The sequence below is a fragment of the Dromiciops gliroides genome, chromosome 1, assembly GCF_019393635.1.
Source record: "Dromiciops gliroides isolate mDroGli1 chromosome 1, mDroGli1.pri, whole genome shotgun sequence".
NCBI classification, from domain to species: domain Eukaryota; kingdom Metazoa; phylum Chordata; class Mammalia; order Microbiotheria; family Microbiotheriidae; genus Dromiciops; species Dromiciops gliroides.
Genome location: NC_057861.1, coordinates 274,008,348 through 274,080,436, shown reverse-complemented (window position 1 = coordinate 274,080,436; position 72,089 = coordinate 274,008,348). Strand labels below are relative to the sequence as shown.

General features: G+C 36.2%; 2 pseudogenes; both read left to right on the top strand.

The window, feature by feature from the left end:
- The first annotated feature begins 39,967 nt into the window (after positions 1–39,967).
- Positions 39,968–40,086, top strand: LOC122737842 (annotated as a pseudogene).
- An 809-nt stretch (positions 40,087–40,895) lies between these two features.
- On the top strand, positions 40,896–50,179 carry LOC122748333 (annotated as a pseudogene).
- Positions 50,180–72,089: the final 21,910 nt, after the last annotated feature.

Sequence of the window (72,089 nt, the reverse complement as noted above, 5' to 3'; positions counted from 1 at the left end):
GGATAAAATCATCATTGAAAGATTCCACTGATCACTTCCTGAAAGAGACCCCAAAAGGAAAACTCCAAGGAATATTGTAGCCAAATTCCAGAATTATCAGGTGAAGGAGAAAATACTCCAAGCAGCCAGAAAGAAGCAATTTAAATATCATGGAACCACAGTCAGGATTGCTCAGAACCTGGCAGCTTCAATATTAAAGGACCGCAAGGCTTGGAATATGAGATTCCGGAAGGCAAAGGAGCTTGGATTGCAGCCAAGAAAATGTGCATTTTCTTTCAGGGGAAAAGATGGACATTTAATGACATCGGAGACTTTCAATCTTTCCTGGTGAAAAGACCAGAACTGAATAGAAAATTCGATCTCAACATACAAGACTCAAGAGAAGTTTAAAAAAGGTAAACAGAGGGGGGAAAAAAAAAAGCTTACCCTATTAGGTTAAACTGTTTATATCCCTACACAGGAAGATAATACTCATAACTCTTAAGAACTGTAAATGTATTTGGGCAGAGAGAAAGACTTTATATAGAGGGTATAAATATAAATTGTCTTTGATGTGATGATACAAAAAAGAATTAAGGGGTTAAAAAGGGAGTCTATGGGGAGGAGAGGAAAGGGGAGGTGGAATGGAATGAATTATATCATATGAAGAGGTGAAAAAAAAACTATTACAATAGAGGGAAAGAAAGGAGGGGGGAATATTGTTTCAACCCTACGCTCATTAGATTTGATTCAAAGAGGGAATAACATACACATTCATTGGGATAAAGAAACAACTCATTCTTTAGGGAAGCAAAAGGGGAAGGGAAAGGGGGGGGGACTGATAGAAGGGAGGACAAAAGCAAGGGAGAAAAGGTTAAAGAAAAGAGAGGGGGTGGTAAAAAGGGAGGGCAGATCGGCGGAGGCAGGGGTAAGAAGTAAAACGTCAGTGAGGAGGAATAGGGTGAAAGAAGGGGGAAAAGTACAAAGGGGGTAAATAGAATGGAGGGGAATAGATAGTCAGTAATAATAACTGTGAATGTGAATGGGATGAACTCTGCTATAAAATGGAAGCAAATTGCAGAGTGGATTAAAAACCAGAATCCTACAATATGCTGTTTACAAGAAACACATTTGAAGCAGAGAGATACACACAGAGTAAAGGTAAAAGGCTGGAGCAGAATATATTATGCCTCAGCTAAAGTAAAAAAAGCATCCTTATCTCAGACAAAGTGCAGGCAAAAATAGATCTCATTAAAAGAGATAAGGAAGGAAATTACATCTTGCTTAAAGGTACTATAGATAATGAAGTAATATCAATATTAAATATGTATATGCCAAGTGGTATAGCATGCAAGTTCTTAGAGGAGAAGTTAAATGAGTTACAAGAGGAATTAGAGAGTAATACGATACTAGTGGGGTATCTGAATCTCCCCCTCTCAGAATTAGATAAATCTAGCCAAAAAATAAAGAAAGAAGTGAAAGAGGTGAATAGATTACTAGAAAAGTTAGACATGATAGATGTCTGGAGAAAATTGAATGGGGATAGAAAGGAATAGACCTTTTTCTCAGCAGTACATGGCACATTTTCAAAAATTGACCATGTATTAGGGCACAAAAACATCATAGTTAAATGTAGAAAGGCAGAAATAGTAAATGCATCCTTCTCAGATCATGATGCAATAAAAATTACATGTAAGAAAGAGCCAGGGAAAAGTAGAATGAAAATCAATTGGAAACTAAATAATTTCATTCTAAAGAATGAATGGGCCAAACAAGAAATCATAGAAACAATCAATAACTATATCCAAGAGAATGACAATAATCAGACAACATACCAAAATCTATGGGATGCAGCCAAAGCAGTCCTTAGGGGAAAATTTATAGCTCTAAATGCTTACATGAATAAAAAAGAGAAAGAGGAGATTAATGAATTGGGCATGCAACTTTAAAAGCTAGAAAAAGAACAAATTAGAAATCCCCAATTAGACACTAAATTAGAGATCCTGAAAATTAAAGGAGAAATTAATAAGATTGAAAGCAAAAAGTGTATAGAATTAATCAATAAAACTAAGAGCTGGTTTTATGAAAAAAAACTAATAAAATAGATAAAATATTGGTTAATTTGACTAAAAAAAAAGAAGAAAACAAAATTACCAGTATCAAAAATGAAAAGGCTGATGTTACCACCAATGAAGTGGAAATTGAATCAATAATTAGGAATTATTTTGCCCAACTGTATGCCAATAAATTTGACAATCTAAATGAAATGGATGAATACTTACAAAAATACAAACTTCCCAGGTTAACTGAAGAAGAAATAAAGTCCTTAAATAAACCCATATTAGAAAAAGAAATTGAACAAGCCATTAATGAGCTCCCTAAGATAAATTCCCCAGGGCCAGATGGGTTTATGGGTGAATTTTACCAAACGTTTAAAGAACAATTAATTCCAATATTATACAAATTATTTGGAAAAATAGGTGAAGAAGGAGTTCTACCAAATTCGTTTTATGACACAAATATGGTTTTGACACCAAAACCAGGCAAAGCAAAAACAGAGAAAGAAAATTATAGACCAATTTCCCTAATGAATATTGATGCTAAAATCTTAAATAAGATATTAGCAAGGAGATTACAGCAAGTGATCACCAGGATAATACACTATGACCAGGTGGGATTTATACCAGGAATGCAGGGCTGGTTCAACATTATTAACATATCAACTATTAACATAATCAACCACATCAATAAGAAAACCAACCAAAATCATATGATTATCTCAATACATGCAGAGAAAGCTATTGACAAAATACAACACCCATTCCTAATAAAAACACTAGAGAGTTTAGGAATAGGTGAAGCTTTCCTTAGAATAATAAACAGTGGGGCAGCTAGGTGGCGCAGTAGATAAAGTACCGGCCCTGGATTCAGGAGTACCTGAGTTCAAATCTGGCCTCAGACACTTAACACTTACTAGCTGTGTGACCCTGGGCAAGTCACTTAACCCCCATTGCCCTGCAAAAACCAAAAAAAAAAAAAAAAAAAAAAAGAATAATAAACAGTATCTACCTAAAGCCATCAGCAAATATTATATGCAATGGAGATAAATTAGAGGCCTTCCCAAAAAGATCAGGGGTGAAACAGGGATGTCCATTATCACCCCTATTATTTAATATTGTCCTAGAAATGTTAGCTTTAGCAATCAGAGAAGAGAAAGGAATTAAAGGAATTAGAATAGGCAAGGAGGAAACAAAACTATCACTCTTTGCATGTGATATAATGGTATACTTAAAGAATCCTAGAGAATCAACTCAAAAATTACTTGAAGCAATTAACAACTTTAGCAAAGTAGCAGGATATAAAATAAATCCACATAAATCATCAGCATTTCTATACATGACCAACAAAGTCCAGCAGCAAGAGATAGAAAGAGAAATTCCATTTAAAGTAACAGTCAATAATATAAAATACTTGGGAGTCTACTTGCCAAGACAAACCCAGGAACTCTATGAACACAACTACCAAACACTCTTCACACAAATCAAATCAGATCTAAATAATTGGAAAGATATCAATTGCTCATGGATAGGCAGAGCTAATATAGTAAAAATGACAATGCTGCCTAAATTAATTTACTTATTCAGTGCCATACCAATCCGACTACCTAAAAATTATTTTATAGAGCTAGAAAAAATAATAACAAAATTCATCTGGAAAAACAAAAAATCAAGAATATCCAGGGAAATAATGAAAAAAAATTCACAGGAAGGTGGGTTAGCGGTACCAAACATGGAGCTTTACTATAAAGCAGCAGTCATCAAAACTATCTGGTACTGGCTAAAAAATAGAGTGGTAGATCATTGGAATAGGCTAGGCTCAGGAAATGCAGTAGTTAATGACACTAGTAATGTAGTGTTTGATAAACCCAAAGAATCCAGCTTCTGGGATAGGAACTTAGCATTTGACAAAAACTGCTGTGAAAACTGGAAGATAGTATGGCAGAAATTAGGCATAGACCAACATCTGACACCTTATACTAAAATAAGGTCAAAATGGATACACAATTTAGACATAAGAGGTGATACCATAGGTAGATTAGGAGAGAAAGGAATAGTCTACCTATCAGATCTTTGGAAAGGAAAACAGTTTATGACCAAATAAGAGAAAGAGTATATTATAAAATGCAAAATGGATGATTTTGATTATATTAAATTAAAAAAATTTTGTACAAACAGAAGCAATGCATCCAAAATTAGAAGGGAGGCAGAAAGCTGAGAAACAATTTTTATGGCCAGTACTTCTGATAAAGGCCTCATCTCTAAAATATATAGGAAACTAAATCAAATTTATAAGAATCCAAGTCATTCCCCAATTGAGAAATGGTCAAAGGATATGAACAGGCAGTTTTCTGATGAAGAAACCAAAGCTATCTATTCCCGTATGAAAAAATGCTCTAAATCTCTAATGATTAGAGAGATGGAAATTAAAACAACTCTGAGGTATCACCTGACACCTATCAGATTGGCTAAAATGACAAAAAAGGAAAATAATAAATGTTGGAGAAACTGTGGGAAAATTGGAACACTAATTCATTGTTGGTGGAGCTGTGAACTGATCCAACCATTCTGGAGAACAATTTGGAATTATGCCCAAAGGGCGATAAAGCTGTGCATACCCTTTTTTTTTTTAACTTTTTTTTTTTTTTGGTAAAGCAATTGGGGTTAAGTGACTTGCCCAGGGTCACACAGCTAGTAATTGTCGAGTGTCTGAGGTCGGATTTGAACTCAGGTCCTCCTGAATCCAGGGCCAGTTCTCTATCCACTGTGCCATCTAGCTGCCCCAAAACTGTATTTAATTTTCTTTTTCTTTTTTTTTTTTAGTGAGGCAATTTGGGTTAAGTGACTTGCCCAGGGTCACACAGCTAGTAAGTGTTAAGTGTCTGAGGCCAGATTTGAACTCAGGTACTTCTGAATCCAGGGCCGGTGCTCTATCCACTGTACCACTAGCCGCCCCTGTGCATACCCTTTGACCCAGCAATACCACTTTTAGGTCTTTTTCCCAATGAAATCATTGAAAGGGGAAAGGAACCCACATGTACAAAAATATTTATAGCTGCTCTTTAAGTGGTAGCAAGGAATTGGAAGTTGAGGGGGTGCCCATCAATTGGGGAATGGCTGGACAAGTTGTGGTATATGAACACAATGGAATACTATTGTGCTGTAAGAAATGATGAGCAGGAGGAGTTCAGAGAAACCTGGAGGGTCTTACGTGAGCTGATGATGAGTGAGATGAGGAGAACCAGAAGAACATTGTACACAGTATCATCAACATTGAGTGTTGATCTACTGTGATGGACTATATTCTTCTCACCAATGCAATGGTACAGAAGAGTTCCAGGGAACTCATGATAGAAGAGGATCTCCAAATCCAAGAAAAAAAAAAAAAAAGAACTGTGGAGTATAGATGCTGAATGAACTACATACTATTTCTTTTGTTTTTGGTGCTGTTGTGTTTTTTTCTATTTTGAGGTTTTTCATCATTGCTCTGATTTTTTCTCTTATAACGGGACTAATGCAGAAATAGGATTAGTGTTATTATGTGTATATATATATATGTATGTATCTATATCTATATCTTTATCTATATAGATTCATAGATATAACCTATATCAGATTACTTGCTGTCTAGGGGAGGGGTGGGGGGAGGGAGAAAAATCCGAAATTGTAAAGCTTGTATAAACAAAAGTTGAGAACTATCTTTACATGTAACGGAAAAAATAAAATACCTTATATGTAATATAAAAACAAAACAAAACAAAACAAAAAGCCACTCTTTAAGACTTGATTGGTCTGGTGGACTAAAGATTTAGACTGTTGACAATGGCCTAAGTAGAGAGTAGCTAGGAGGAAGTCAAAGTATGCTAGGAAGTTTGGCTGTTGGATCATGATGGGTAAAATAAACAAACTCACTTATATGAGTCAACTCAGGTGGTTTTCCAAGCCTGTCTTTTGTTAAGGGCTAAAATTCTAGCTAAAATTCTAGTCTAAAATATCTAATGAGTGGTCGCCAATAAATTATAAGCTTTAGCAATAGTTTAGACTTTTAAGCATTTATTAAGGACAATAAGAATTTGGTAAAGAGAGAGAAAGGCCTAAATTCATCTATCTATTAAAGGGAGAGCATGTTTCTAGCTCCCTTCTCCTCCAGAGTCCCCAGGAAAGAGAGCGAGACTGAGCGCCAGTCTCTTCCTTCTTCCTCCCACTAGCCAGTGTCACTTCCTGATGCCAAAGAAAAGACTCATGGTCTTGCCCTCAAAGACCTTCGCTTCATGGGTGGAACTCTTCTACGGTAAGTCTCCAGCAGGTGGCGTCATTCCCATCGTTACAGTTCCCCGCTTTGTTTCCTCAAGAAATGGTACGTTTCCTTGATGAAACAGTCAAAAATAACATAATATAATAACCTATGCTAACTAATAATATGTTAATAACAATATAGAAAAGGGAGAGAGGAAAGTTTTGTCCAGAGGAAATGGGCAGTTCCCATTTGATAGTCCCACTGATCAGTTAAATGCTTTGGGACTCAGTCTTCCTAAAGTATCAGGAGATGGAAATTGCCTTTTTAGGGCCGTAGCAGACCAGCTAGAAGATCACTGTAGAAATCACTTTAGACACAGACAAGAAGCTGTTTCTTATATGATTAACCATAGACAAGAGTTTGAGTCTTAGAATAAACGACTCCCCTTTTGAAGAATATGTTGACGAATTAAAGGAATTTGGAAAGTCGGGAGGAAATGATACAATTGTAGCGTTTGATAGATAGCATCAGCTGAATGTGGTAGTTCATCAGTTAAATCAGCCTTTATTGAAAATCAGTGGCACAGACAAAATTGATGCTAGAGAACTCCACATTTTCTAACATAAAGAACATTATGACAGCATTAGAAAGATCAATGACAATTCAGAAACCCCTGCCACTTTGGCAAGCAGAGAATTAGGGAACCAGTTAAAACAACGTGGCATACCCCAAACTCTAGCAGCTTAAATACTTTAAAATTTAACAAACATTTCCTTCTACAGGCAAAGCACTGAAGCACATGGTCTAGTTTTCTGGCCCACCTCAATTTCCCCCACCCTTTCCCTACCCTATACCTATTTTTTTAAAATCCTTTTTGGTTTTGTTTTGTTTGTTTTGACTTTTGAAAGGCACTGAAAAGACCTGGAATTCACCACACCTTTAAATTCTTTAAGAGCACAAAAGGGTGTTTAGCGAATCTTGTGCTTTTTATTTTTGTTTTTGGTTTTGCTTTGTTTGGTTTTTTTGACTTTTGTTTCTTTTGCTTTTCTTTAAAAACCTAATTTTGTAAACTAAGTGAATTTTCAAAGACATTTTAAGTATATGCTGTGGGTGAGGCCATCGAGCCTCAGAAGCTACCAGAATTCTTTCTTTTTACTCTTTCTTTTTGAGAGAACCATGAGTTCTAATGAGTTTTATTTTTTTTTTCTCTTTTCTCTTTTATGGTGTTCTGTTTAACTAAAAAAAGACCAAAATTGCACAATCACTGGCTATCTTGGAACTGTGAGATATGGTATGATAATCTTTCCATAACATTTTCAGGTGTCATGAACACATACTAAATTTGACTTTGATCCAGACACATGGTGGTAAAAAGTGTTAATGATTGCATAACTACCTCAACCCTCTATTAGAAGTCTAATGATATAAAGGAGGGAATGTAATGGAATTTATTAATTTGATCATTGACAATGCTATGCTAAGGTTTAGTAAAAATGCAGCAATTCAAACAGTTAAAGAAGAGAATCCAGCTTTCCAGACCAGAGTCCAGAATCCAGCTTTCCAGACCAGAGTCCAGAATCCAGTTTTTCCAGACCAGTGTCCAGAATCCAGTTTTCCGGACCAGAATCCAGTTTCCTCCTGATGACATCTTACCACTTCAAGAAGACAAGAGAACTCAGAGACTTTATATGAACTGTTTTGTTTGTTAGCTTTTACTACCTCCTTTCTGTTATAATATACACCATCTGTAACATGTACTCTCTGCAGAGGCTCTCCCTTTGCAAGACCAATGTTAAAGCATCAGTTCATGAGGACAAAAAAATCGCCCCTCTGGACAAAACTTTCCTCTCTTCCTTTTCTATATTGTTGTTCACATATTATTAGTTAGCAATAGTTATCATATTCTGTTATTTGTTAACTGTTCCATCAAGGAAACACTTTGTTTCTTGAGGAATCAAAGGGGGGAATGTGGTAAAAAGTACGCCAGTTTTTGAAGGACCACCCTTTAGGGGAGGAGACCGAGGGCCGTGCATGGGCTACGCATGTCAGCCCAGCTGCTAAGCACTCCACTTCCAGGGTGTGAGCTTAAGAGGCAAGGAGAGAACAGAAGTGAGAGGTCTTTACTGCTCTCCTGGTCCAATGACTGCACTGCTCGGACAGATGCTGACTAGAGTTCGACTTGGCCCGGCTCGCCATTAGCAGCATGTGCCTGATACGGTTCCCCCCCCCCCCCAAAAGTGGCCTTCGGTTTTTGGTGAGTTTTATATGGAATATAGACTAAGCTTAGACTTAAGACTATTTGTTTTGTATTTCTACTTTCCTATCCTTCTAATCAACATCACCTTGTAACTACCGAACAATAAAAGCTCTAACTAGAGACCAGAAGTTTCTTCCATTTACTAGTCTGGGAGATAAATTAAGGGAAAGATTAAAGAGGGGAGATTAATGTTCTAGTATCCAATTTTAAATCTCACACTTTTTTAAGTATCCTTCACCTGCTATGACTAAGGAAATCTCTTTATTAACTGTTGATTGACATATGAATGTTTCATTTCATTGTAATATCAGAACCAAACTACTGTGGAGCTAGTATACACACACAGATACATATATGTGTATGTATAAGTATGTATAATATTGTTGTTTGTCCTTTGTTCTTTTTTTGTGGGATAATGGGGGTTAAGTGACTATCCTTTGTTCTTGATGAGGACCAATAGCATCAGGAGGATGATGTCTTGACTTGCAATACATGCATGTGTATAAATTATCTAATGCACTCCTGTGTTATTCCTTCCATTCACACCCAAAACTGTAAGAGAAAGAAACAGCATTCTTATTCAATGGTCATTGTTCAAAGCCTAGAGCCTTGCCTTAGAAGGGTACCTGTAGTCATAAGATGATTTGAAGGCCCCAGGGACTGTAATGGAAAGGGGAAATTTTCAAATGGCATCTGTTCATTTGCTGTTATTAGTCAAGGTAGGTGATAGTTAGGATATGAAAGGAAGAGAGAAGGGAGGTTGGCAACTTGTCTGTCAGTAGGAGGGAGAAATTCAACAGTTTGGGGAAATAATGAATGAAGGATGGACATAATTAGGTTGGAGAAAAGACTCACAATTGGCTATGGCAAAGAGAATAGACTTCAACCTATTTTCTAACCCTGATTTGTTTTTATATACCTCTTGAAATCACATTATACCATTCCCCATACTATATGCTCCCAGGAACCTCAAACTTTGGAGATTGGTGGTCTAGGGCATTGAAGTGGTTAAGTGACTTAATCATGGTTAAACAGCTATTATAATATATGTTTTTATTTGTATCCTAAGTACTTAGCACAGTGACTAGGGTCTAATAAGTAATTAATAAATGTTTGTTTAGTGAAAGAGATTTTTCAGAGGTAGAACTTAAGCCCAAGATTTTCTGACTTTAAGGCCAAACCTTTATCAATTATGGCATGCTGCCTCTCACTGAATGTAACTTATAGAAAAAAAATTATCAGTGTCACAATCTGCTTTCTATGGTGTCTTCTAAGCCTTACTGTCTTTGGCATTCAAATTCTATGATTCTAAAAATGTAGGAAATTGCTGAAAATACAATGGGGCTGTTATAATACATTTTGCTTCCTATTCCCAGCAAAGTATTTAAACCTCAAGAGTAAAATAGAGATATTAATACATAATCTAGTTGCCTAACAGAGTTGTGAGTATCCAAAGAAATCATACATGTAAAGAAGGCTTTGTTTAATGTCACATATCACAGACATATAAGTGATGGCAAGGATGGTGGTGATGATGAGAATAGTGGTGGTGGCTGCAGTGATGATGATGATGATTAGTTTTACCTGTGAATTGTACTGTTGTAATAGCCTTGCCCTAATTGATCTCTAGTTTCTGCCACCTCCATCTCCCCTCTAAAATATTAGGTAGCTATAAGCTGTCCCCAATATGTAATATATGTGTGCATGTCATTGTGTGGCTTGAAGAGAGTCAGAATACACACATCTAGTCTCTCCTCCCTCTACCCTGCTTCAAGGGTGAAGTTAATTATCCAAGGGAGAAGCAAGAATTGGGGGTCAGAAGTTTGGCCCCTCTGTTTTCCTTTAGAGAAAAGCAGTACCAGAATATGATTATGCCTATAGCCTCCCATAAATATTGTTATTCTAGGGAATGTGATATTCAAGCTAAATTTCTGATTTCTGTGTGTTAATGGAGAAAGGAGGGCTCCAAGCATTATATCCTAGGCTCAACTCCCTTCACACCAACTACCAGTTCAACAATGATTACACATAACAATTAGCAAAGAAACATATTTTTCCAAGTAGATAGCAAAATAGAAATTCAAGGACATATAAATGGGAGAATATGCACTTGACAATGCAGAGTGAATGAGCTCTCCCATTGTCAGTAAGGTAACTCAGTTTAACCTGGAGAGTCTTAAGTCTCACTCAGGGGGAAGTTGAACAAACGTCTCTATTATAACAAACTAGGCTTATGAAAGAATATAATGGACACTGTCAGCTCCTACTGTCATCTTCATCCCAAAGATATGTTTCCTCCAGCAACTTTTAGCCATAAGAACCCAAAGTTACTTGAAAAGGTTTTGAGAAAAGACTGAAGAGACACAAAGAAAGTCTGAAGAAAGCAGAGATCACATTTCTCCATTTCTCTCTAACTCCATTCCACCAATGAGGAGAGTCTCTAATACTAATGGGCTGTGGTACTCAATTTAAAATTGTACTGATAATTCAGATTGAAAACCTCCAAAATCTCAAAGAAGTAACATAGGGCAAAATATATTCATACATACAGGGGTGTAGTACAGCAAAATTCTAAGGGATAGGTAAGAGCTAATTGTTGAATTTTCATTGCAAGCACTTATACCTTGGAAATCAGGAAACCAGCCAAAATCATGGTTGAATTTATTATTTTGTTGATTATCTACACTTGAAAAAATATTGGGAAAAAATGTTAGTATTGCAGATTAAATTCAAAAGCCTATCTCCTGCTCTATTTTTTTGAGATTCATATGTAAAACATTTACTGGATCAACTCTCTATATATATATACATACACAATAAATACAGAAGTTTAAAAAATGGCTAAATAAATGGAGAAATGTATAAAAAACATTTTTGGAAAAGGGTTGGATAGGTGTCAGGAATCTAAGGTCTACCCCTGGTTCTGGTAGAGTTTTTCTCTGCTATCTAAGAAAAGTCTACTTCTTGGGAATCAATTTATTCATTTGTAAAATGAATGAGACTAGATTAACTTTAATATCCCTTCCAGAAAAAAGTTGTATGATTCCTCTTTTTATGTTCAATCTATACAGGGACAGGACAGGGATTGAGTAATTTCTCTAATATATGTATACTTACAAATTATATAGATGAACAGCTGCATAACAATTGTGTAGACTTAAAAACTTTTATGAAAATAATTTTTAAAAGAATAAAGATTAAGTAACATTTTATCTTGGACATAATAGGAATCCACTAGAGTTTATTCAGTGGAGAAATGACATGGTCAAGCCTGTGCTTCAGGAAAATTACTTTAGCAATTATATAGGGGAGGGATTGTTAAATGTAGAGAACTGACATAGAGTTATTGAGAGTTTAGATATTATTGTGATAGTTCAAGAGAGAGAATGAAAAGGGACTGAGTCAGACTGGTGAGTAGAGAGAATGGGGACAGATGTAAGAAATTTGGAAGCAGAACTGACAAAATTTGGTAATTGATTGGAAATAGGAGAGAAGAGTGAAGGCAAATGAGAAGTTAAAGATAACAAAAGGTTGTGGGGACCTGAGTGACTAGAAGGATGGCGATTCCTTCAATAGTAATAAAGTCTTGAAGAGGAGTGAGTTGGAATTGTGATAAAATAATGATATCCACTTTGCTGGGGCATAGGGGTTCTTCAGAAAAGACTAGCACCTCAGGTGAGAGAGCTTGATGAGTCCTTTTCAGGGCTACTCATCCAGCATTGGTGTCCTCCTGCCACCCAACTCTCACCTTTGAGTCTAAGAAGCTGTAATGTGTGCAGCAGCCACATCCTGGTAAAAATGTCTTGGCAATGGGCTAAACCAGGTTAAGGGTAACCAACAAGTCTAAAACCCATTAGTGAGTTAGGTGAATATCTACCCCAAACATGTGAAGATGAGCAGATGATAACAAGTTGTTCCAATGGCCACAAAGGTGACTATAGCAGAAGCTATGGAGCACATATACTTGGTTAGACATCAAATACCCCATCCACTATATCCCAGGCCATTGCCAGTTATCCTGACTTTTGTCTTGCCATTGGATTTCAATTGATTCTGGGAGAGTGAAACCGAAGACCCCATGATATCATCGATCCTCTTCAAAAAATGCAAGATGAACAATAAATAAGGAAGCAGGATATATGAGGCATTGATGTGTAGTGCAGAGGTGTTGAACATCACTTCCAGTCCCACTACTATGAGAACAAAATTAAAATGTAATTGGGAAATATTTCATAAAATAAGCTATAATACAAAAGAATATAGAAAATGTTAATATGTGGTTTTCTAAGTCAATAGGTAGCCCAGCAGTATTGTTTACTGGTACTCATTTCTATATGAATTTGACCTCATAGATGTAGTGGATTTGGAGTCAAGAAGGTATAGGTCTGAATCCAGACTAAGACATTGCCTAGCTGTGTGAGCCTGGATAAATGATTTTCAATTGGTCCTTTGTTTCTTCATTTGTAACATGAAGGGGTTTTTGAAAATGACCTCTAAGTCACTTACCATCTCCAAATCTACAATGCTTTTTTCCTGTATGTGAAATAGTTTTGAAAGCTCTGGGAAGTACCATTTTCCACTTATTGACTATTTTATGGGAGTTTGCAACATAATCTTATTTTTTATTTTATTTTATTTTTTGCAGGGCAATGAAGGTTAAGTGACTTACCCAGGGTCACACAGCTAATAAGTGTAAAGTGTCTGAGGCAGGATTTGAACTCAGGTCCCCCTGAATCCAGGGCCAATGCTTTATCCACTGTGCCATCTAGCTGCCCTACAACATAATCTTATGCAAGAATGATCAGCATCCAACAGTTAACCATGATATTGGACTTGGCTACTTTACCTTAATCTTGACAATTTGAAGGAGTTTTCTATTGCTCTTTAGAAATGCTTATTCTGGGGGCAGCCAGGTGGCACAGTGGATGAAGCACCGGCCCTGGATTCAGGGGGACCTGAGTTCAAATATCTGACCTCAGACACTTGACACTTACTAGCTGTGTGACCCTGGGCAAGTCACTTAACCCTCACTGCCCTGCCAAAAAAAAAAAAAAAAAAGAAAGAAAGAAATGTTTATTCTGATGAAACCTGGGGATTCTTGGCATACTGACACAATGTGCTGCCTTAATTTTAATTTACTCAGACATTGAAAAGAATTTGGGAAGCTGTGGTGAAATGGCCTTTCCCTTACTGTTGCTGTGAAATATAATGTCATTAGCACCATGTGTAGTAAGGGGCAATGGAAAAATATTTTTCTGGTAGAGGGATGGAAGCCAAGGATCATCACAATGTACCTAGGAAAGTCTATCCCTTGACAGTTTTAGATCTGGCCACCCAACCAGAAGTCAGGGAGAAAATTATAATCTGAGGTTGAGGCCCCACTAGCTATTTCTGTGACCCAGTGGTACAATGGGAAGAGTAGAAGCTCTACAGTTAGAAGATCTGAGTTCATTTCCTAACTCTGACACTTACTCGTTATATAACTGAAGGCAAGTCATTCAACCTCTTTGTCCTTTAGTTCCCAATCTAAAAATTAAGATATTGACCTGAGTGTTGTGTGAGCTGTAGTATACTAAGCCAAACAGGGATCTTCACTCCACACAGCACCAATATGGTGAGTGGAAGGGGTGCCTATGAAAGGACAAATGGCTCACTTGTCTCTGTACTTCTAGCCTTGGTAAGGTAAGGAGATCTAGTCTTTTTTTAAAAAAAGAAACAATTTAATTTATTTTTAAATAGCAGATTAGACTAGATAGACTCTCAATGCCTTTTAAGGATATGATCCAAAAGTAGGCTCTACTTACTCTTTCCTTTATCACCACAATGACAAATACCACTTCAGCCTTCTATTACTGCTGAGCACCCAGGCGTATGAAGGTCACTACTGATATTAAACTCCTGCCCAGGAAATTCTCCTCCTTTTTCCAATATTAGACCTTGTAGATAAGGAGCCCAAGACTCGGTGGAAGAAAGGAAGTGTAAAGAATTAATTATTATTTGAGGTTTTTATGCCTTGGACGCGCACTGGCCTGGGGCTCCACAAACCTCAAGGTGCTTGGTGCTCCACCCACTGGTTGTAGCTATTGCCAGGGCTCCGGCACTTCATGTCATCGCCACTTGCCGATGCCTCCATGGGCCTGGCAAAATTATAATGATTGGAAGCCTAGTGAGGGCAGTCATGTGACTTTCAGAGTGGCCATCCCATTGGCTGGGGCTGTGTGGGGTGTTTCTAGGTTTGGGGGAGAAGAATTGGGCATTCTAAGTAGAAGCTGGAGAGCGACAGGCATTCTGCTGAGTATTTTCAGCTGATTCCTGGGCAGTGGTATTTTTTCAGGTATTATAATTTCCCTTTCCGATTTTATTTCCTTTCCCTTGATCCTACTGATCCTGGTTTATTTTTTTTTAGTTCGTTCTTGTTAAAATAAATCTTCTGTTTTGAGGGAGGCTGCCAGTCTCCTTCCTTGCCCCAATATTGTGGTGAGCCGCTTAGCTAGCACTCCCCAATTAAAAATTGGTCCCCACAGAAGGAAGGAAGGAAGGGAGAGAGGGAGGAAGGGAGAGAAAGAAAACAAACATTTTAAATGCCTTCAATGTGTCAAGTATTATGCTAAGCATTTTACAAATAGGATCTCACTTGATCCTCACAACAACCCTGAGACATTAAGTGCTACTGTTATCCTTATTTTAGAGATGAAAAAATCGAGGTAGGAAGAGGTTGAGTGACCTATATAAGGTCACACAGTTACTCAGTGTCCAATGCTGGATGAATTCAGGTTTTCCTAGCTCCAGGAACAATTCTCTATCCATCACTCCATCTTACTACTTAAGGAACTAAATATAAGGGCCTTCTCAACTCCTGACTACTGGCATACGTGAAAATACTACCTATGTTGATCAATTACAAAATATTATTTGAGAGAAGTAACAATGACTCAAGCCAACATAATAATAATAATATTCTTAGAAAGCTGTCTTCCTAGTGCCAGGTCTTAGTATATAACTAAAGCCTTGAACTCTGGTCCAACCAAGTGCATACTTCATATACATGTTATCTTCTTTTTGGGGCTCACACACTACTATTTTGGTATAAAACAAAGAATTTAATACTGAAAGTATATGTAAATCATAATCAATCTTCATCATCACCATTACTATTGTGGGCTATTTATTAAGCATGTGCTATATGCCAGACACTGTATTAGTCACTGGGGGTACAATGAAAAAAATACTCTGCACTCAAGAAATTTAGATTTTACTAGGAGGAACCATCATATATACAAATAAGTAAATAACAAGAAGCAGGGCACAGCATTGATGCCTGAATGGACCAAGAATGCCTAGAGACCTCACGTGAAAAAGGAGGTACTAGAAATGAGATGAAGAATAGAGAAAGCATTTCATGCATAATAACAGCCTACAAAAAGATAGTAAGGTAGAAAACAGAATGCTGAATATGACAAATAGGAAGTACATGTATTTGGTCAACTTCTAGTACTTCTTTGTGATTCTGAGGTGTCTATCCAGGTATCACTTCCCTTGGCGGTGTTCTCTTCCCTCTCATTCCCATTAACCTTACCTGATTTTTCCATTATCTATAGCATACTCTGCTTTTCCCTTCCATCATGTTCTCTGAAATCCTTCTATTCTAAAGTCTTCATACTCTTCTACTCATACTCTTTCCATCTTCAACTTATATAAACCATGCTTTTTCCAGGAGTTAGAACACTGATGCCTAACTTTCCTAGTATTCAATGTCCCTTTCATGACCCATTACAAACTAGACTAAGGGAGTGCAAATAAAGTTAATCAGCTGAGAGAAATCCCAGTAGTCAGGAGTTGAGAAGACTCTCATATCTAGTTCCTTAGACAGGAAGATGGAGTGCTTTTGAGGTATTGCATGAAATCAGATGATGAAACACAGGAATTGCATCGAATTAAAAAAAAATAGGCAAATCTCTGTGTGTGTGTCCAAAGTCTAAATTTTTAAATACCTAATCCAGAGCTTTCTGGTGTGTAGTCCTGTCTCTAAACCCAGACCCATTGAAGTTAAGCTATGATTTGACCCTTCCTTGCTACCCTTACTCAGTAAACTCTTATCCTTTAAGATTCATTACATTTGTTTACATCAATTTAATCCAGATTCTTGTGGCAGATCTCTTCTTTCTCAAGAAGTTCAGATTCTGACTCCCAGTCTTCCTCATCATGTCAAACCAGGCCCTCATTCTTGGGGATTTCAAGCCATACCACAATGTTCCCTCAAATGTTTTGACATCCTATTTCATCAGTTTGCTCATTTCCCATAGCCCAAGTTTTTACACAACATAATAACTTGGATCATACAATCATCCATGACTTTATAAATTCCATGATTCTGACTTCAGAAATTCTTCTATTTTTGCAGATTCCTCTCCTCCCTCCCTTTCATCTTCCCATCCTCCCTTCCATCTCTCCTCCCTGAATCCTTCTAAACATAGTCTTTATTTTCACCATGACCTATAGTCCTTTTTTCTTCACTCTTTTCCTAGCCCATTATACTTGTTCTGGCTTGACTTTCCCACATTCTTAAACCTCTATATTATCTTCTATTCTTGAATGCCTTGTCCTATTACTGTTCTGCTTACTCACATAATCCATTATCTATTCTGCTATTTTTACATTGAACATTGTTAGGGCAAGTCACACAGCCCTGCTCCTACTGGCTCCATCAAAAATTTATGTTTATTCATACCAATTAAATGTTGGTCAGAAATCTTTTATTTTCCTCTTACTCTTTATAGTATTTCCTATACTGAGTATCACAAAATTACCTTTTTTTCCCATAAAGCCCATAATACTTTCCTTTCCTTTCTCACCACCACTACCTATCAACAGATGACTTTAGTTTTAGTAAACTGAGATCATCTGCCATACTTCCATACTCCATACCTCATAAATCTTTTACATTGTTCCTTGTTCCCCCTTTATTTGCATTAGTCTCTGAAGAAGAGACTGAAGTTGTAATAATAGTTATTTACTTATATCCTTGATCTCATCCTATTCCCTCCCATTTCCTTAAGGGGCTTTGTTGTTCAGTTGTGTCTGACTTTTTGTGACCTCATTTTGGGTTTTCGTGGCAAAAATACTGGAATGGTTTGTCATTTCTTTCTTCAGCTCTTTTTACAGATGAGGAAAACAAGAAAATAGGGTTAAGTGACTTGCCCAGGTTAACACAACTAGCTGAAGTCAGATTTTAACTCAGGCTTTCTTGACTCCAGTCCTACTTATTCTGTTTTTCTCTCATCATTTATCTTATCTACTTATCTACTAGTTCCTTTATTAAAAACAAAAGATTACATGGAACACTACAAAGGCTTACTTTGACCCTCTAATCCCCTCAAAATATTGATCAATAATTATTTTCTCTTTCATAGACAAACTTCTAGAATAGTAATCTATTCTTATGACTTTTACTTACTGAACTCCTACTCATTTCTAAATACTCCTTTTAATCTAGGTATTGATTATACTAGACTGATTAAGTATTCAATTCAATGGCACTTTCTCAATCCTTCTAACTTTTGATATTAATAACCATCTCCTCCTAAGAAATATATTTTTCCTTGCTTTCTATGACTTCTGTGCTTTTTGCTTCTTTTATAGACTTGACCACTGTCTATTACTCTCCTTGAATGAATTATCAATGATCTCCCCCTGCCTAAGAGGCAGTGTCTCACAAGGATATGACCTGAAGCCCCTTTTCTTTATATACTTTTTCTATAGTCTATTTTCTCCTCTTGTTTAAATTATCATCTATATGCAAATTATCCCAAATATCACCTGAATTACTGTTCTACATTATAAACTGCACATTTCAAGCAAATCTCCCATCAGCATTCCAAATTCTACATGTCCAAAATAGAAATTACACAATTCTTTCTTAAACCCATCTCATTTCTTTTGAAAGTACCACTATTTTGGGGCAGCTAGGTGGTGAAGTGGATAAAGCACCAGCCCTTGATTCAGGAGTACCTGACTTCAAATCTGGCCTCAGACACTTGACACTTACTAGCTGCATGACCTTGGGCAAGTCACGTAACCCTAATTGTCCAGCCAAAAAAAAAAAAAAAAAAAAAAGAAAAGAAGGAAAGTAGCATTATTTTTCTAGTTACCTAGCTTTTTAACCTTGGGCTCATACTTGAGTTTTTCCTTTCCCTAACACAGTCATGACTAAGTTATGGCAAGTTACCAAGTCACACTGATTCTATAACATCTCTAGAATGTGATCCATTCACTCCAATAACATTGTCATTATTCATTGTAAAACTTCATCACGTCTCTCCTAGATTATTGCAATAGCCTCCTAATTGGTCAGCCTCACATTTGTAGCTCTCCACAATGTGATTCTAACCTGTATTTCTTGATATTTAAGATCATAATCCTTCATGCATTCCACATTTCTAACAAAGTGATCATCTTGATGTTCTCAAAAGTTAGCCTCCAATCCCCTGTATACTGATATTTGCATAGACAGTGCCCCATACCTAGAAATATACTCCCTCCCCAACTTCACCTCTGAAAATAATTAGCTGGATTCAATATGCTTCTCAGGAGCCACCTCCTATGTTACACTTTCTTTCCTCTTCCTTCAGTCAACAGGGTTGACTCACTTTCCAATTCTCTTTTATTTATTTATCTATCCACATGTTTGATATGACAGGTGGTAGTTTGTAGATGTTCCCTGAGGGCTGGGTCTATTTCAGTTTTGGTTTTGTAGCCCTATTTCCAAGACCACTGCCTACCCCCCCCCCAGGCAAAAGGAGGGGGAAAAGGTACTGATGACATGACAGTACCAGAGAGTTTCATTCTTGTAGCATAACGATTTCCCAAAGAAGATTTTCCTGGGGAAGGAAAGTAAGCTGGAGAATTCTAAAGTCCAAAATAAGCAAATATAGAAGGAAATGGGGAACTTTCTCTCACACACTCACACACACACACACACACACACACACACACACTGTTTCTGTCTGTCTCTATCTTTCCCTCTCTGTGTCCATCCCTCTGTGTCTCTGTGTCTGTCTTTGTCTTTTTCAGGGGGTAGCTAAGTGGTGAAGTGTAAAGAGCACTGGCTCTGAAGTTGGGAAGATCTGAATTCAAATCTCATCTCAGACATTTATTAGCTGTGTGACCCTGGGCACATCACTTATCCCCAATTGCCTTAAAACATCCAGGGCCATTTTCAGTCATCCTGATGTATATCTTGCCACTGGACCCACATGGCTTTGGAGGAGAAAATGAAGTTGTTGACTTTGCACAGTCTTCCCTCACTTAAATCCAATGCACTGAAAGTCATGACATCACCTTCTGTCATGGTTCTCTGTGAAAACAAAGGACAAACAACAACTGTTCCTCAATCTCACTCTCTGTCTTTCTCTTCTGTCCTTTCCTCTCTTCTCTTTTCTCCTTTTTGGTTTTTAAAGATTCTGGATTCTCAAGATTCCCTAAATCTTTAGCTCTAGATATAATTAGGTGTTGCTTTTTAAAAATTTATTTTAAAGGTTTAGATCTTTACAACCATAGCTGTTTTACTGATCAGCTTAACTTAAGTGGGTTTTTGTTTAAAGAAAGAATAACATATTAGAAAGAACACTTAACTAGGAAAGAGGTATCTTGGACAGTGGCAAACCTAGAATTAGCTGATTCTTTTAATTAATCCTCAAATCCAAATGTAATTCCTGTGTTTCATCATTTGATTTCATGCAATGATTCAAAAGCACTTTATTTCTCCCAGTTGATTAAGGACTTGTTCACACTTAGTATGCCTTTGGATTGATTGATTAACTTGAAAAATCTAGGCCTGCTCAAGCCTTGTTTACAAAGTTGATTGAATGATTGAGTTACTCAGTCAAAGAACCATTTTTACCTGATAAATATATCAGGGAACATAACACCTTGTTAGTTGCAGTAATTGGGGTTGAGAAGTATAGGACACCCCTTTTACATACATGTATGAGCTATTTAATTTTGGGGATGGTATTTGGTATGTTCCATGTCCAGAGCCTCCAGATCCTCTTCTTCATTTATTATATTGTATTGGTTTTTCTTTTGCTGTACATCCATATTACTTTTCACTACACCTTCATTCTACTCTTTGAAGAACTCTCCTTTGAAATAAAGAAATGTTGCATATCAAACATGTTTGATTAAGTATGCCTCGTTCCATACCTGAGTCATTGTTAGCCATGTAAATTCAACTTTCTTGGGGGGCAGCTAGGTGGCTTAGTGGATAAAGCACCGGCCCTGGATTCAGGAGTACCTGAGCTCAAATCCGGCCTCAGACACTTGACACTTACTAGCTGTGTGACCCTGGGCAAGTCACTTAACCCTCATTGCCCTGCAAAAAAAAAAAAAAAAATTCAACTTTCTTCAAGACATGGATCAGATTTCTGTTGTCCTTCACGAATTTTCTCTTTCTTCTCCTTACTTCATTCACCATCAGTGTACAGAAGTCTTTCCAAGCTTTACTGTTCTTCATATTTGTCATTTCCTACAGTTCAATATGCATCCATTATATTCATATTCTAGTAGAAAATAAGTATATGTTAATATATAGCATAAATTTAAAGTTAATAAATGCAAATAAAATCACAGTAATCAATTAAATACTAGGCAATTTGGAGGAAGGGTACAGGAAGTTGGAGAGATAAGGAAAACAGATGTACATGAGATGAGACTGAGACTTTCTGAGTTGGAGTTAGGGAAGAAGTACATTCTAGGAATAAGGGAGAGCCAATACAAAACTAAGTCTAGTGAGTATTTACTGAATTTTGTACCTCCTTGTCACATTTCTTGTACTATTTTCTTGTGTTGTTATTTAATTTGTAATATACTGTTTCCCAACCCATCCTAAAAGTCAAAGACCAGTTTTGATACTGGGTTTTAAACACCCATCATAATGCCTTGCAAAGCAGGTGACCAATAAACATTTATTGGTTAATTGATCAAGGAGAAGCATTTTATCTTGGAAGGAAAAGTAGGTTAGATATTGATGTTTATTATATAATTGATATGTTATATAACTGAAAGCAGTTCTACCTTCATTTCCTTGCCAAATAGGTAATATATGGAGCCAGACAAGTGAATGTGACTGAAATCCATTAAATCCACCTGAATGAAGAATATGACTATTTAGGGAGAAAAAAATCCAATTCAATTTCCTTCATGCAATCAAATTTCTTTTGAAAAAAGTAGGCAAAATTCTGAGGGTAATTTTCATGGAAGTACAAAGGAGGAATACCCAACAAGACCTGTAAGGGATAACAGGATTTGTGTTGGTATTTCTTCTAGAACACCTTGAAAATGTACCATGGAATCAGCTAGGCACAAAAATAAGCACTAGTCTTTTGTGGTAGAAACTTCAGAACGGAGCCAAGTAGCTTAAAATATGTTAGCACACAGAAGATTTTATAAGCAGAAAAATATAGATCATGGTAAAAGAGCTAAAGCTTTCAAAAAACGTAAACCATTTTCCATTGAAGATTGTATCTCTTTGAATAAGGGAAATAAATGTGCCTCCCATGCTCATATTTTATTTGACAAAATGTGCTTGTTAAGAAATTATTTTGCTTATTTATTTCTCCCATGGTTTGTTTAGAATTTGGAAGGATATACATACATACATACATACATACATACATACATATATATATATATATATATGAAATTTCATTTCTGATGGTTGTACAGTTTATTTCATATGTAACCTTTTGCCAAAGTTTAATAAGCTTTCAACAACTGGACAATTTTTACATGATTTCCAGAAAAAAAATGTGCAAATTAACTATTCAGAGAGAAGCAAAGCTCATATATTTAGCACTGTAAGATAATAATAAAAAGGTTTAGCATTCATGTAGAAACTTCATCTTCAAAGTACCTTATAAAAATTAACTGATTGCATCTTAAACCCTTCTACTTTTGGCAAGAATTGTGCTCTTTATTTCACATGAACTGAGTATTTGAAAAAGACCTGGGTAGTCTTTAAAGAAAACTTCATATTTACTCCATGAAAGGTTGAATTTGATTTGTTTTTGTTTTGTAATAATACTTTCAACTCCTGATGAAGAGCAGAAAGGATACAAGATGTTCATTTTACTGGAGAAGTGAGCAACATATTTGAATATTTTGAGGAAATAACTGTGTATATATGTTTAAGTGTATATGCAAGTGTATGCAAATCCTTGTGTGGTTGGATATGTATTTGTAAGTAGTGGGAATCTAAAAAGGGAGGGACATAAAAGGAGAGAGGGAAGGACAGGGACAAAGACTAAAAGCCTACCTTTGGGTTCAAAAATCAGTTGAACAAATGTAAAGTAGAAGAGGTATAGTTAAATATTGGTTTTTTAGTTTTTGTTTTCAAAAAAAGATGGTAGATATTTAATAGATTATAAATTCCATGTAAGTCAACAACAAGACATGAAAACTTATGAATATAACTCACCCTGCCCTGGTAGTCTTTTGTGTGTGTGTGTGTGGGGGGGGGGGCAATGAGGGTTAAATGACTTGCCTAGGGTCACACAGCTAGTAAGTGTCAAGTATCTGAGGCTGGATTTGAACTCAGGTCCTCCTGAATCCAGGGCCTATGCTTTATCCTGTGCCACCTAGCTGCCCTATGCGCTTATAGTCTTAAAAGAGCAGTGTACAAGGAGGTAGAGAGGGGTATAGCAGCTCAGAGCAAGTCACAAACTGTGCATCAAAGAAGGCACGGGAGGTAGGGTAGAAACCCACACTCTACTCTGTACCTCTCTCCTTCCTTTAACCCTCTATTGGGGAAAAAAGAATAACAAAATTCTAGTATCAAATATGCAAGTCAATAAAAACAAATACTTTCAGTGGCTGTGCCTAGTAAATATAAGCCCATCTGTGCTTTGAGTACCATTGCCCATCACATCTCTATGAGGCAGTGGATAACATGTTTCATCATTAATATTCTAGAATTGTGGCTAGTAATTGTGCTGATCAGAATTCTTAAATCATTGTATAAATTGTTCGGGTGCTGCATCATCAAATAGTGGAAAGAACAGGTCATGAATTAACTAAGTTTTAATTTTTATATTTAATAATCTTTTAAATGTTAAAACATTTAATAATTGAATAAAATTTCATTTAATTTAAGCTTTAATTCTTATAATCAAAACTTAATTATTAAATTGATACCTGTTTTATTGTCAAATGTACATTACTGCTCATAAACATAAACATGCCCACCCTAAAAGAAACAAATCCAAAAAAAGAACCCTCACTGTATGCCTACATCCCCACTAACTATAATATTGTATTTCTTAAACCCTTTGTATTCCTCGAAAACGCTATCTATGACAGGTGCATCCACTTTGTCTCCTCTTACTTTCTTTTGAACCCTTTAAAATATATGACTCCCAAACTTATCATTGGACTAAAATTCCTCTCTCCAAAGTTACAGTGATCTCTTAGTTGACAAATTCAAAGACTTTTCTCAGCCTTCATTCTCCTCTAGCTCTCTGCAGCCTTTGACTGTTGATCACCTTCTTCTCAAGACTCTCTTCTCTCTAGGTTTTTGGGACAACACTTTCTCCTGGTTCTCTTCTTACCTGTATGACTATTCCTCAGTTTCTTTTGTCCCATTGTCATTCACATTTCTTCTTTTAGCTCCAGATGACCCACTGGATTTTGTTTTGAGTTCTCTTGTTTTCTACCTCAATTGGAAAACTCATCTGCTCCCATGAATTTAATTACTATTTCTATGCTAATTGTTATCAAATTTGCTTCTCCTGACCCAATATCTCTGAAGAACTCAAATCACACATCTCTGACTGCCTTCACTATTATAGTAAAGGGCAACACCATTCTATTAGGTATTCAGGTCTGAGACCCAGGAGTCATCCCCAACTTCTCACTATTTTCATTACACTCCATATCTAAATCATTGCTCAAGACCTATAAATTATACTTTTGCAATATTACTTGAATAAAATCCCTCTCATCTGATAGTGCTGGTGCCTACATCATGCCTAGAATAATGGAATACCCTGCTGGTGGTTCTGCCTGCCTTAATTCTCCCTACTCAAATCCTCCATTCAGTCTCTAAAATTATTTTCCTAAAGTGCAGATCTGATCAGGTCACTTGCCCCTCTACCCCCATCCCCAGACTCTAGTGGCTCCCTATCACCTTCAGCATCAAATACAAAATCTTCTTGATATTCAAAGTCCTTCATATCCTAGCTCCCCTCCTAATTTTCCAGTCTTCTCAGAAGTTGCTCCCCAACATATATTCTGCCTAGTAACACTGGTCTCCTTCTGTTATGTGAATAAGACACTTCATTTCTCAGCTCTCAGCCATCCATCCCTCCTAGCTCAAATGTTCTTCCTCTTCATCTCCACTTCCTGGAATTCTTGATTTCTTTTAAAGTCCCAAGTAAAATTTCATCTTCTCTGAAAAGCTTTTTCCAACCTTTCTTAATTCTAATGCCTTCCCTCTATTAATATTTTCTATTGATTGTGTATATTGCTATATATGATAGGCAACTGATAGAGTTAGGAAGTTGTTCAGTATTAAAAACTGAGTCAATATGCATAGTGATAGAATTTCAGATGAATAGTTTATCCTAAGCAAACATGATGTTCCATAATGGAAATCAAGCAGAGTCTACTTTTGCCTTGTTTTGTAGTCCTAGCATTTTGTAGTTTTTGACTCATAATAAGTTATTAATAAATGTTTATTAAATTAGGATCTCTCTTTGTGGTGACAAATAATTGGAAATCTAGGGAATGCCCATTAATTGGGAAATGGCTGACCAAGGTAAGGTATATGAATGTAATAGAATACTACTGTGCTATAAGAAATGATGAGCTGGCAGATTTCAGAAAAACCTGGAAAGACATAAGTGGACTGATGCTGAGTGAAGTGAACAGAACCAGGAGAACATTGTACACAGTAACAGCAACATTGTATGTTGATCAGCTGTGATAGATTTAACTCTTCTCAGCTGTGTAATTTAAAATTCAAAATGTGAGTTCTAATCTGTTCCCCCAGTTTTGAGGGAAACTGACAAAAATCACTGGTAAATGAGTTGAGGTTTCTTAAGGGTTTATTGAAAGATAGTAAAAGAAAGAAAGATTGAGAACAGATTTCTTATAGCCTGGAAATCCTTGCCTTCCTAAACCTCCCACTTCTGATGTCCTCTACAACCAAGCTGATGTCTCTCACCAAAAGAGGAAGAACTCTCTCACCAGCATCTGCTTCCTCCTTCATGTTCCCCTCCCAGAAATAGGAGGTTCTTCAAGCTGATTGGCTAGGATCATTCAAATTCATTGGTTCACTGGACTCGCAGGTGGTCTCAATGTAAAGGTCAGAGTTTTTAGCTTCAGAGAAAAATACCCTTTTAAGTACCCTCTTAAGTACCAGCCAGATATGTTTATAATCTAGTTAACTGGAATTAAGCCAGTCAGTAGTCAGTCACCTTATCCAATTAGATGAATTTAAATCAATCTCCAGGTGGGTCCCTGAGTATCTGCTTAATCTCCTCATCTACCACATTTCATTATCTTGACAAACAGCAATACAATGGTCCATGACAAATCCAAAGGTATCATGATGGAAAATGTTCTCCATGTCCAGAAAAAAACAAACAAACAAACCTGTGGATTCTGAATGCAGATTGAACAATACCGTTGCTACTTTTTTGTTGTTTGTTAGTTTGTTTGTTTTGAGGTTTTTCCCTTTCCTTCTGATTCTTCTTTTACAACATGACTAATGCAGAAATATGTTTAATGTGATTGTACATATATAACCTATATTACATTGCTTTCTATCTTGGGGAGGGAAGGGACGGAGGGAGAAAAATTTGGAACTAAAAATCTTATTAAAACAAATTTTGGGGCAGCTAGGTGATGCAGTGGATAAAGCACCAGCCCTGGATTCAGGAGGACTTGGGTTCAAATCTGGCCTCGGCCACTTTACACTTACTAGCTATGTGACCCTGGGCAAGTCACTTAACCCCAATTGCCCCACAAAAACAAAACAACAACAAAAACCCCAAATGTTGAAAACTCTCTTTACATGCAACTTGAAAATAATAAAATACTTTTTATGATTTAAAAAATAAAATAAAAATAAGTGTTTATTAATTGATCAACATAGTACTTTCTCTATTATAGCACACTGTCTTTGCTTCAGGATATGAAAAAAATCACTTTGCAGCATTCTGAAGTATATTACCATTTTTTAAATTGTCTTATTTTTACATTTTTTATTTGATTATGAGACAAAATGCCTTTCACATTTTTAAAAAGGTTTTTTTTTAATTCTTTAAAATGTCACAATACTTTTGTTACCAGAGCTAAATTGAGACATCCCACAGGTGCACATATTGAACAGATATAATCTGACCATGACAAAACATAGGAACTCCATCCATCTCTCTTGTTCTTAACATTAGACCTCAATTAATGCTGTCTAAAAACATAAGATCTTAAGATTTATGACTAAGGAACTTCAGGAATCATCAATTCAATCCCTCTTATCAAATTTTATGCTATAACAAAGAATTCAATAAAACAAGGTGCAAAAAATGACTAAATTGAACAGCATATTGATAGGCAGCTCCTCCCCCCCCAACTTGGGCATTATATGCAAAATTTATTTCTGTGCTTTTTTGGGAGGGAGGGGTCAAAAGTTTTAAATTCTATTTTTCTAATATGGAAAACTAATAAAGTTTTCCCAAAAAAAGGGGGGTCCTTATAGTCACCTTCAGTGGGTGGGTGTTGGGTTTTTTTTTTTTTTCAGATAAAATGTGTTTTTAAAAAAGTTGCATTTCCTATACCAAATCCTTGGCATGTATCTTTCTGCTGAACTGAACTTCCTTCTTCAAGTAACAAGTAGCCAAGTTTGTGAAAATGCCTGACAATTGTAAAAGTCCTGATAGGATTATCAACCTTGGAATCAATTAAAACAGATAGATAGATAGATAGATAGATAGATAGATAGATAGATAGATAGATAGATAGATAGATAGATAGATAGATAGATAGATAGATAGAAAGAAAGAAAGAAAGAAAGAAAACACCAACATTTGCTTGCTAGGGAATGTTTAACAACTCAAACATTTGTTTGTGCAATATATAGATCACAGAATCCTGAGTAAGTGTGGTGTAATAGAAAGAATATGGCCGTGGAAATCAAAAGTCCTGGATTGCAATGAGTAATGCGTTGATAAATATTTTAAAACCACATGGTGATGGGGGCGGGGGGGGGTGAGAAGGGAAGGAGATATAAAGGAAAGTCTTTTAAGTTTTATCTGTATTATTAACATTTTCCCATCACTTTCTTAAGTCTATACAATCAACAAAACAATAAACTAAACCCTAATTTGTAAGATTTGGTATTTTCTGACTTGCAAATGCTCCCAATAGAAATTTAATAATTAGCTTCCTTTAGCTTTTACAATTTGGTTCTAGCACACCACTAATTCTAATGTGAGTTCTTCTGAGTTATTTGGCATTTGGTGAGTAATTCCAGAAACATGTATTAATCATTTAAATTATGAAAAATACAGTTCAAGGAGAGTTTGGGAAAAAAAAAATCCCAGCTCTGTCACTACTAGCTATGTGCCCTTAGTTAGTTAATTGAATTTAGATTTGAGTTAGATTATTTGATTTCTAAGGGCCCTTGTAGCTTAAAATCTATAATTTAGTGATATTTAAGCTTCTCTCTCATTTTAAATTGATGATCCTGTTATTTATGACCAGCCCTATTCTTAAGGAATTTATAATCTAATTTATAATCTAAAGGCTTATGGGTGGAGTGAGGAAATGGAGAATGCAAATAGAAGATAAAGGTAATAATAATTAATGTACAAATATATAGTATGGACATCAACTTCTCTCAGTTTCCTCATCTGCAGAATATAGAGGTTGGAGCAAAAATTATGTTCCTTCCTTGGATTAATATGTATCATTTTGTGTCTGCACTCTTAGAAATGATCTAAATAACAGTCTTCTGTGCTTTATTTAGACACCAAATGGAGATTCTTCCCTTGTGTTACTGTAATAATATTTGATTGTTGGTCAGGTCATCAGTTTTATTGCTGAATATATTGGCTAATAATGGCCTATGTTTATCTGTGTTCACTGCTACTGAGATGATAAACAGTAGATAAGGACATTATATTGTCTTCTTTTGCTCACTTTCTAGGAAGTTGGGTATTAGAGACCAAGTGTTCCAGGTCCTTGATAAACCTAAGATAGACATTCCTTTCTTCTCAGAGGCATTTAGCAGCAATATAATCACCATTTACAAGATCACAGAGATATGGGTTCAGAAAGGTGTCAGACAGGGCACCTCCCAGCAAAATCCTCCCAAATAAAAATTACTCTCTGATTCTAATTGTAGCTTTCACTACTTGCTATTGATTCTTTTAAAGGTTCTAAAGTAACTCAATCAGGGAAAGTGAGGGACTCTTATTAAGCTTGGCCACACATAGATATTAAATGATGACTGATGGGCTCAAAGGTTAATAATCAATATTATGCAAGAAGAATAGACTCATTAAACTGCCTTGCTTTTTTTTTTCCTTGAAAATAGGCAAAAATTATTTTGGAGGTTGTGATAGTCAATATAAGGAAATATAGGAATCAGACTCACTTTTACCTGTTACAGCTTTTCTGACTTCCCCACAATGCCTTGCATTCTTTTTCTTGAAAATAGGGGCAAAGTGTAGTTTGGAGGTTGTGGTATTCACCTTAAGGAAATATAGATGTCAGGTTCACTTTTACCTGTGTTACAAATTTTCTGACTTCCCCACTGGCAAATTAGGCCTGCCTAAACTTGGGATTTCTTATTAAAGGCTTTGGGGAAATAGTGTATTCACCTGGCATATTCACAGGTCAGGACATTCAGAGTTTCATTAATGTGGGAGCTTATGTGACAGTTAATCTGCATCCATAATATATTCACTCCAAGATACGTGGGGTTTATTCCTTGAAATACTTTTTAACAGAATGCTTTAGAAGCATGCAAATAGCCAATTATCTTTACCTAGAAGGCCGTTAAAAGGCTACCTGCATCAGGGACAGGCAACAGTTGCTGGACCAAGATTAGGAGTTGGCAGCTTACCCAGAGTGCCAGTGTTAAAGCTTGGATGAAGTATATATGCAATTAAGACCATTTCCCAGGTCTCAAATATCTTAGGAAAAAATGTCCTTCTTTTTATGCTATACATGGGAATGGAGTTCAGTCATACATCATTATAGCAGCAATTTTATAAACTTGAATTAATATGAAAGGGGTCAGAAATTTTTTTTAAAAAGTCTCTGTCATTAACTTCCTGTTTTCCTCTCTCTGGCTCTCTGTTCTCTATCTCTGTCTCTCTCTGTCTCTGTCTGTCTGTCTGTCTGTCTGTCTGTCTCTCTATTCTTTAATTTGTTAAAGGTACCTTTCTCTCAAATCATGAAAGTCATATGGATAAGGCCAAGTGGAGGAAGCTACAGTTCCTTCAATGTGAAGATAATAATTTTGATTATTTGTTTTATGATTAATGATTAATACCTATAAAGGACATTTCAACTTAGGATAAGCAGGACCCTTGGCCTAAAAGGAAACTAAAGAAGTTTGCCCCTTTCTTGACAAAGCTATTTTTCCCAGGCAAATCTGAGAATACACCAGTTCTAATGCAACAGGTCTTAATCTCAAAAACAAAAATGATATCAAGAAGATATAGTCTTTAGTGAAAACTGATAAAGAATACTACTTGTATAAAGAGAAACAAATGGACAGATGATTTTAAAAATACAATGTTGTTATATTTTGCGATCAAGTGTTTACAACTAAAGAAAATTGTCACATATATGTATACATATGAATATATCAACAATATTTTTAATAATATTTTATTTTTCCCAATTACATGTAAAGACAATTTTAAAAATCATTTTTTAAAAAAATTTTCAGTTCCATGAAACTCTTGTCCCTTTCCCCCCTTTCCTGATTTGGTAAACAATTTGATATAGGCTATATATGTACAATCATGCAAAACATATTTCAATATTAGTCACATGGAGAAAGAATATACAAACAAAACAAGAAGACAAAAAAAGGGAAAAAGAGTATGCTTCAATCTGCATTCAGACCCTATCAGTTATTTCTCTAAATGTGGATAGAATTTTTTATCATGAGTTCTTTGGTTTTTTTAAAATAATTACTATTGCTACATCAGTTTGGGGTAAGAATTTTTTAAAATTTATTTATATTATATACCAGTAAAGAATTGACCACATGTCTCCCTAACTTCTCATTGTCTCAGGCCACATGGTAGAGAAAGCCAGGTGAAAACTTCAACGTGGTGGTTAGTGAGAGCAGGAGAAAAGCCTCAAGAGAACAATGCTGTCTCAAGGAGATGCAAGAGAGTTCAGAATCCCTATAAGCAAGAGAGCTGAGAGTGCCAAGCCAAGAGAACTTTCAGCTTCTTCCCAGGATTTTTATCCTCTTTCCATAGAGGCAGGTCATTAAACATTGATCAAATCTAATTGGATAGCATCATGAGATTATGTTTGTTGACATGATTTGAAGGTGGTCCACCATAAAATGAACTTTTATAGATAAAGCAAAAGACCCTAGTCCAAGTTGCTTAAGGCAAAGTCCATTTTCTAGATGTGTCCTTCACAGAGCTAGATAAGAGTCTATCTCCATTTCTTTTGTTCCCAGACCAGATCTGAAGTTTCTCAAGAACTGGAATTTCTGGAGTGGAGGTTGGGGGGCAAAAAGACTGAGAAACTGATCCCTGGGTGCCCCAAGAAATCCATTGTTAATAATTATTTTCTCACAGTTCTTTGGAATTATCTTGGGGAATGATTTGGATTCTTATAAATTTGATTTAGTTCCCAATATATTTTAGAGATGAGGCCTTTATCAGAAGTACTGTCTAGGGGCAGCTAGATGGTGCAGTGGATAGAGCACCGACCCTGGGGTCAGGAGTACCTGAGTTCAAATCCAGCCTCAGACACTTAACACTTACTAGCTGTGTGACCCTGGGCAAGTCACTTAACCCCAATTGCCTTACTAAAAAAAAAAAAAGTACTGTCTATAGAAATCATTTCCCAGCTTTCTGCCTCCCTTCTAATTTTGGATCATTATATTGCTAATATTATATATACAATTTATAATAACGTTCATGTAAAGGAATATAAGTTCAGGAATCTCATTGAAAAAATGACAAAGTAAGGTGTGTTTTCAGTGCAAAATCTCAAAATATTCTACAAATTTGGAATCATCTGAATGATTTAGTTTAATTTAAGAAAAATAAGTCAGTGAAGCAATTTATGCAGATAACATAAAAAATGAATGTCGTAATCTTGTGTAGATAGAACCAAAGACCTCTCGCTGCTTGAGAAAGGTTTTATTATTTGAAAAAACTTGTTGAAAATATATAAATCATCCCCAGTTGAGAAATGGTCAAAGGATATGAATAGGCAGTTTTCTGATGAAGAAATCACCATATGAAAAAATATTCTAAATCACTATTGATTAGAGAAATGAAAATTAAAACAACTCTGTGGTACCACCTGATACCTATCAGCTTGGCTAATATGAAAAAAAAGGAAAATAATAAATGTTGGAGAAGCTGTGGAAGAATTGGAACATTAATGCATTGTTGGTGGAGCTGTGAACTGATCCAACCATTCTGGAGAGCAATTTGGAATTATGCCCAAAGGGCTATAAAGCTGTGCATACCTTTTGACCCAGCAATACTACTTTTACTTCTTTTTACCAAAGGTATCATAAAAAAGGGAAAAGGACCCATATGTACAAAAATATTTATAGCTGCTCTTTTTGTGATCGCAAAGAATTAGAAATTGAGGGGTTGCCGATCAACTGGGGAGTGACTGAACAAGTTATGGTATTTGGATGTAATGGAATACTAGTATGCTATGAGAAATGATGAGCAGGCAGATTTCAGAAAAACCTGGAAATACTTAAGTGGACTGATGCTGAGTGAGGTGAGCAGAGCCAGGTGAACAATGTACATAGTATCAACAACATTATGTGTTGATGAACTGTGGTAGACTTGACTCTTCTCAGCAATACAATGATCCAAGATAGTTCCAAAGGACTCCTGATGGAAAAGGCTCTCCAGATACAGAAAAAAAAAAAAACCAAAACTGTGGAATATGGATGCAGATTTAACCATACTATTTCTGTTGTTTTTGTTGTTTTTGTTTTTCTTTTTTGAGGTTTTTCCTTTTTGTTCTGATTGTTCTTTCACAGCATGACTAATGCAGAAATATGTGTAATATGATTGCATATATTACCTATATAGAATAACTTGCTGTCTTGGGAAGGGGTGAGGGAGGGGAAGGAGGGAGAAAAATTTGAAACTAGAAATCTTATAAAAACAAATGTTGAAATCTATCTCTACATGTAACTAGAAAATAATAAAGTACATTTATGGGGAAAAGAAAATATATAAAGCAGTTTAGCAAAAATTAGGTTTAGAAAACCATCTCACTCCAAAAAGCAAGATTATCTCCAATGACGTAGACATAAAAAGTCCCATCATAAATAAACTAGTGGGACAAGGAAGACATTTCCCTCCAGATCTATGGTAGGAGAAGATTTTTTTGAGAAAGCAAGAGCTAGAGAAGATCACAGAAGATAATGTGGTCAATTTTGATTACACAAATTAAAAAGATCAATGAAGATAAATCATAAGGGAAATAGTTAAGTGAGAAAACGTCTGCCTCAGTTTTCTTTGATAAAAGTCCCATTTTTAAAATGCATAAGGAATTGATTCAAATGTATAAGAATATAAGACATGCCCTAATTAAAAATGGTCATTTCACATAAACAGCCATTCTCATAAGAAGACATCTAAGTTATCAATAGTCATATAAAAATTCTCCAAATCATCAATAATTAGAGAAATGAAAATTAAAACAACTCTGACATTAAATATTACACACATCAGATTGGCAAAGATGAGAAAGAAGGACAATGCCAAATACTAGCAGGGCTGTTGGGAAATGGGCATTAATTCATTTTGGTAGAATTGGGAATTGATACAACCATTCTGGAAAGCAATTTGGAACTATGCCCCCAAAGTTACTAAACTTTGCTATTAAGCTTTGAATCAGCAACACCTCTATAAGGTCTCTACCCCCAAAGATGTCAAAGAAAGTGGAACAGGACCAAAATGTACACAAATATTATAGAGCAGCTGCTTTGTTGTTATTATTGTTGTTGTAGTTTTTATCATAGTCCTTGTTGTTATTGTTCTTGTTCTCCTCCTCCTCCTCCTCTTCCTCTTCCTTTTTCTCCTTCTTCTCCTCATTCTCCTTCTCCTTCTAGTCCTGTTGCTTCTCCTGGTCTTCCTCTTCCTCCTCCTCTTTTTCTTCCTCTTTCTCCTCCTTTTCTCCTCCTCCTCCTTCTTCTTCTTCCTTCTTTTTCTTCCTCCATGTGAAAATATTTTTGATGACTTGGGGCTAATTAGGGGGGACTAGTCTATGGAGGACTAATCTGGGGACTTTTGATTGTTCGGCTGACTGCTATTAATTTAATGTGGGCCGTTTATAAAGTTCCTCCACACTGCTCCCAAATTGATAAGCAAAATATTAAAAAGCCTTTTAACTAAACAATCAAAGCAGAGTTTATTTATGAGATACAATTTAAAATTAAGAATACAGGGAAATAAAATATACAACCTGACTGCATTGTGGTGCGTCTCTTTCCACTGTGTCTCTTTCCCACCTGCTGAGCCTGGACCTTCTTTAATACAATAAGGGCCTTAGGTGCCTCTTGCCTTAGGGCACTCAGGTCCTTTATTCTAACTCTGAACCCCTTTCACTTTGTAAATCCCCCTGCTTCTAACTTTCCTCTCCTTACTGCCACCACTGAACCCCTGTGCTTCTCTCTCACCGACCTTCTGTCTGTCTGCACCGTCAGTCTGCCCTTCGGCCTCTCTTTTCTCTGCTCCTAGTCCTTTAGCCTTCTCCTGCATCCTTGTAGCCTTGTCTCTAGTCTGCCAGGCCCCCAACCTTTCTAATCTCATCAGCCACCTCCCTCTGTCTAATTCCCAGGTCTATATATACCTTTCGTTCTCTCCACTCAAATCTGGGGGCTTCCTGTGCCCACACACTAAGCTAAACCACCAGCAAGAACTGCGGCTGGTGGGGGTGGGGAGGGGCGGGGGGCCTGCGCTTTAGCCTCATGTGCCTCAGCACAGGATATGCCAGAGCCCAGCATCTCTCAGCTACCTCCACTCTGGTCGGAGGGAGCTGGGGGCTTTTTTCCCCCAGCTATCTGACCTGGAGTCTTGTACAGTCCACAGGGCTTTTTGGCTCAGCTGAAGCAGAGGGGGAGGGGCACCAGCACCTCCCACATGGAAGAGACCCTGAGGGCCTAAGGCTTTCTAATCTCAGCCCAAAGGTAGGGTCCCCAAATCAAAATAAATTTCCACATCCACAAAGAACTGGAATCTAAAGGGATGAGAGGATGGCTAAATAAATAATAGTATATGCATAGAATGAAATACTACTGTTTTATAAAAATAATAAAAGATTTTATTTCATATCAAACTGGGCAGTCTTATATGAACTTATATGGAGTAAAGTAATCTGAATTGAAAGGAAAAATCACATAATTATAGTACCATAGAAGCAAACAACTTTTAAAAACTTAGGAACCCTGATGAATGCAAAGACCAATAGAAATTTTAGTATACTCATGAAGAAATATGCTACCTATCCCTAAGAAAGAGATAATATATAGTAGGCACTAAATAAAATTTTATTAGACTGAATTGAAACATACATTTTTGGACACAACCAATGAGGAAATTCATTTTTTTTTTACTATGCTCATTTGTTTCAAGGGATTTCTTTTTCTTTTCTTTTAAATTGGAGAGAGTATGGTAATGAGAGAAAAAAATACTAGTTCATTGAAAAATATAATGAAAGTTTAAAAATAATGTTTTGTAGTCTATATATCAAAAATGTGTTTCAAATTTCTGTAGGCACATTGACCTTCCAGAGTTCCTTTAAAAATATGTATATAGTATTCTCTTTAGAACTCATTATATTTTCTCTCAATTTTATGCCTCCATATAAATTCCTTATTTATGATGAGAACACCTCCATACTTCTAATCGCCCAAAGTTTAAAACCTTAGAATCATTCTTGCCTTTTCATTTTCCTTCTCCAAGGAGTTGGAAAAGCATTTCAATCATATCCTCTCTTCTCTCCATTTGCCACCACCCCCCTTTCTTTTTATCTAAAACCTTTGACATCTGCTTTCCAAAAATCCAGCATACATCTAAGACCATGCACAGCTTAAGTTTCTCATCATTTTTACCCCAGAAACTAGATAGTCCTTGTTGTTTAAAATTAGATTGAGACCATATGTTCCCTCACAATGCAGTTAAGTAGCACAGTGGATAGAATTCTGAGCCAGGAGTGAAGAAGACATTCAGTTAAATCTAACTTCATGCACTTACTGACTGTGTGGCCCTGGACAAGTCACTTAACATCTTCCTGTTTCCTCAACTGTAAAATGGAGATAGTCATAGCACTTATATGACAAAGTTGTTATAATTATCAAATGAGATATTTGTGAAGTACTTAGTACAATGCCTGTCACATAGTGGATGCTTAATAAATACCTGTTTCCTTTCTTCTTTTTAAGAGATGAAATGGTCATTAAGACAAGAAAATTATTCACTGTTTTGTCAGAAAAAGAGATGTATTAGGTGGCTATTTAATAAAGTCTACCACGTCTACACAATATTATGACAACACAGACTACTGACCTATTTCCTGAATCCTTTTATTTTTTTAAGTACTTCCAGAACAGATTTTGTATTTTCATGGAGTTGTTTTTTGTTTTGTTTATTGAATCCTTCATAAATGAACTTTACCCAATATCCAAGTAGTGTATAATATTTAGATTTATCATGGTACAAATAATCATGATGCTTTGAAAAAGTATAATTCTGAATTCATTGAGTGAGAGAAAGATAAGGGGGTTGATAGTGGCATATGCAAGATGTTAGCATATACAAGAGAGAGGTGATACCTGATGAAATAATGAAATGGTAAGTGAGCACTTAATCATCATTAATCATTTTAACTTTCTTGATGTACTATATCCTCAGGACCTGAATGTACTTGTCAATGTGAGTGCCGATTCCCTATTATCGATAGTTTTAGGTTCACAGGAAATGAGACAAATAGCACAAGAAGGACAAAAGATTTAATTTTTTAATTTTATTTTTTCCTAGATTTATTTATTTATTTAGAATTTCTCCCAAGTTACAAGTAAAAATAATTTTTTCACATTGATTTTTAAAATCTTTGCATTCAAAATAATCTTGCTCCTCCCTACCCCAAGAAATCAAGTAATTCAGTATAAGTTATACATGTGCAGTCTTGCAAAACATCTCCACATTGGTCTGGTTGTGGAAGAAAACAGTCAAAATACCTTTTGAAAGAGGAACTAACAAAAAAATTTTGCTTCAATCTATATTCAGATACTATTAGTTCTTTCTCTGTAGATAGATTGCATTTTTCATGTCCTTCTGATAGCATCCTGCTCATCATTTCTTTCACAGTTACTATTGCTAACTGTATTGCCCTCCATCCTATTCTCTCCCCTTGATATTTATTCTATTTCCTATCTTCTTTCACCCTATCCCTCCTCAAAAGTGTTTTGCTTTGTATTGCTCTCTCCTGCAATCTGCCCTCCCTTCCTCCACCTTCCCATCCCATTTTCCTGCAGGGCTAGATATATTACTATACCCACTTGAGTGTGTATGTTATTCCCGCTTAGAGTCAATTCTGATGAGAATAAAGTTCACTCTCTCCCCCACTCCTTCCCTGTTTTCCTTTCTACTCCATAAGCTTTTTCTTGTTGTTTTTATGTGAGTTACTTTGCCCCATTAAACCTCTCCCTTTCTCTTTATTCCAGTGCATTCCTCTTACCCCTTAACTTTATTTAAAAGATGTCATCATGGGGCAGGTAGGTAAAACAATGGACAAAGCACAAGCTCTGGAACCAGGAGACCCTGAGCCCAAATCCAGTCCCAGAAATGTCACCCCATCCTCCCTGCTCCACAAAAAAGGATAAATAAAAAATAAATGCTTTACAGATACCATCCCTTCATATGTGATTCACACCTGTGCCCTCTAAGTACATTCCTTTCAGCTCCCCTAATACTGAGAAAGTTTTTAGGAGTAAGAAGTATCATCATCCCATGTAGGAATGTAAATAGTTTAAATTTTTAATATCCTTCATGATTTCTTTTTCCTGTTTAGCTTTTTATTCTTCTCTAGGTTCTTGTATTTGACAGCCACATTTTCTATTCAGTTCAGGTCTTTTCATCACGAATGCCTGAAAGTCCTCTTTTTCATTGAAGTCCCATTTTCCCCCCTGAAAGATTATACGCAGTTTTTCTGGGTAGGTGATTCTTCCTTGTAATCCCAATCCCTTTGCCATCTGGAATATCATGTGCCATGCCCTCTGATCCTTTAATTTAGAAGCTGCTAGGTCTTGGGTTATCCTGACTCTAACTCCACGGTGCTTAAATTGTTTATTTTTAGCTGCTAGAAATATTTTCTCCTTGACCTAGGCTCTCTGAAATTTGGCTATAATATTCCTGGAAGTTTTCATTTTGCTATCTGTTTCAGGAGGTGATTGGTGGATTCTTTCATTTTTTATTTTACCTTCTGCTTCTAGAACATCAGGGTAATTTCCCCTGAATATTTCTTGGAAGATGATGCCTAAGCACTTTTTGTGGTCATGGTTTTCAAATTATCTCTCCTGGGGTCAGCTAGGTGGCACAGTGGATAAAGCACCAGCCCTGGATTCAAGAGGACCTGAGTTCAAATCTGGCCTCAGACACTTTACACTTACTAGCTGTGTGACCCTGGGCAAGTCACTTAACCCTCACTTGCCCACCAAAAAAAAAAATTATATATATAATATGTGTGTGTGTGTGTGTGTGTGTGTGTGTGTGTGTGTGTGTGTGTGTGTGTGTGTACTGTATCTATTTTCCAGGTCAGCTGTTTTTCCAAGGAGATATTTCATATTACCCTTTATTTTTTTTTATTAATTTGGATTTGCTTTATTGTGTCTTGGTTTCTCATAAATTCATTATCTTCTATTTGCTCTATCCTAATTCTTAAGCAATGATTTTCTTCAGAGAGCTTTTGCACCTCCTTTTACACTTGGCCAATTTGGCTTTGAAAGCTGTTGACTTTTTTTTTTTCATAACCCTCCTGCATCACTCTCATTTCTCTTTCCATTTTTTCCTTCTGCCTCTCTTATTTTTCCTTCTACTTCTCTTTCTTTATTTTCAGAGTCCTTTTTGAGTGCTTCCATGCCCTGATATCAATTCATATTTTTTGGAAGCTTTGGATGTAGGAGCTTTGATTTTGTTATCTTCTTCTGAGTGTTTCTTTTAATCTACCTTGCCACCAAAGAAACTTTCAATGCTCTGCTGCCTTCTCTGCCTGCTCATCCTGCCCACATAGTTCTTGGCTTTTGACTCCTTAAAGTGGAGCACTACTTCCAGGATGCCCACTGTCCCAAGCTACAGGGGGTACCAGGTGGTACAATTTAAGGAGAGAAAGGCTCATTCTCAGTCAGCCTGGCCTGTAAGTAACCATGCGCCTGCTTGTTCTTTAACCCAGAAGCAGAAGTCTAATTGAAATCTGATTCTTTGTGGTCTGAAAGTTTCGCATGCCTGTTCCCCTCCCCCACTGGGCCTCTGCCACTCAAATCTGTTTCCTGGGCCAAGTGCTCTGCCTCTGCTCCTGCAGAGACACCCACTATCCCCCCCCCAGGGCAACTTCTGGACCCCCTCACAGGTCCATGAACAGAGATTTAGAAGAAGCTGCTGATGCTGACTATTCTGAGGTTCTAGAGGCACAGTCTGCCTGGGGCTGGATCTGAGCTGCGAACTACGGTCCCCTCAGCCCAGTATGGCAGAGCCGTACTGCCAAACTTCCAAGCCATCCTGGACTGGAAAATGATCTCACTCTGTTCTTCTGTGGGTTTTGCTGCTCCAGGAGTTGTCCTATGGTATTTTTTTTGGAGGTATGTGGATGGATCTGTAGGGAGCTCTAAGATTCACAGCCTTTCCTCTAGGCTCTTGGCTCTCAGATGTATGTTTTTAAAGGAAATAAAGGGAGCCAAGAAAGATAGAATAGTGCAAGGACGTGCAACGAGTGCCCACTACCACCACCAAAAAAGAGAGGAAAACAAAACAAAACAAAAAAACCTCTTCAAAAAAGATCTGGAAAATGTACCAGACCACATCCTGATAGGGAAATCCAAGAAAAAGTCAGAGTAATTTTTTTCCAGTCTATGTTGGCATATGGCAACCAACACACAGGAGTATGGCCATGGTGCATGAGATATCTTTATGGAGTCATAGGTGAGAGTTATATGAAAGGAGAGTTTAGCACTACCCTTGATAGAAGATGTCCTAACAGCCTTTACAACACACATTTGATTAAGGGATTGCCACCTACTCTGTGGCACCTAACAGAAGACTTAAATAACATGAATTCAAACCATTACATACCTATCTCATTAATTTTGTCAGTAGCAAAATAGTACTAATATTTTTAAACTGAAATTTTATTATTTAAAGTAGATGAGAATAATATGAAATAGAGAGGTCCTAAAACATATTCAAGTCAAAATTACACCTTGTTTTGACTTAAATGTGTTTCCCTTTGCTCTGCTTAATATTGCGTTAATCTCTTCAAGATAATTGAATTAAAGAACTCATTTGATTATAAATTAATGTTATACATTTCATATAATCACTAGTGTGACATTGAAATGGTTCTTGGATTTCTATTCTTAAAAATTACTCACTCCTAAACTACTATGTATGTTATGCTACTCACACAAGTAGCACCACAAATTATATAGTGACAAGAGTTAAGGGCATATTTGAGAAAAGTAAATTAGACACACTTCTTAAAACATTTCACAAAACCTAGAATGGTGCCATAAACATTAAGCATCCCACATTTGTGAAAGTAGGTTCAGTTCTGCTCTGTTCATAAGGTTATAAATCTAGATGGTTTCAAGACCAGAGATTCTGCTTCTCATCCTTTTTAGTTACATACCATGTTGTTTTTCCCAACATATACTGTAAAGGAAAGGTTCACTTGAGGATCGACCTAGGGTTAAATGTTATTCTTGGATAAGCCCAGGAATTTAGCTCTATAACTTGGTTAAACCACTCCAGGATTTACTGTCTTTGGGGTTCTTGACATAAACTTTGTGGGTTTATTGGGGAACTGAGTGAACCATTTGGAAGAATTCTATGTCTTCTGCCTGGTTGAAGCCAACATGACTTCCAGAGGTCAGTGGTAGAATACATTAGAAACTTCCAAACACCTTATTCACTTTTTAATGTCAGATTTTATCCCATTACCCACCATGACCATAGCTAAATTTCCATTGGTGATATAGTCACTTCTCACCCATTAATTCCTGTGTTGGAATCACGCTAAGTAAAAAAAAAAAGTGTGTTGTGGAATGGTAGTGTCCTAGGGGAAGATGACTCCTAGTTAGGAGAAGAGGCAAGAGTATAATTTTCTTAAAATATTTGTGTGACTATATAGTAATAGGCAAAAAACTTTCTGAGATCAGATCACTGTACCATCTACTCTATGCTCTTTGCATGCTCTCTCATAAATATAAATTTATTGGATCCATATTTTATAGGAAAATGGCTTTAATTTTTATATTGATTTTCTCTTCCCTCCCTCATCTATCCATTACAAACCTTTATCTTGTCCATGTCCAAAAAATCATTTAAGTAAGAAAAGCCATCATATTGTCAATAGGTTTTCAAATTTGAGGAGTTAGCATTCAAAGGTTTCCACTATTGAGTAACATTGACTTGAAGTCAGAGGATCTAGGCTTAGATTTGGTTTGGGATTTTGCTATTTTCATTTATTTGCTTATGACCTTGGGAAACATAATTTAATGACCACCTCTTATTCAAGTACTGTTCCTAAAACCCAAAATAGGCTTCATCTGAAAAGAAAAAAAAATAAAATGGTCCCTACTCTCAGGACTTGAATTCTACTATTTGGTGGAATAGGACATTTATCCTGTGATAATAAGGTGATTTGATGGAGAGAATATTAAAATTGGAAGGGAAACAAGAAAGGCTTCATGAAGGAAGTGGATCCTACACTGAGTCTTAAAGGGAACTAATAGTTATGAGAGGGCAGGAATTAATATAAAATGACTTACAAGCATGTAAGAATAATTGTGGAAATGCAAAGAGGTGGGAGAGGATGTGACATATGAAGAATAGTCAGCTGTTCAATTTGGTTGGAACATAATATGTATGAAGGGGACTTATTTTCCACCATATCTCATTTTCCCCTAGTCCTGCCCACCTCAGCTTCTTTTCCTGGAAGTAGAATCTCAAGAGGTGGTTTTGGGGTCCTTATCCTCCCTCCTTCATCTTCATTCCACCTTCTTACTCCTATTTATCCCAAGATTACAGTTCTGCCTGGTGAAGGATTCAGATACCAGAATTGTGGTGGATTCCTATTTGCCTCTAAGCTATCATAAGATATTTTGATACAAGGACTGAATCTTTTGGATAGAGAAGATATAAACTGCTTCACCTTTTGGGGATCATTGGTATGTTCATTTTTCAGCCCATTAATCAATTAATGCTTTCTCCCAATGTTTCCCATGATCAGTATTTCTTTTACATTCTCTACCTGGGGTTAATAATGTGGTCATTAATTAAAGCAAGCATTTATATAGCCCTTTAATGTTTCTACAATACATTATGTATGCATTATCTCACTTGGTCCTCTCAACAATCATATGAGGTAGGTGCTATTATTAACACTGTTTTATACATAAGTAAACTGAAACTTACAGAGGTTAAAGGGACATGCCCAGGGTCACACAGCTAGTGTCTGAGGACTTTCTGACACTGTCTGGTGCTCTATCCACTTCACAATGTTGTCTACATAAATATTTGATGTGGTGCATTTTTATTCTGAATGCAATATACTACTCTAAACTGGGAGACAGGATCACTTACAAACCATATTATATATAAAAAAACTAAATCCATGATGAAACAAATTCCCAATAAAATCTATCTTTGCATGCTGGGAAGTGTTAGCAGCCCTTGAGACAAAGGTCATTTGCAACTGTATCTTCCACTTAAATCTATGGAGAACATTTCTTTGTAATGGCTGTCCAGGTTCCATTATAACTTGTATGACAATCAATGCTTGCTGTTAAGTAAAATTTCTTCTGATATGAGAACACATTGATTAGCACTGCTTTCCTCTAATACAAAGCTAGAGTTATTTCATTATTGCTAATTGGCTGATTGTGTTTTTCTGCATATGATATGTTCCAAGATTATTCAAGCACAGTGTTTAATTTGTATGAGTATATGCTATTGCTATTTTCTCAGACCCTTCTATTACTTTCTTCTTTGAACATTTACTCCTAAAATACATAATGATCAACGTAAGGCTTAGCTAAATAAAAATAAACATTTCCTCAAGTAGTCTGACAATGTGTGATGGAGTCAAAAGAATTTGAACACACGCTCTAACACTGACTAGCCATGTGACAGTAAGGAAGTCAGTATCTTATGTGTAAAAGTCAGTGCTAGGACTTGGAATAGAAGACTGTGTCTGTTTCTTGGCTCTGGCATTTGGAGTGTAGCTAGGTATGGTGAGGAATAATACACTGGACCTGGAGGCAAGAAAACCTGACTTCAAAGCTTGCTTCAGATACTCACTAAATATATGATTCTTGGCAAGTAATTTATCAACCTCAGTTTCTTTATCTGTAAATAATAATAACCCATCATGTAGAGTTATTGTAAAGATAGAATTTTTTAAATGTGGAAAATGTTTTGAAAACTTTTAAATATTATATTAATGGTAGCTATTGTACTTATTATTTAGTAGCTATATAATATTAGACAATTTTCTAAATCTCTCTCACATTCAGTTATAAAATGGAAATAACAATAGCATATTGTCTCCCTCATACCATTACAGTGGCTTGGAAAATGGTTTGTATACCTCAAATGTCTATGTGGTTCAAAGGGCAGATGTGAGGAAGACCCTTTTTAAAATGGAATATATTATGAATGTTAGATGCTATTGTTATTTTCAAAGAAACTGAGGACCTCAAATGTAGTTTCTAAACTTTATTTGACATTTCTCATGAATTCTAATTACAGAGTTTCATATTTAGCAGATCTGTAACTAGATAGTATATCATGGTCCTCTTTTTATTCTTAATAATAATGATAGTTCGCAACTAGGTGGTGCAGTGGATAAAGCATTGGCCCTAGATTCGAGCCAATGAGTTCAAATCTGGCCTCAGACGCTTGACACTTACTAGCTGTGTGACCCTGGGCAAAGTCACTTAACCCCCACTGCCCCGCAAAAAAAAATAAATAAAAATAAAATAATGATAGCTAATATTTCTTTAGTGTTTTAAGGTCAAGGCACTTTACATATATTATCCAATTTCACAACAATCCTTTCAGGTGGGCGCTATTTTACAAGTCTTTGTTTTACAGATGAAGAAAGTGTGTCTGAGAGCCTTAAGATTCTTACCTGCCTTGACCTTTAATAAAGGTTAAGCAATTTGCTGAGGGTAACATAGCTAGCATATGTCTGGGTCTGGATTTGAACTTCATATCTCCTCATTCCAAGTCCAGTGCACTATCCACAAGGCCACTTAGTTGAGATTAAATGAATGCATTAAATGCATTTTTACAAGGTCTCTATGTATAATGTGTAATTAAAGAATTAAAGAATGTATAGAGTCATTGAACTTTTAGAACTTCAAAGAATCTAAGGAGTGTAAGGCTCATCCCATCCAAATAGCCCCAAGAGTCCAAGTAACATCCAAAATCATGCAGCCAGTTACTGCTGAAGTCAGAACTACATGTTCCTAGTGCCCCCTTCACTACTTTTTTCAGCTAATACTGAAATACAAGAAATGTTGGAAACTAATTTAACAGAGATAATGCACTCATATATTAATACCTATGCCATTTTTCAGCTGGAGCAGAGGTTCCCAAAATAACTGAATATCACTTGCTATTTGAATTTATACTGAGAGAAGTGTTGTAAACTGTAGCACTTTATTAATTTGCAGTGAATGGTGATAATATATTCTGTTTAAGTGTCTTTAAAAAAAAGATTATGTCATTTCCTTCAGGTGACCTGATTTTGTTCTCTCCTGTGAAATGACTCACAAGGAAAACTAAAAAAGCTACGTAGGGTCCCAGGTCTAATGTGGCCTTATTCCTCTTCTATGTAGGTAGCTGCCATATTGAGGTCAAAATATATATAGGATGAGTTCAATTCTTCCAGAATAACTATTCCTGGAAGTGCTCAGTGATATGGGAATGGGCTAAGAAAGTTAGTGTGCTTTCTTTAAGTGTTCCAGGTAGGACCATACATGTAGAGAGATCCTGATTCAGTGTTACGACCTTTTCATCATCCTAGGCTGTTTGCTTCTTATTTCAACAAAATCCGATAGGCAAAAGAATATCCTTCTTTACTATTATTATGCAATTAAAGAACCAGGACCTCTAACATCTCTCAGGAAGAATGAAAAATAGAAGAGGAGAAAGAGCCTCTGGTACAGGATCAGAGTACACTGACTTTAGAATGTTTTTTTGCAGCATCTTCTTCCCCAAAGTGACTTTATTGTATTCTAGACACTTACCTGTTTTGACTTTTGAGATCTGCCAGTTCTTTTAGGCTTCACCTCTTTTCACACCAATATCGAATGGCCATATTCTTCTTCTATTCAAATGACACCTTCAGTACATAGCTAGTGATAACAGGCGCTAACTAAAGAGTCCTCATGCTAAGAAATATCAAAGCACAGAATTTTAAACTAAATCTACAAGGTAGAGGAATAATTAGTTTCCCAACTCTAGGGCCTAGAAGTAAGTTAACTTTTAGTCTGGAATACATGTTTACTTAAGAGTGGCACTAAGTATTGTGATTTAAGAGGCAAATGCAGTGAAGTACACAATTTTAGGAGTTAATTTGTTAAATGAGGTGATTCTTAGTTATGAGTTATAAGAGAAGTGGTCTAAGGAGAGTGAACAAAGAAGTTTAGGGTTGGCAAAGTAACCTTTAGGTTAGCTATAGAGAAATAGCCATATAATTTTGTTTTGAAACAATTATTTTCAAATATGGCTCAAAATATTTAAAAGAAGAAATAAAACCACTTCCAAAAGACTTCAAGAAAATGTATAACAAAAGGAAAAAATGTTGGAAAAATGTTAGGATTCTTTCATTTGTGAATTTTATTTTATTTTTCAATTAACAAGCATATATTTTCTCCCGCAAAACACATTTTTTTTTTTTGCCAGGCAATCAGGGTTAAGTGACTTGCCCAGGGTCGCAGAGTTAATAAGTGTCAAGTATCTGAGGCTGGCCAGGCCCTCCTGAATCCAGGGCCAGTGCTTTATCCACTGCACCACTTAGCTGACCCCAACCACATCTTAAAAGAAAATAAGAAATTAAACTCAATAAATATGCAAAGTGAAGCAAAATAAATTGTAACATTGTCCATTTCCAAAAATGTATGCCATATGCTGTATCTTGAATTCATCATTGTTATATCAAGAGGTGAGTAGCATAGGTTAGCCTTATCAATCCTCTGGAATGATGATTGGACATTGCATTACCAGGGATTGAATTGCTAATTAATTTATAGATTAATTGAAAGGGAATGTGAATCCAATGTGGTCCCTCTGAGTCAAATGAGGGCAGGCACGCCAGGTTCTTTGGATACTCATTGGGAAAGACTACTACAGCAGTGAGAAGTAATGCTTCAATCATACTTTAATAAGGCACAAAGAGTACTGAGACACATGTCACAGAAAATATAAATACAAACAGTGCAGGGGTATAGTTGTAGACAGCATGGAGATGGGTATGCAGTAGTGGAGGAAGGTAAGCAGCATCAGGAAGAGAATGAGAAGGGAGATAGTCACATAACCAGGGACCAAACCTGGGAGCACTTGAGCAACATAGACCCTTAGGAGATGGAAGAGTGTTCCAGGGACAAGGGTTTGTTTGAGATGTCACTTTTATTGGGTTTATCGAGGGAGAGACTAACTCTTATCCATGTCACCTTGGGGTGACTTCCTTAACTGATCATCTCATAGTTATCAGCAACATTTGATGTTCTGTTGGTCTTACTGCAGATTTCTGGATCTTATCTGTGACTTATAGACAGTGGCAATTAGCAGAACCAAAGGGTTCTTACAGAAAAGCCTACTTGGCTTCCCCTGCTTTAGCACTGTAATGATTGGAATGATGCCACCTACTGGAGACTTGCTGTAGGAAAGCTCTACCATGAGGAAAATGCCTCAGAGGCATTGTGGCTTTTCCTTGGCGTCAGAAAATGACGTTTGCTCATGGGTGCTGTCTATCAAGGCTACCAGCCAATCAACTTGAGGAGCCTCCTATTTTCTGGGAGGAGACAGGAAGGAGGAAAGGGAGCCTGTGCGGAGAGCTCTTGGGGCTTTTTGGGTTCCTGACTTGGTGGTGGCAGTGGCAGAGGACTTCACAGGAAATTTGAGGAAAGATAGGAATGCCAGGCTGTTGGAATTCTGTTTCTCAATCTTTTTCTTTCTATTTTCCAATAAACCCTTAAAAACCTAAACTCATTTTATCAGTGATTTTAGTCAGTTTCCCCCAAAAACTGTGGGAACAGATTAGAATCCACATTTAGAATCTTACATTACACAGCACATAGAAGTGATTTTTATTTAATTTTTGACACACTTTGCAAGTAGCCATTGTTTTTTTTTTTCTGTTTCTATGAGACAGTTTGTAAATGACTTCTAGATTCTTCTTACTTTCTGCTATTACTTTTGTATACTGGTTATATATAAAATTACTTACTATGCTGCCTTGAATGAGTTAAGGGGGAACAGAACAAGACACAATTTTAACGCAAAAAATGTCTTTCGAAGTTTAAGATATTATTATATTATACATAATTCTACTGGTTCTGCTCACTTCATTTAGCATGAATTCATACAAGTTTCTTCCAAAGACTTCTCTGAACCTAATCATTTTAGTCATTTCTTACAGAACAATGGTTTTCTATTACATTCTACTGTAGTTTGTTCAGCCATTCCCCAATTTATAGATATCTGTAAGCTTCGAGTTATTTGACGTAACAAAGCTGATGGTATTTTAACATAAGGTATCATAGAAACTAGTTTAATACAAACCATACTTCAATACTTCAAAGATGTGTGTTTGCTGACATAGTTCCTCCCTTAACCCATTCAGATCACAACCCTTCTCATAAAGTTTTTAAGAATTTCTCTTGCAAAAGAGTTCAATGACTTGAAGTTGTCTGGAAAAGCCTTTTCAAATTTAACCAGGTTCTCACTAAGATGATAGACAAGTCCTATAGTCTATTGTGAAAAATCACCTTATTAACATTTGCCAGAAATTGTCATATGTTGGCATAGCATTTAGGAACACAGAGTCTCCTCCATATTCTAGTAAAGCACTGGAGTTGGACTTCCATTAAAAAAAAAAAGTCCTAGAATATGTAATTAAGATAACTTATACTTTCCCACTAAAATAGAGGTTCTTCAAATAACCAGCATATCACTGTTATTTTGACTGTAATACAAAAAAGTAGTTTTTACCTTAGGAGATAACTATATCTGTGGGAAAATGTAAGTGTGATCTATGCCCCCTAGTTCCTAATAGGAAACTGATTCTACACAATGACTGAGTATTGGTACAAAAAGTACTGATTAAATAGATCAGTATCAACTTGGAGGTCTCCAGCAGAGTCCCCCAGAAACTTGACTTTGACTTTGTTCTTTACATCATTTTTTGAAAAAGCAAAGTTTCGAATGTGACAGAGATGACATAATTATCATGGAAATAGAATTCATGACAGAGGGACAATCCTAAATCACCTAGATAGGTTACAATTATGAGGAGAGGAGGAGGAGAAGAGGAAGAAGGAGGAGAAGATGGAGAAGGAGGAGAAGAAGGAGGAGGAGGAGGAAGGGGAGGAAAAGGAGGATGAGAAAGAGGAGGAGGATAAGATGTTCAGAACCTGTGTAGCTTTAGCGAACATAAATCTCACTGATGTGGGTATTCTCTCTAGTGACACATTGCAATCCTCCCATGCCCTCTCATTCTATAGGATTCTTCTCCATATCTTCTTGTAAAACCACCATGGGAGAGGGCCATGAAGTCCTTCCTGAGGTCCTTCACCTAAATCCTATCTCACTGTGGTGATGTCAGTGGGGAACGTAGGATGTACATTATTTATCCCTTTCTCTGGAACTAACTGTTCCACCTACTTTTCTGATCACACTGGTGATCTCCATTATGCCACTCCTTTAATGAAATTGACTTGTGTTTCAGCTACATATGCTCTACCATGTGTCTTTCCATTGTTCTTTTACTATCTCCAGGGTGACTGTGCTAGTCTATTTCCACTGCAGAGAATCCCTGGAAGAAAAACCATGTTCAGAAAAAATCAAAGCAGATGTGGATTGTGACATCAGCATGCTGCCACTGGCAGGTGGCAGGAAGGGGCCTCCATGACAGTGAAGATAGAGAAGAACTGAGCTGTTCCAGTTCAGCCAGGCGCCAGCCACAGCCATGTCCTGAGGCTCGGGCAAGGCCCCTCACTACAAACTGCCCTGGATTGAAAAATACAGGCTGATGAAACTGAATGAAATTGTGGGAAATGAAGATATTATGAGCTGCCTGGAGGTCTTTGCAAGAGAAGGGAATGTGCCCAATATTATCATTTTTGGTCCCCCAGGAACTGATGAAATGACCAGCATTCTGTGTTTGGCAAGGGCCTTGCTGTGCCCCTCCCTGAAAGACGCTGCATTCTTCCAACAAAAGGGGTGCTGTTGTAAGGAACAAGATCAAGATGTTTGCCTATAAGAAGGACGTCCTCCCCAAAGACTGGCACAACATCATTATCCTTAATGAAGTAGACAGCATGACCTCAGAGCCCACGTGCCCTGAGGAGGTCAATGAAAATCTATTCCAAATCAACCCCCTTTGCTCTTACATGCAATACCTTGGATAAAATCATAGATACAATTCAGCCCCATTGTGCCATCCTTCTGTATACAAAGCTGATCTGTGCCTAGGTTATGGTTAGATTGATGTCTGTCATTGAGAAGAAGAAGATGGGGTACACAGATGATGGGCTAGAAGCCATGACCTTCACAGCCCAGAGAGACATGCAGATGGTCTTGAACAACTTGCAGTCCACCCATTCTGGGTTTGGCTTCATTAACAGTGAAAACATATTCAGGTTTGTGATGAGCCCCAGCCACTCCTGGGGAAGGAAATGCTATAATATTGTGCATGAGCACCAACATCAATGAGGCCTACAGGATCCTCACCTACCTCTGGCTGCTCTGCTATTCCCCAAAAGATGCTATTGTCAACATTTTCTAGGTGTGTAAAACCTTCCAGATGCCTGAATATTTGAAGTTGGAGTTTATCAAGGAGATAGGATACATGCACATGAAAACAGTAGACTACCTGTTGCAGATGGTGGGCCTCTTTGCTAAGCTCTGACACAAGACCCTGGTTTCCTCAGTCAGCTTGAGATTCAATCTGGTAATTCACTTGTGGCTGCTTAAGCTCCAGGCAGCTTAGGTGCATCTGAGATCAAGTCCTTCCTGACTCTGGCACTATAGAGGCTTCTTCCTCTTGCTGTTAGAATTTTGGCTGTGTAGTTAGAGACAAGTACACAGTGTTTGCCCCAAAGGGTTATTGACCTTGAACTTGGAGCTACTGTGACAGGCTGGACCAGCCCTGATAAAGACCAGCAGGGTGGCCTCTCCCCTGCTTGTGTTGGAATGCCAAAAATAAAATATGAAAATTTAGGGGGAAAAATCAAAGCAGAGGTAGACTTTTATTTCAGGAAGAAAGTTAGGATCTTTAAGAACATTGCTTTATTTCCCAAAGGCAGTCCAGACCATTCCACAACTCCCATTTAGTTTCAGGACTGGTTCATTGCCTATCTGAACTATTAAATGTAATAACATTTGTAAAGCAGTTTGAAAATCTTAAGTCCTTTATAAATACTATTGAGAATTGGTATTAATTATATACTGTTAGGATTATCTATAAAATATATTAAATATTACATTATCTATATATCTATATATAATTAACTAGTGCTAGCAATACCTATAGTATTTGACATATATGTATATATATAATGAGATATGTGTATCTCTATATGTACGTATACATGTACATAAGTATGTATATATTTTATATATATATACAAATATGTAATATTATTCATATATATATATAATGTATTATGTGTGTGTATTCCAAATTCATGTTATAGTCTGGAAAATAGTCATTATTTTCCTTTTTCCTCAGGAATAGATTAGACCAAACTCTTTTGGCTGATTTTGAGTATGACGTTAGAGTCTAAATTTGGTAGAGCTATAATTGTTGATGAAGGAAAGAATTTGCTATGGAATTTCTTTCCTTTTTTGTTTATTCATTATCATGTTTAGAGTTTATCATTGTTTATCAATCCTTCTAAGATTCACTCTACCAATTCACAAGTTGGAATCCCCAGAGGTGAGGCCATTACTACTCTAAGGATACTAAGAGTAACCCTGGGAGAAGGCTCTACTTCTTAGACTGTAACTCACAAGACTTCCTCTACCCTAGCATGCTTCCCATTAATAATTTGCCAGTCAGAGTTTCTTGGCATTTTTGGTCAGACCTGTGCTTTGTTTTGTTTTATTTTTTCAATTTTAATAGTATTTTATTTTTTCCAGTTACATGCAAAGATAGTTTTCAACATTTGTTTTTATAAGATTTTGAATTCCAAATTTTTCTCCCTTCCTCTTTTCCCTCCCTCTTCTCTAAGACAGAGAGTAATCTGATAAACGTTATACATGTACAGTTATGTTAAACATATTTCCACATTAGCCATGTTGTGAAAAAAAATTAGATCAAAAGGGAAAAACCTCAAGAAAGAAAAAAAAAACAGAAAAAAAAATTGAAGATAGTATGCTTCCATCTGCATTCAGACTCCATAGTTCCTTTTCTGGATGAATATAGAATTTTTTTATCATGAGTTTTTTTGGAATTGTCTTGTATCACTATATTGCTGAGAAGAGCTAAGTCTATCATAGCTGATCATTACACAATGTTGTTGATACTGTCTACAATGTTCTCTTGGTTCTGCTCACTTCACTCAACATCATGTAACAGACTTAATTAGTTTTTTTAGAAGGTATTTTACTATGCAGGTATAGTAAGAACAGTTGGTACAAACTCCCACCAGTCATGCCCTCTCCTCTCACATATACAAGGCCTCTGGAGAGAGAGAACTCAAACTTACAATACAGAATTAGTGAAGAACATGTGTAGGGACCACATGTGGCAGAGGGATAACTTATAATTCCTAGTTACTAAAAGTCCTTTTCTCTCTTTGCAGTGTCTTCATAAAGTTTCCCTTAGGTGGAGCTCCCTATTTGGAAGATAGCCTTGCTAGGCCTCATAGATCCAGGCCTTTGTTAAGTCAACAGTCAATGCTTCTCTCCACCAGGAGGGGGGCACGTTGCCTAAAGCTATTTTTACTCTGGTGACTATTGAATGATGTCCATTTGTCCTTAGTGGATGTTGCTGCTAAGTTGATAACCTTGATCACTCATATACTTGTGGATGGACACTTCGGCTACCATTCAGGATTCTTCCTATGAGAGAAACTTTGGATTTTCTGGATGTATAAGCTTGCCAAGGTACTTCCATTTTGAAATACTTATTTGCTTGAGATCAGAAAAGAATTAGCATAAAGACCTAAGGCAAACGTGCACTCACCACCTGTCATGGCCCACAGGAGCCTTGAGCTAACACCCTTCCTTCTTCCTGGCTCTAGGAGGCAGATCAAGTCAACCCTAGCCAAGCCAAGTCAACAGTCATTTAATAAGCACCTACTGTGTGCCAGTCACTATGCTAAATTGTTAGAGATAAATTGGACTTGAAATATTCCTGACTCTTCACAAATGAAAACAAAAGATTGTGATAAAGAATGGGTCACGGCTTTTGTAGACATGCTCATTTTTGGTTCAGTGAACTTCAAGTCACCAAGTCTTTTAGGTCCTTAGCCAATTAGAAAACTTTTCATCATCACACAGGGCCAACCCCTTAATCACACATGGCCAGAAGTAGTTTTCCCCTCATGTTTGCATGAGGTCTCATAGACTGCAGTGAGAAAGGAAATATCTGGAAACCCTCTATGGACCTGCTTACTTAGGCCAGCCCACCCTTCTTACATTTAAATGATCTCATTCTGATATATTAATGCAGGGATCTTCAAAGGGTTCTCAGTGAAATAACCTATTCTACTATTTCCCCTCTTTTTCGATCCTCTCAGCTGACCAAAAAATTGTTTGGGTTGACTGTGTAAAGGCAATAGCAATTAAAATGGCCTGCTTGCTCCCCTACTCTTTTATGTCTAATTAACATGCAATGCAAACTTAATTATGCCTATCATTAGATATCTGTCAGATCAACTTTGTTTTAGTTCATATTATTATAACAATAAACTCTTTGCATGCTCTAGGATTAGGGTTCAAGGGAACCCTAATCAGAAAGCAAGAAAATGAGAATACATAAAGGGAGTAATGGGAAATAAAATTGAAAAATTAGATTTGAGATAGATTGTGGAGGGTTCTGAATGCCAGGTTAAGGAGAACACATTTTATCTTGAAGATAGTAGAGTACCAATGCGGATTTTTGAGCAAGGAATTGGCATAATTATACCCATACCTTAGATTTGTGGCAATTGTGAGAAGGGTGTTTTAATGTTGGGGAAGAGGGTAGAGAAAGGAGGCACGGAGACCCAGTTTTCATAGGTTCTGAAGTTCCAAGCTCTAAATACAATTTATATTGAATCCAAAGTATGCAAAGACTTTCTGATATCCTTTATAAGTTCAGTACAAAGCTTTCTACTCACAGGATTTTAGGTGCCATATGATAGATATGTTATCTTATGGACATTCTTCAAAAATATTAGAAAAGTCACGTCAGATGATAATTCCAGAGGGAGCAAAACTATTGAAAAGATTTGGCCTGCAAATGCCTAAAGGCAAGTTCTATCTATGCTAATTCTATTGCTTTCAACTGGATCAAAAATTCTTTGTAAATTGTACTCAGGATGCTGGATGATAAGCTGCCATCCATGTCTTTTTCTCTTTCTAGATAATGATCAATTGTTTATCAAATATCTCCTTCCTATATTTTAATCTTGTGGGTTTTTTTAAGTTCATGGGGGAAGTGAGGAGAAAGAGAAAGGATACACTACAAAAAGACAACATTCAAATTGTCAACTGCGTGGCTATTTGGGAAATTCCAAGTAGTTAGGGATTCCATGACTTGTGGGATTTTTGATAAAATCTTTCAATTGTATTCCCATGGATCATCAGAGATGGTCTCAAACAAGGCTATAAAATGGGAGACAGTCCCTTTCCACATGAACAGTAATGGGACAGCCTCATGCTCGTGAGCTGTGATGACAGTGATGGATTCAGGGTTGCCTAGGAGCAGGCTAAGAAAAGACTGTCTCAAGTCAAATGTAATGAATGGCATTACAGAATGTTAATGGAATAGGGAGAGAAGCTGTATAAACAATCCCCAAGATTGACCAACTACAGCTCTTCTCTCATCCCAATAACCTCCAGAATGTGGCAGTATAGCCAATGCACAAACTTTAAAGAACAAATTACTTGGACAATTGTTCTAAATATTAACTCCCTCCAGTCTTGGCTACTATGTCTGTCTTTTTTCTCAGTTAAATAATCATAAATGTAATTTATATTTCCTCCACAACACAACTTTCTGATTGCGTAAAGATACAACAGGTAGTCTCCCCACTTAACAGATGAGGAAACAAAAGTAGAGAAGTCTGGTGACTTGTCAATAGACCCAAAATAAATTAATTACCAGTGGTTGAATTTGAACCCAGGTCTCTCCCAATTCAAAATTCCCACATTCTATCCACTATAGAAACTATAAAGTTTTGGTGCCAACTATCACACATAAATTATAATAGGTGGTAACCCCATATACCTTTAGTCTGTTACTTGGTTCATTGAAATACTCACTCTCATCATAGCAAGTTGTAAAGTAAGTTCAGGGATATGTTTAGACATTTTCTTATTAATAACTGAAATTGCAATTGTAACATATTTCTCTATAATTAAATCAGTAACTCCCATAAGGGATTATTAATATTTTTTATTTAACAAATGAGATAAATAACTTTTCCATGATCAGTTTTTTACTCTCTGTATCTCTCTCAATACATATATGTGTATATCTCCCAATTTCCTAGGTTTAAACATCAAACATACTATCTGTACAATTTATTAAGAAGGAAATAAAAAACACAAATATAAATGATTATTCACAATGTTTTAGTTGGGTGAAAGATCACAGTTATAGCAGATAACATCTGAATTGTTAAACAGCAATCCCAATATTTGGTTCATTCAGGATAACAATTCTCCCCAATAATTTTCTTCACCTTTGCAAGTAAAACTTTAAAACAGTTCTTTTCGGGAAAACTTTGTCTTTATCAGTTTTTTCTCTGCCTTTGCAGAGATTTTCCTCAAGTAATCAGCATTCCTTGTCTCTCCAGAATTCCTCTTGAAGATTCCAAAGCTTACTTTAAAAGATAATATTGAAGGGGCAGTTAGGTGGCACAGCGGATAAAGCACCAGTCCTGGATTCAGGAGGAATTGAGTTCAAATGCAGCCTCAGACACTTTACACTTACTAGTTGTGTGACCCTGGGCAAGTCACTTAACCCTCATTGCCCCGCAAAAAAATATCGTAAATAATATATTATATAAATGTTATAATATAAATATTCAAATGATCTATTAGGAACAAATGAAGAAAGGCTTTATCTGCATCCAGAGAATGAATCAATAAATAGAAATATGTATAGAATAATTTTACGTGTATAAAGCTGTTTGTGACTAATGGTAGCCATCTTGGGGATGAAAAAAAAAGAAATTTACATGATTATTTTCTTGTACATTTGAAAGGAATAGCAAGTTGTGCATTGTAGATTTGCAGTTTCATGTGTGATCATATTTTATCATATACTGCTATGGAAATTCTTGTTTATTCCATAAATTAAAAATAAAATAAAGATAATAGGACTATCTGTGATATATAAATGTTAATATTTGTTAATGCTCATTATTTTATAATAAAAATATCTTAAAATATGTGGATAAATGTAAAGATGTAGATATTATTTTTAAAATAATTTGTCACCTTTTGCATTTTATGCCACCACAATTTCCCCCAGTATCCCCTCTCTTAACTCTTCCCAAAGCTATTCTCTGTAACAAATAATATTTTAAAGAAAAAGGGAAATAGGCAAATTCAATAAAACTAATAACTACATTGAGAAAAGGCTACATATATAGGTAATGTACCATAACCATGGAACTTTTAACTGTACAAAAAAGTATGATACTGGTGATAGCAGGAGGGCAGGATGTCTTCCCACATATCCTCTTTGAAGTCACAATTATTCTTAGAAATTTTGCAGGATTCACTTTTGATAATATTTTTGGTTGTATTTTTTAACCCCTATTTATACTGATGCATTCCAGTATGTGTGTGTGTGTGTGTGTGTGTGTGTGTGTTTAAATGTTATTCTTCATGCTGTAACAAATCAGGTAAATCTTTCTATGGTTCGCTGTATTCATCATATCAATAAATAACCATTTATTAAGTACCTATTATGTACTAGGGACTGTGTTAAGAGCTAGGAATATAAAAAGAGGCAAAAGACAGTCTCTGGCCTCAAGGAGCTTTCAATCTAATGGGGGAGAAAACATGAAAACAAATATATACATATACACATATATACATACATATACATACACAAACACACACAAACACACACACACACACATATATATATATATACATATATATATGCAGAATAAATAGGAAACAACTAACAGAGAAGACATTGGTATTAAGAGGGTTTGGGGAAAGGTTCCTGTGTAAGATAATTTTTTTTTAGTTGTAACTTAAAGAAAGCTAGAGAGTTCCTTATACAGAGTGGAGAAGACAGCACACTCTAGACATGAGGGGCATTCAAAGAAAATGTTTGGAACCAAGAGATGAGTTTTATTTGTGGAAAATCAAGGAGGTTAGTGTCACTGGATCAAAGATACATATTGGGGAGTAAAGTATAAGAAGATTGGAAAGGCAGGAAAATGTTAGGTTGTGAACGCTTTTGAATTCCAGAGTATTTTGTATTTGCTCCTGGAGGCAATAGGACATCAGTGGAGTTTATGGTAGGTAACTGGTAGATAGACTGCTTGGCCTGGAAACAAGAAGAACTCAGTTCAAATCTAACCTCATATGCACTGGTCTTGAAATTAGGTAGACAAATTTTCATGAGTTCAAATATGGCCTTAGAAACATATTAACTGTATGACCCAGGGCAAGTCACTTAACCCTGGTTGTCTCATGTCCTTATTTGTAAAATAAGCTGGAAAAGGAAATGGAAAAACCACTCTATTATCTTTGCCATGATATCACCAAATGGGGCAAATGGAGTGGGGGCAGCTAGGTGGTGCAGTGGATAAAGCACCAGCCCTAGATTCAGGAGGACTTGAGTTCAAATCCAGCCTCAGACACTGGACACTTGCTACCTGTGTGACCCTGAGCAAGTCATTTAACCCTCATTGCCCAACAACCAAAAAAACCCCAAAAAAACAAAACCCAAACCAACCAAACAAAAAAAAATGATATCACCAAATGAAGTTAAAAGGAGTCTGACATGATTGAAATGACTGAAAAACAAGGAGTTTATTGAATAGTATTGAGTAGCAATCATTGTTTCTTATAGTTCCATGGTATGCCATTATATCATGTACCATAATTTGTTTAGCCATTTCACAAACAATGCGCATCTACATTGTTTCTAATTCTTTGTCACCACAAAAAAGTGATATTATACATATTTTGGTGTATATAGGGACTCTTTTCTTATCAACAACCTACTTGTGGTATAAACCCAGAAACAGAATGTGTGTCAAACATTAGAAACATGTTAGTTGCTTTATTTGAATACTTCCAAATTTTCTTTTCAAAAGGTTTCATTAATTGAACAAGCCATCAATGAATTTCCTAAGAAAAAATCCCCAGGACCAGATAAAGTCACAAGCAAATTCTACCACACATTTAAAGAACAATTAATCCCAATACTATATAAATAATTTGAAAAACGAAGTGAAGGAGTCCTACCAAATTTATGATACAAATATGGTGCTGATACCCAAACCAGGAAGAGCCAAAACAGAGAAAGAAAATTATACATCAATCTTGCTAATGAATATTGTTGCAAAATTTTTAAATAAAATACAGAAAAAGAGTACAACGATACATCACGAGTATCATACACCATGACCAGGTGGGATTTTTACCACGAATGCAGGGCTGGTTCAACATTAAGAAAACTATCAGCATAATTGACCATATCAATAACAAAACCAACATAAATCATATGATTATGTCTTTAGATGCAGAAAAGAATTTTGACAAAATGTATAACCCTTTCCTATTAAAAACACTAGAGGACATAGGAATAAAAGGAACTTACCTTAAACTGATAAGTACTATTTATCTAAACCATCAGAAAGCATTTTCTCTAATGAGGATAAGCTGGAAGCCATCCCAATACAATCAGGGTTGAAGCAAATGCAGATTATCACCTCTATTATTTGATATTGTAGTAGTAATGTTAGCTATGGCAATAAGAGAAGAAAAATAAATTAAAGGAATTAAAATAATTAAAATACGTAATGAGGAAACAAAACTATCATTCTTTGCAGATTATATGATGTTATACTTAGAAAATCCTAGAGAATCAATTAAAAAGCAACTTGAAATTATAAAGTTCAGGAAAGTTGCAGGTTACAAATTAAACCGACATAAATCATCATCATTTAGATATATTACTAACAAACTCTAGCAAAAAGAGATAGAGAAATTCCATTTGACATAACTCTGGCCAATATAAAATACTTGGGAGTCTACCTGCCAAGACAAACACAGGAAATATATGACCAGAACTATAAAACACTTTTCACATAAATGAAGATAGATATAAATAATTGAAACAGATTAATTGCTAATGGGTAGACTGAGCCAATATAATAAAAATGACAATCCAACCTAAGTTAATTTATTTATTTAGTGCTATGTCAATCAAACTATCAAAAATATTTTATAAATATGGAAAAAAATGATAACAAAGTTCATCTGGAAAAAACAAAAGTTTAAGGATATCATGGGTATCAATGAAAAAAATAAAAGAAAAAGGTGATCTAGTAGTACCAAATCTCAAACTGTATTATAAAGCAGTAATTATCAAAACAATCTGGTACAGGCTAAGAAATAGAGAAATGGATAAATGGAATAGAATCGACACAATAGTAAATGACAGTAGTACTCAAGTATATAATAAACTGAAAGATCCAAGCTTTCAGAACAAAAACTCATTTTTGGACAAAAACTGCTGGGAAAAGTGGGAAACAGTATGGTAGAAACTAGGTATAGACCAATATCTCATACTGTATACTAAAATAAGGTCAAAATGGATACTTGGAAAATAAAATGGGTACATGATTTACACATAAAGGATGATACCATAAGCAAATTAAGAGAATATGGAATTGCTTATCTGTCAGATTTATGGGCAGAGCAAGAATTTAGAACCAAAGATAGAGAGAGTAAAATAAAATGAAAAATAGATCATTTTGATTATAAAAAATTTAAAACTTTTGCACAAACAAAACTAATATAACCAAGATTACAAGGGAAGCAGAAAACTGGGAAAGATTTTTTGAAACAAATATCTGTGATACAGGCTTCATTTTACTAATATATAGAGAATGAAGTCAAATTAAGAAAAATACAAGTCATTCCCCAATTCATAAATTGTCAAAAGATATGAATAGGCAGTTTTCAGAAAAAAAATCAAAGCTATCTATAATCATATGAAAAATGCTCTAGATCATTATTGCTCAGATAAATGCAAATTTTAAAAAATCTGTGAGGTATCACCTTACACCTATCAGAGTGGCAAATATAACAAAAACAGAAAATATTGGATGTTGGAAAAGACATAGGAAAGCCAGGACACTAATCCACTGTTGGTGGAATTGTAAAAAGATACAACCATTCTAGAGAAGAATTTGGAACTATGCCCAAAGGGCATGCCCTTAATCCAGCAATGCCACTACTAGGTTTATATCCCAAAAACATTCCCCCCAAAAGAAAAAGACCTATTTGTACAAAAATATTTATAGCAGTTCTTTTTGTGTTGGCTAAGAATTGAAAATCAAAGGAATGCCTATCAATTGGGGAATGGCTAAATAAGCTCTGGCATATGATGATGATGGAATATTATTGTATTATAAGTAATGACAAGCATGATGATTTCAGAAAGGCCTGGAAAGACTTGTATGAACTAATGTATAGTGAAGAAAACAGAATCAAGAGAACATTGTGCACAGTGACAGCAATATTGTTTATTGGTTGTTGTTACCATAAAGTATTTTATTATTGTCCAGTAACATGTAAAGATAGTTTTCAACATTTGTTTTCATAGGATTTTTAGTTCCAAATTTTCCTTCCACCCTCCCTTCCCTACCCCCTCTCCAAGATGGAAAACAATCTGATATAGGTTATATATGTGCAATCACATTAAATATGTTTCTGCATTAGTCATATTGTAAAAGAAGAATCAGAACACTAGGGAAAAACCTCAAAAAAGAAAAAAAAAACATCCAAAAAGTAGAAACAGAATGGTTCAATCTGCATTCAGAATCCACAGGGTTATTTTTGTTTTGTTTTGTTTGGGGGGGGTGGATGTGGAGAACATTTTCTATCATGAGTTCTTTGAAATTGTTTTGGATCATTGCACTGCTGAGAAGAGCCAAGTTTATCACAGGTGATCATCACACAATGTTGCTGTTACCATATATGGTATTCTCTTGGTTCTGTTCAACTCACTCATCATCAGTTCATTTAAGTCCTTCCAGATTTCTCTGAAATCCTCCCGCTCTTCATTGCTTACAGCACAATAGTATTCCATTACACTCCTATACCACAATTTGTTTAGCCATTCCCCAATCGGTTGGCATTCCCTTGATTTCCAATTCTTTGCCGTCACAAAGAGAGCTACTATATTTTTTTTTTGCAGGGCAATGAGGGTTAAGTGACTTGCCCAGGGTCACACAGCTAGTAAGTGTCAAGTGTCTGAGGCCAGATTTGAACTCAGGTACTCCTGAATCCAAGGCCAGTGCTTTATCCACTATACCACCTAGCTACCCCCTATAAATATTTTTGTACATGTGGGTCCTTTTCCCTCTTCTATGAGCTCTTTCGGATATAGACCTAGTAGTGGTATTACTTGGTCAAAGGGTATGAACAGTCCCATAGCCCTTTGTGTATAGTTCCAAATTGCTCTCTAGAATGGTTGAATCAGTTCACAGCTCCACCAACAATGCATAAGTGCTCCAATTTTTCCACAGCTTCTCCAACATTTATTATTTCCTCTTTTTTTGTCATATTAGCCAATCTAATACATGTGAGGTGGTACCTCAGAGTTGTTTTAATTTGAATTTCTCTAATTAGTAGTGATTTAGAGCATTTTTTTCATATGGCAATAGATAGTTTGTATTTCTTCATCTAAAAACTGCCTATTCATATTCATTGAGCATCTCTAAATTGGGAAATGACTTTCATTCTTATAAATTAGATTTAGTTCCCTATATATTTTAGAAATGAGACCTTTATCAGAAATATTGGCTGTAAAGATTGTTTCCCTGCTTTCTGCCTCCCTTCTAATTTTGGCTGCATTGCTTCTGTGTGTACAAATACTTTTTAATTTAATGTAATCAAAATCATCCATCTTGCATTTCATAATATTCTCTTTCTCTTATTTGGACATAAATTGTTTTCCTCTCCATAGATCTGAGAGGTAAATTACTCCTTCCTCTATTAACTTGCCTATGGTATCACCCTATATGTTTAAATCATGTATACATTTTGACCTTATTTTGGTATACAGTTTAAGATATTGGTCTATGACTAGTTTCTGCCATACTATCTTCCAGTTTTCCCAGCAGTTTTTGTCAAATACTGAGTACCTCTCCTAGAAGCTGGAGTCTTTGGGTTTATCAAACAGTAGACTATTATAGCCATTTACTACCATGTCTCCTGTGCCTAAAATATTCCAGTGATCCTCCATTCTATTTCTTAGCCAGTAACAAATAATTTTGATGACTGCCCCTTTATAGTAAAGCTTCAGATTTGGTACAGCTATCCCACTTTCCTGTGCATTTTTTCATTGGTTCCCTTTATATTCTTGAACTTTTGTTCTTCCAGATAAATTGTGCTATTATTTTTTCTAATTGTATAAAATAATTTTAGGTATTGTGATTGGTATGTCACTGAATAAGTAAATTAATTTAGGTCGAATTGTCATATTTATTATATTAGTTCAGCCTATACACGGGCAATTTATATTTTTTCCAATTATTTAGATCTAATTTTATTTGTGTGAAAAGTGTTTTGTAATTGCTTTCATACAGTTCCTAGGTTTGTCTTGGCAAGTAGACTCTCAAGGATTTTACATTGTCCACAGTTACTTTAAATGGAATTTCTCTTCTATCTCTTGCTACTGAGCTTTGTTGGTCATGTATAGAAATGCTGATGGTTTATGTAGGTTTATTTTATATCCTGCAACTGTGCTAAAGTTGTTAATGGTTTCAGGTAGCATTTTAGTTGAGTCTTAAGATTCTCTAAGGATACCATCATATCATCTGCAAAGAGTGAAAGTTTTGTTTCCTCCTTGCCTATTATAATTCCTTTAATTCCTTTTTCTTCTCTTATTCCTATAGCTAACATTTCTAGTACAGTATTAAATAGTAGAGGTGATAATGGACATCCCTGTTTTACCCCAGATCTTATCGAGAAGGCCTCTAACTGTATCCCATTGCATATAGTGTTTACTGATGGTTTTAGGTTGATACTATTTATTATTTTAAGTAAAGCTCCACCTATTCCTATGCTCTCTAGTGTTTTTAAAAGGAATTCGTGTTGTATTTTTTCAAAGCTTTCTCTGAATCTATTGAGATAATCATATGATTTTGGTTAGTTTTAGTATTGATGTGGTTGATTATGTTGATAGTTTCCCTAATGTTGAACCCATCTTGCATTCCTGGTATAAGTCCCACCTTGTCATAATGTATTATCCTGATGATGAATTGATGTAATTTCCTTGCTAATATTTTATTTAAGATCTTTGCATCAATATTCATTAGGGAAATTGGTCTGTAAGTTTCTTTCTCTATTTTGGCTCTACCTGGTTTAGGTATCAACACCATATTTGTGTCGTAAAAGGAATTTAGTAGAACTCCTTCACTGATTTTTCCAAATAATTTGTATAGTATTGGAATTCATTGTTCTTTAAATGTTTGGCATAATTCACTTGTAAACTCATCTGGTGCTGGAGATTTTTTCTTAGGGAGTTCAATGATGCCTTGTTCAATTTTTTTTTCTAAAATGGATTCATTTAAGGATTTTATTTCCTCCTCAGTTAACCTGGGCAATTTGTATTTTCATAAATATCCATCCCTTTCATTTAGATTGTCAAATTTATTAGCATATAGTTGGGAAAAATAGCTCTTAATTATTGCTTTATTTTCCACTTCATTGGTGGTGAATTCATCCCTTTCATTTTTGATATTGGTAATTTGGTTTTCTTCTTTTAAAATAAAATTGGAAGCAGCTAGGTGGCACAGTGGATAAATCACTGGACCTGAATTCAGGAGGACCTGAGTTCAAATCTGAACTAAGACACTTGACACCTACTAGCTTTGTGACCCTGGGCAAGTCACTTAATCCTCATTGCCCAGCCCCCCCAAAATCAAATTAAAAAAAGTTTTATCTATTTTATTTATTGTTTTCATAAAACCAGCTCTTAGATTTATTGATTAATTCAATAGTTTCCTTGCTTTCAATTTTATTAATTTCTCCTTTGATTTTCAGGATTTCTAATTTAGTATTTAATTAGGAATTTTAAATTTGTTCTTTTCTAGCTTTTATAGTTGCATGTCCAATCCATTGATGTCCTCTTTCACTTTGTTATTCATGTAAGCTTTTAGAGATTTAAAATTTCCCTTATGAAATGCTTTGGCTGCATCCCATAGGTTGTTGTATGTTGTTTCCTTATTGTCATTCTCTTGGATGAAGTTCTTAATTGTTTCTATGATTTGTTGTTTGACCCACTCATTCTTTAGGATGAGATTATTTGGTTTCCAATGAATTTTCAGTCTACCTTTCCATGGCTCTTTATTACATGTAATTTTTTTGCATCCTGTTCTGAAAAGGATGAACTTACTATTTTTGCCTTTCTACATTTGACTATGAGGTCTTTGTCCCCTAATACATGGTCAATTTTTGAGTATGTGCGATGTACTTTTGAGAAGAATGTATATTCCTTTCCATCCCCATTAAATTTTCTTCAGTCATCTATCATATCTAACTTTTGTATCATTCTATTTACCTCTTTAACTTCTTTCTTATTTATTTTGTGGTTAGATTTATCTAATTCTGAGAGGGGAAGGTTCAGATCCCCCAGTAGTATAGTCTTGCTTTCCATTTCCTCTTATAACTTATTTAACTTCTGTAAGAATTTGGATGCTATGCCATTTGTTGCATATATGTTTAGTATTGATATTACTTCATTATCTATCATACCTTTTAGCAAGATGTAGTTTCTTTCCATATCTCTTTTCTTTCTTTTTTTTTTTGCAGGGCAATGAGGGTTAAGTGACTTGCCCAGGGTCACACAGCTAGTAAGTGTCAAGTGTCTGAGGCCAGATTTGAACTCAGGTCCTCCTGAATCCAAGGCCAGTGCTTTATTCACTGTGTCACCTAGCTGCCCCTCCATATCTCATTTAATTGGATATTTTTTTTGCCTTTGCTTTGTCTGAGATAAAGATTGCTACCCCTTCTTATTTGACTTCAGCTGAAGCATAATATATTCTGCTCCAACCCTTTACCTTTACTCTGTGTATATCTCTCTGCTTCAAATGTGTTTCTTATAAGCAGCATATTGTAGGATTCTGGTTTTTAATCCATTCTGCTATTTGCTTGTTTTATGGTAGAGTTCATCCCATTCACATTCACAATTATTATTACTATTTCCCTCCATTCTATTTACCCCCTTTGTACTTCCCCCCAACTTCTTTCACCCTATTCCTCCTCACCAACATTTTGCTTCTTACCCCTGCCTCCCCCAATCTGCCCTCCCTTGTATCAGCCCCCTTCCCTTTTCTTTACCCTTTTCTTCCATGCTTCTGCTCTCCCTTCTATCAGTAACCCCCCTTTTCCCCCTACCTTTTTACTTCCCTAAAGAATAAACTAAATTTATTTATCCAAATGAACATATATGTTATTCCTTCTTTGAATCAAGTCTGATGAGATTAAGGTGGAAACTATGCCTTCCTTTCCTTTCCCTCTATTGTAATAGGTTTTTTGCACCTCTTCATATGATGCAATTAATCCCATTCCACCTTCCTTTTCCTTTTTCTCCCCATAAACTCCTTTTTTCACCCCTCAATTTTCTGTTATTATGTTATAATATTTCTGTTATTGTTACTATTTCCCTCCATTCTATTTACCCCCTTTGTACTTCCCCCCACCCTTCTTTCACCTTATTCCTCCTCACCAGTATTTTGCTTCTGACCACTGATAACCCTAAATCTGCCTTCCCTTCTGTCAACCACCATTTCCTTTTCCCCCCTTTCTTTCCCTGCTTCTGCCCTCCCTTCTATCAGTACTACCCTTTCCCCCTTTACTTCCTTACCCCTTTACTTCCTTAAAGAGTAAGCTAAGTTTCTTTACACAAATGGGAGTGTATTTTATTCACTCCCTGAAACAAATCTGATGAGAGTAAGGTTAAAACAATGCTCACCCCTCTCTTCTTTCCCTCTATTGTAATAGGTTTTTTTGTGCCTCTTCATATGATGTAATCAACTCCATTCCACCTTCCCCTCCCTCTTCTTCCCCCATTCTCCTCCCCTATTCTCCTTTTATTCTGCCCCTTGAGTTTCTTTATATCATCACATCAAAGTCAATAACAATATCCTAATAGATATACGCATCTCAAGAGTTAAAAGTATTAGCGTCCCTCATAGTGATGTAAACAGTTTAACATCATTGAAGAACCTCCCCCCTACCCCTCCGCCTTCAGTTTACCTTTTTACACTTCTCTTGAATCCTGTATTTGGAGATCAAATTTTCTGTTTGCTTCTGGTCTTTTCCTCAGGAAACCTTGGAAGTCCCCTATTTCACTGAATGTTTAGGTTTCCTCCTGAAAGATAATGCACAGTGTTGCTGGGTAGTTGATTCTTGGTTGTAATCCAAGCTCTTTTGCCTTCTGAAATATGATATTCCAAGCCTTGCCATCTTTTAATGTTGAAGCTGCCAGGTCCTGTGTTATCCTGACTGTGGCTCCATGATATTTAAATTGTTTCTTTCTGGCTGTTTGGAGTATTTTCTGCTTCACCTGATAATTCTGAAATTTGGCTACAATATTCCTTGGAGTTTTCTTTTTAGGATCCTTTTCAGGAGGTGATCGATGGATTCTTTCAATGATGATTTTATCCTCTGATTCTACAAGATCAGGGCAGTTCTCCTTCGAATGGGATATGGTGGTCTTTAGTCAGTTCAGATTCTGAGGATAGGATCTGGAAAATACCCAGCCCCCAGTCCCTGTTATTGTCATTATTCAGTTCATGTTTTATTCCATTGCTAATAACAGGAATCAGAAATTTGCTTTGCTGACCTTGATGTACCCTGGGATCATCCCTCCCTGCCAACATTTCAAATCCCTCAGTCCTTGTGATGGTTAGCCATGCCATTGCTACAACACACTTCTTACTCCCCCCTTGTTCTATGGCCAAGTAGGCAAGCTGTCTCCTGCTAGCATAGACCCATCCTGATACTAGTACTCCCTTCTTACATTCCTAAGCACTAGCTCCAGGTACCAGCTCCTGGTATCATCTCTCACCTCTTCCCCCTTGCCCCTCCTTACATGGGTGGAGTGGTTTCACCCTTCCCCCCTCCCATGGTTTCATCTTTTCCCCTTCCCCCTTGCTTTTGGATCATGTGCTGAACATGAATAGTGGGTGAGACAGGATTGGATGTTAGATTGTGAGCTCACCCTGTGCATGAGGGGAAACCCCCCCCTCAAAAGTTCCATAAAAACCCAACTCATCAGCTCATTAATGTGCTCCTCATCCCTTTCATGGGGTCACCCATTCTCATGAGAATGTAACAAATCTGCCTCTGTTGACTTGTTGATCTCAAATTATTTGGGTAAACTGAGGCACATTTGTCCAAACATCCTTGATAATTTCCTGGAATACAAAGTCTAGACTCTTTTCTTGATCATGGCTTTCACATAGTCTAATAATTCTTAGATTGTCTTTCCTGACTTTATTTTCCAAGTCACTTGGCATTCCAATGAGGTATTTCCCATTTTCTTCTATTTTTTCAGTCTTTTGATTCTGCTTGACAGATTCTTGGTGCCTCATGGAGTCATTAACTTCCATCTGGCCAAATTTAATTTTTAAGGCATTATTTTCCTCAATAAGCTTTTGCACCTTCTTTTCCATTTGGCCAATTTTTTCTCCCATTTGGCCAATTGTACTTTTTAAGGAATTATTTTATTCAGTCAATTTTTCTGCTTCTTTTCCCAGTGTAATACCCATTTCTCTCATTTCTCTTCCAATTTTTTCTTCTATTGCTCTCATTTGATTTTTAAAACCTTTTTTGAACTCTTCCAAAAAGGTTTTTTGGTCTTGAGAACAGATCATTTTCTCACTTGAGACTTCACTTGTAGGTATTTTGACAAACACATCTGAGTTTGTGTTTTGGTCTTCCCTTTCACCAAAGAAGTTTTCAATGGTAAGTGTCCTTTTTTGTTTCTTACTCATATTGTAGCCTATTTTTAAACTTATAAAGTTGATGTCTGCCCCAATGGCACAGAGCTAACTGTTGCCAGCTTCTTCTACTAGGGGATAGGTGCCAGGTCACTGGATTTCTCTTTTGAGGCCTCTGTGGCTTTTGGATTCCTCACAACCCTGGGCTTGCTCCCTGTGTTGGGATGGTTTGGCTAAGTTTCTCCTGTCCTTTAGGTGGTTAGCTAGCTGGAAGTTTGCCCTCCCAGCCAAGGATCTTGGGTCTCACAAATGGCCAGTTGTGCCCCTAGCTTTTTGAGTCAGGACCAAGAGGCCTACTACTGTGTCTAGGAGCCTCCTGATGACCTGCTCATTCCCCCTCTGTGGCATGCCTCTGTCACCTGTGCTACTTTCAGCTGTGCCAAGCTGAACCTGTAGAGCCTTCTGTTTCTATAATATTAGGGCAATTTTTCCTGATAATTTTTTTTATCATGGATTTCAGGTAGTCAAATATTTTTCAAATTATCTCTCCTGGATCTATTTTCCAAGTCATTTGTTTTTCCAGTGAGATATTTCAGCTTGTCTTCTATTTTTTTCATTCTTTAGGTTTTGCTTTACTGTTTCTTGATTTCTCATAAAGTCTTTAGCTTCCATTTGCTCAATCCTATTTTTTTTTAGTGAGGCAATTGGGGTTAAGTGACTTGCCCAGGGTCACACAGCTAGTAAGTGTTAAGTGTCTGAGGCCAGATTTGAACTCAGGTACTCCTGACTCCAGGGCTGGTGCTCTATCCACTGCGCCACCTAGCTGGCCCTTCAATCCTAATTTTTAAGGAGTTTTTTAATTCAGAGAGCTTTTTTACCTCCTTTTCCATTTGGCCAATTTGATTTTTCAAGGCATTCTTTTCCTCATCGGATTTTGTACTTCTTTTACATTTGACCTAGTCTATTTTTTAAGGTGTTTTTTGTTTCTCTTTTACCAAGCTGTTGACTTTTTTTCATGATTTTCTTGCATCATTCTAATTTCTCTTTCCATTTTTCCTCTACCTCTCTTATTTTATTTTCAAAGTCCTTCTTGAGCCCTTCTATGCTGAGACCAATTCATTTTTTTCTTGGAAGCTTTGGATGTAGGGACCTTTGACCTTTTTATCTTCTAAGGGTGTATCTTGAGCTTCCTTTCAGCATAGAAATTTTCTAGGGTCAGCATTTTTTTCTTTTTGCTAATTTTCCCAGCTTATTTCTTGACTTTTCACTCTTTGTTAGAGTGGGACACTGTTTCCAGGGTGAATGGCGCACTCTCCCAAGTTTCAGGGGCTTTGTACAAATATTTTCAGAGATGCTTCTATGAATTTATAAGTTTTTAGTTTTCCCAAGGTGGAATGATTCAAGTAGAGGTATGTTTACTACTTTCTTGGCCTGTATTCTGGTCTGTATTCAACCACATGCCCACTTTTCTGATCTGGAACTATGAATAGATTCTCATTCCAATGTGACTGCAAGTTCTTGTGTGCAATGGCTTCTTAATCACCATTAGGACATTTTGTTTTGTTTTGTTTTTTGAGTTATCTTCTTCCTTGATATTTCTGTTACTTTTGACACTGTTGGTCACTCCCTACATCTCTCCTACCTCAGCCTCAGAATATTTAAAGCCTCACGATTGTACTCCTGTCCTGTTAACTGTTTCATCTTCCCATCGCCTCAATATGGATATTTGTTAATGTTCCCTCTCTCTCTCTCTCTTTCCCTCCCTCCCCCCTCCCTCTCAGGGAGAGAAAGAGAGAGAGAGAGAGAGAGAGAGAGAGAGAGAGAGAGAGAGAGAGAGAGAGAGAGAGAGAGAGAGAGAGATTCTTTCCCTTGGGAATCACACACATTCCCACTTTTTCAAACATTACCTATATACAAATGACTTCCATAGCTCTCAATCCAATCTGTATTTCACATTGTGACCTCAGACCTGTTTCTCCAGTTACTTATTAGACATCTCTAATTACATACAGGACATTTCCACCTTAATTCACCTTGGGCAACTTCAAACTCAACATATCCAAAACTGGTCTAGCTTATTATGTCTCCCTCTAAACCTCTCTTTATAATACCACCCTGATTCTGCTATTCATATTCTTGGAGTATTCCTAATTCTTCCCCTTCCCTCACCTCTCATATTCAATCAGTATGAAATCCTGTCAGTGCAATTTCTACATCTCTCACATTATTTTCTTCTCTCTGTTCTTATCTCTGCTGCCCTATTAAGAACTCTCATTATTGCTTGCCTACACTATTACACTAGCCTCCTCCCCATCTTCCTCCTGCTACTTTTGTCCTTTGTCTAATCTGCTTTTCGTAACAGTGGAGAAAATAATTATTCTTACACATAGAACAGTTCCTATTATTCCTCTTCTTGAAAACAATTAGTATACAATTCATGGCATAGCTCATTGAATATTGACTTAGGATCCTGGAAAGCCTGCTTCAGATACTTCATAGCTGTGTGACCCTTGGCAAATCATGTAAATTCTCTAAGCCTCCATTTCCTTAGTTGGAAAAGTACCTCCCTTACACAGTTGTTGAAATGTGACAATGAGATAAGACATATAAAGCTCTTTCCAAAATTTAAAGAACTATATGAATTCAAAATATTATTTTTACCTGGAATCAATCAATCAATAAACATTATTAAGTACCTACTATATGCCAGGCACTGAGATAAATTCTAGGTGCAAATTCTTCAGTTGTGAGAAAAGAGAAAATTGCCAAAGAAAATTTATTAAACAATCCTTGTCTCATACTCCTTTGTATATTAAAATATGTATTATATTCCCTAAGTCTTGAATCTAGTCTATATTCATTTTCCTGTTCTGTCCACCTAACTCTCATTTCCCTTTTTTTACAACCTCTAGAAAATTATTTGGAGCAGCTGGGATAAAGCTTGCTGGATAGGACAACAGAAATCTAGTTTGTTTTTTATCCACTATTAAAGGGAAATGTGTCTTTCCTCTTTCTCTCAAAGAGTTCTCATAAAATGTGAGATGATGTTGATGGGGATCCAAGGTGCTCTGCACACAAATTTTGAGAAAAATTAGAGTGGGTAATGCTAAGGGTAGCACTGATGGCATTTGGACAGTCACTGGATCTTGGCCAAAGATGCTGCCACCCAGACAGGCCCTGGGCAGAACAGCAACTTGAGGCCAATGAAAAAAGGTTAGTATGGGTAGACCAGAATTTTTCAATTAGGAAAATTGGTACTCTTGAATTTTCCCTGTGTCTTTCCTGTCTCTTCCCTCACCCTCACTCTGGAAGACTTTATGATAAATCCCAAGCCTACCTTACTGCTTCTTTAATGTTTGTGTGCATTTTTATTCATTTAATATTGAAAACTACCACAAGATTATAGTGTGGTTGATGATATCAGTTTGATTGGTCTATGTCTTTATTGGGGATGACATGCATATTATATTGCATGTTATTTTTATCTCTATCTTATACATATGCTAGTCCATAGGTTCCATTAGAGTAGGCACTAGGTCATATCTAAAGTTATATTTTCCCATCATTATGAAGCATATTGGATGTTTCATATTGGATGTTGCATATTGTACATTTATATACCTGTACTTAATAATAATGGGTAGATAAAGGAGTGAGTGAATGAATGAGTGAAAGAAAAGAAGAAAACATGAAAGAAAGAAAATGAATGAATCAAGGAACTAAAATGTGGGAATTATAGAGAAGCAGATATTTACTTACTATAAAAATAAATCTCACAATTAGAACTTGCAACAATTAGAACAGATTACACAGAGAAATATTCAATTATTTTCACTGTAGATCTTCAAACCTAAGGCAAATGACCACATGCTGGGGATGTTATGGATATTATAAAAATGACCACATGTTACCTAGAACTAGAAGTTCTCAGGTTCCTTCCAGCTCTCAAATTTTATGATTCTATGACATTTCAATGATAATTATTTTACATTGTAGTTCAGCTCCCTAAACTATGTCTGCTTGGTTAGCTTTTCACTTCTAAAAACATTTTTTTCACTTACAGAATCAAGGAATAAAATGTGATTAAAGGAGTAGGAAAGAATGCATTTTAAAAAATTATTTTCCTTTTCCAAGATGAATCTATGCTTCTTATTCCCTCCCCAAATGCATTCAAACCTACTTTTAGTACTTTTCACATATGTCGTATCTGGTCTGAAGTTTCTCTGGCTGTATCACATAAACATGTCATTGATTATAAACCAATTTTTCTAACACTTTTGCTAAAAACTGTAAAAGTATAAACTTCAGTATTGCTTAGTGAGACATCTGCTAGTGTCAATGGTTTCTTCAATAGTGTTACTTGTCTAAAACTTTCTGAACCATCTATGACTCCAGGGATAAATTCATAAATGTTCAACTAATAGAACCCAAAACAAACTAATCATTTTTGGA